This window comes from Cryptomeria japonica, unplaced genomic scaffold (genome assembly GCF_030272615.1).
Source record: "Cryptomeria japonica unplaced genomic scaffold, Sugi_1.0 HiC_scaffold_427, whole genome shotgun sequence".
NCBI lineage: Eukaryota > Viridiplantae > Streptophyta > Pinopsida > Cupressales > Cupressaceae > Cryptomeria > Cryptomeria japonica.
In genome coordinates this window covers 62,582-128,995 of record NW_026729247.1, presented here as the reverse complement: position 1 = coordinate 128,995, position 66,414 = coordinate 62,582, and the positions used below count along the sequence as shown (strand labels likewise).

The following is a 66,414-nucleotide window of genomic DNA, read 5'->3' as shown; positions in this document are numbered from 1 at the left end:
CGGTCTCAAAGCCGAACCTACTCGCGAATGTCGAATCTGTGCAAAATGCGTCGTGCGCGCGACCACCTCAATTGTAAGGCCACTCAGAGACATCCATTTCCCAGGCATATGCCCCCTACACACTTGGAGTGGCGCACCCCGCACAGAAAAGCCATCCTCGACCGCACAGAACAATTTTCCGTCGCCCGGCTCTCTCGCCAAGCGCCGACGAAGAACATCGCGCTGGAAGGAAAAGACGTGTGAAAGTCGGAACGTGGCATCAAGGAGCTCCGGTTCACAAGCACCTGGGAAGAACATCCCGTACGGAACCCTTTACCCGAAAACTCCCAAACGCCCCCGCTCACGACGCGTCTATCTGAACAGGCGACACCGTGCACGCAGCCACCTCAATTGTAAGGCCACTCAGAGACATCCATTTCCCAGGTATATGCCCCCTACACACATGTTGTGGTGCAACCCGCACAGACGAGCACATCTCGACCGATGCACAAATCATTCCCTTCCGAGCGCGACTTGGGTAACCATTCTCCGTGACCACTGCGACCCTCCCGATGGGGGAACGGGACCCTCTGCGGGCCGGAGCACGACGACAAGGGGCCTCGGTTCACAGGAGCCTGGGAAGAACATCCCGTACGGAACCCGGTTACCCGAAAACCACCGCACCGTCGATGCTCGCGACAGTCATGCCGTGAGACTGTGCACCGTGCACGCGACCGAGTAAGGCCACTCAGAGACATCCATTTCCCAGGCATATGCCCCCTACGCACTTTTGGTGGTGCACCCCGCACGAACAATCCCGCCTCGACCAGCCTGAACAATTCCCCTCTCGAAGGAAGGCCTCGGCCTTAATCGTCCACGACAAACAGCTCGACGAGGCATGAAGCACCCACGGGAGCCGGAGCATGACGATGCAGAGTCTCGGTTCACAGGAGCCTGGGAAGAACATCCCGTACGGAACCCTTTACCCGAAAACATCCGAACCGCACATGCTCGCGACAGTCCTGCCGTTAGAGAATGCACCGTGCACGCGACCGAGTAAGGCCACTCAGAGACATCCATTTCCCAGGTATATGCCCCCTACGCACTTTTGGTGGCGCAACTCGCACGAACAGTCCCACCTCGACCCCGTAAACAAGCTTTTTTGCCTCGAAGAGTTCGTCGGAGACGAAGAAGCAACCTTCAGTGCAAACGTAGCACTCTTTTGTGCAACCGCCCAAACAACGCCCCCTCTACCCTCTGTCGAAACACTCGGCATTGCTGCTCCCTAAGGTGAGCTTCTCCTCATAGGCAATTCCGCTCTTATCCGGTCACGTTTGTGTGCCCGAATTTCGCAAGGCAACCTCCATGGGACATGGAAAAGACTCGAGAAGAGAGCTCGCTCACGGGAGAGAGAAGCCAAGGAGACCACGAGAGTGCTGAGAGTGGGACAGCGCTGAATAGGCGGGAGAAGCCTGCGCGTATAAACGGAGATATATATCCAATTGCAACGAAGGAACGTGCCAAAGATCGAGAACAATGGCAGAAATGCTAGTAACGTGCACTTCGGGACCAACGCATCACCGGAAGACAACCGCCAAACATCGAAAGAGTCGCGATGCTCCGCAACCTACGTGCAAAGCGGTCGCACACCGGGTAAGGGAGTGAGAGCCCCAAACATAGCTGGGCGAGGCGCTCACTCCGCTCTTTAATATCTCGTTAATACCGCCAAGGAAATGGCACAAGCACACACACACAAGCATCCTCGGAAGAGGACAGTTCGAGTGACAGGTCAAATCCAAGAGTTCCGAAGACTACCTCCAGGAACAATCGGGAACAAGACCGATTACAAGTCGTCGAGTCTGTTACTGGGCGAACACGAGATGCGCACAGGAAATCGATCAGCCCTCACAATGGCCCAAGGCCAGAGATCGGACTGCTACGATTTACCCCAACAATCATCGTGCCACTCTTCGCAGAGAGGTGATAGACGCCAACGAGCCCGCGCATAGCAATCGAGGTGTAAAAAGGGCGTTGAAGGCAGGAAGCCTGGACGAAAGAGGCTACGAGGTCACCTCGAAGCGGTCTAAGAATCGGGCGCACTTGGGGCGACTACCAGTGCCAACCCCTTATCCCGCGGTGCGTCCGACACACAGAAATTTCCAAGGCGGCCAAGGAGCCTCCCCGCATAGCAATCGGGGTGTGAGGTTACGGATGCAGCATTGATAGCAATCGAGGTGTGAGGCGAAGGATGCAGAAGTGAGAGCCGAGGGATGTAGCAGAGATAGCAATCGGGGTGTGTGATGCAGAAGAGATAGCAATCGAGGTGTGCGGTGGGAAGGGCCCAGCAGCCAGAATGCATGAAGCGACGGATGAAGCAGTGATGACAACCGGGCTGTGAGGAGAGGAGGGATGCAGCCAAGAAAGCAATCAGGGCTCGAGGCAAGGGATGCATCAAGGATAGCAATCATGTTGTGAGGCGAGATTCCAAAGGCTAAACGTGAGAGGCTGCAGGGTCGACTCAGAGAGGTCTATGCATGTGAGAGGCTGAAAGCAAGGTCGACTCGGAGCGGTCTATGCATCGGGCGCGCTTGGGGCGACTACCAGTGCCAACCCCTTATCCCGCGACGCGTCCGACAAAGAGAACGTTCCAAGGCGGCAGAGGAGGTTACCAGCCGAAGGATGCAGTAGCAATAACAGGTATAGTTCCGCGGCGGCCGAGAAGACTCACCGCATAGGAATCGGGATGCGAGGCGAGGGATGCGGCGGGAAGGCCCCGACGGCTAAACGGAAGAGGCTGCAGGGCCGCCTCGGAATGGTCCAAGCATCGGATGCGATTGGGACGACTACCAGTGCCAACCCCTTATCCCGCGATGCGTCCGATACACAGATAGTTCCAAGGCGGCCGAGGAGCCTCACCGCATATCAATCGGGGTGCGAGGCGAGGGATGGGGCGGGAAGGCCCCAACGGCTAGACGGAAGAGGCTTCAGGGCCACCTCGGAATGGTCCAAGCATCGGACGCGCTTGGGGCGACTGCCAGTGCCAACCCCTTATCCCGCGATGCGTCCGATACACAGATGGTTCCAAGGCGGCCGAGGAGCCTCACCGCATAGCAATCGGGGGTGCGAGGCGAGGGATGGGGCGGGAAGGCCCCAACGGCTAGACGGAAGAGGCTTCAGGGCCGCCTAGGAATGGTCCAAGCATCGGACACGCTTGGGGCGACTACCAGTGACAGCCCCCTATCCCGCGATGCGTCCGATACGAAGATGGTTCCAAGGCGGCCGAGGAGCCTCACCGCATAGCAATCGGGGTGCGAGGTGGGGGATGCGGCGAGATGGCCCCAACGGCTAGACGGAAGAGGCCACAGGGCCGCGTCGGAATAGTCCAAGCATCGGACGCGCTTGGGGCGACTACCAGTGACAACCCCTTATCCCGCGATGCGTCCGATACGAAGATAGTTCCAAGGCGGCCGAGGAGCCTCACCGCATAGCAATCGGGGTGCGAGGTGGGGGATGCGGCGAGATGGCCCCAACGGCTAGACGGAAGAGGCTGCAGGGCCGCCTCGGAATAGTCCAAGCATCGGACGCGCTTGGGGCCACTACCAGTGACAACCCCTTATCCCGCAATGCGTCCGATACGAAGATAGTTCCAAGGCGGCCGAAGAGCCTCACCGCATAGCAATCGGGGTGCGAGGTGGGGGATGCGGCGAGATGGCCCCAACGGCTAGACGGAAGAGGCCACAGGGCCGCCTCGGAATAGTCCAAGCATCGGACGCGCTTGGGGCGACTACCAGTGACAACCCCTTATCCCGCGATGCGTCCGATACGAAGATAGTTCCCAGGCGGCCGAGGAGCCTCACCGCATAGCAATCGGGGTGCGAGGCGAGGGATGCGGCGAGATGGCCCCAAAGGCTAGACGGAAGAGGCTGCAGGGCTGCCTCGGAATAGTCCAAGCATCGGACGCGCTTGGGGCGACTACCACTGCCAACCCCTTATCCCGCGATGCGTTCGATACACAGATAGTTCCGAGGCGGCCGAGGAGGTGGGGGATGCAGCGAGATGGCCCCAACGGCTAGACGGAAGAGGCTGCAGGGCCGCCTCGGAATAGTCCAAGCATCGGACGCGCTTGGGGCGACTACCAGTGACAACCCCTTATCCCGCGATGCGTCCGATACACAGATAGTTCCGAGGCGGCCAAGGAGCCTCACCGCATAGCAATCGTGGTGCGAGGTGGGGGATGCGGCGAGATGGCCCCAACGGCTAGACGGAAGAGGCTGCAGGGCCGCCTCGGAATGGTCCAAGCATCGGATGCGCTTGGGGCGACTACCACTGCCAACCCCTTATCCCGCGATGCGTCCGATACACAGATAGTTCCAAGGCGGCCGAGGAGCCTCACAGCATAGCAATCAGGGTGCGAGGCGAGGGATGCGGCGAGAAAGCCCCAACGGCTAGAGGGAAGAGGCTTCAGGTCCGCCTCGGAATGGTCCAAGCATCGGACGCGCTTGGGGCGACTACCAGTGACAACCCCTTATCCCGCGACGCGTCCGATACACAGATAGTTCCAAGGCGGCCGAGGAGCCTCACCGCATAGCAATCGGGGTGCGAGGCGAGGGATGCGGCGAGAAGGACCCAACGGCTACACGGAAGAGGCTTCGGGGCCGCCTCGGAATGGTCCAAGCATCGGACGCGCTTGGGGCGACTACCAGTGACAACCCCTTATCCCGCGACGCGTCCGATACACAGATAGTTCCAAGGCGGCCGAGGAGCCTCACCGCATAGCAATCGGGGTGCGAGGCGAGGGATGCGGCGAGAAGGACCCAACGGCTACACGGAAGAGGCTTCGGGGCCGCCTCGGAATGGTCCAAGCATCGGACGCGCTTGGGGCGACTACCAGTGACAACCCCTTATCCCGCGACGCGTCCGATACACAGATAGTTCCAAGGCGGCCGAGGAGCCTCACCGCATAGCAATCGGGGTGCGAGGCGAGGGATGCGGCGAGAAGGACCCAACGGCTAGACGGAAGAGGCTTCGGGTCCGCCTCGGAATGGTCCAAGCATCGGACGCGCTTGGGGCGACTACCAGTGACAACCCCTTATCCCGCGACGCGTCCGATACACAGATAGTTCCAAGGCGGCCGAGGAGCCTCACCGCATAGCAATCGGGGTGCGAGGCGAGGGATGCGGCGAGAAGGACCCAACGGCTAGACGGAAGAGGCTTCGGGTCCGCCTCGGAATGGTCCAAGCATCGGACGCGCTTGGGGCGACTACCAGTGACAACCCCTTATCCCGCGACGCGTCCGATACACAGATAGTTCCAAGGTGGCCGAGGAGCCTCACCGCATAGCAATCGGGGTGCGAGGCGAGGGATGCGGCGAGAAGGACCCAACGGCTAGACGGAAGAGGCTTCGGGTCCGCCTCGGAATGGTCCAAGCATCGGACGCGCTTGGGGCGACTACCAGTGACAACCCCTTATCCCGCGACGCGTCCGATACACAGATAGTTCCGAGGCGGCCGAGGAGCCTCACCGCATAGCAATCGGGGTGCGAGGCGAAGGATGCGGCGAGAAGGACCCAACGGCTAGACGGAAGAGGCTTCGGGTCCGCCTCGGAATGGTCTAAGCATCGGACGCGCTTGGGGCGACTACCAGTGACAACCCCTTATCCCGCGACGCGTCCGATACACAGATAGTTCCAAGGCGGCCGAGGAGCCTCACCGCATAGCAATCGGGGTGCGAGGCGAGGGATGCGGCGAGAAGGACCCAACGGCTAGACGGAAGAGGCTTCAGGGCCGCCTCGGAATGGTCCAAGCATCGAACGCGCTTGGGGCGACTACCAGTGACAACCCCTTATCCCGCGACGCGTCCGATACACAGATAGTTCCGAGGCGGCCGAGGAGCCTCACCGCATAGCAATCGGGGTGCGAGGCGAGGGATGCGGCGAGAAGGACCCAACGGCTAGACGGAAGAGGCTTCAGGGCCGCCTCGGAATGGTCCAAGCATCGGACGCGCTTGGGGCGACTACCAGTGACAACCCCTTATCCCGCGACGCGTCCGATACACAGATAGTTCCGAGGCGGCCGAGGAGCCTCACCGCATAGCAATCGGGGTGCGAGGCGAGGGATGCGGCGAGAAGGACCCAACGGCTAGACGGAAGAGGCTTCAGGGCCGCCTCGGAATGGTCCAAGCATCGGACGCGCTTGGGGCGACTACCAATGACAACCCCTTATCCCGCGACGCGTCCGATACACAGATAGTTCCGAGGCGGCCGAGGAGCCTCACCGCATAGCAATCGGGGTGCGAGGCGAGGGATGCGGCGAGAAGGACCCAACGGCTAGACGGAAGAGGCTTCAGGGCCGCCTCGGAATGGTCCAAGCATCGGACGCGCTTGGGGCGACTACCAGTGACAACCCCTTATCCCGCGACGCGTCCGATACACAGATAGTTCCGAGGCGGCCGAGGAGCCTCACCGCATAGCAATCGGGGTGCGAGGCGAGGGATGCGGCGAGAAGGACCCAACGGCTAGACGGAAGAGGCTTCAGGGCCGCCTCGGAATGGTCCAAGCATCGGACGCGCTTGGGGCGACTACCGTTGCCAACCCCTTATCCCGCGATGCGTCTGATACACAGATAGTTCCGAGGCGGCCGAGGAGCCTCACCGCATAGCAATCGGGTTGCGAGGCAGATTATTGGGAAGGGAACCCCCTGGGATGCGGCTCAAGCAGTGCCCAAAGGGACTGGAATGCGGAATCACATCGAGAGACCCAAATGCTATACGAGGGCTCAAATCGAATTATCGATTTGGCCACGACATGGACGCATCGGAACGACTACCTTTGCCGAACCACTCGCAATTGCATCCATACCGAAACCAATAGACATTTCCGTTAGAGCCCTCGCATAGCATTCGGGAATCTCGCATGCCCCTCTAAATCGACCAATGCTGGCGCTCAATGAAAATCCGAGCGCTACCACCGTTCGAGCGCCAGCATTGGTCGAGTTAGAGGGGCACGGGGGAGAATGCTCCAGTCAACACCTCCCCTATATAAGTTATTTGTCCGATTCTCGCACAACCGTAGTCTGCCTCGTCGAATCAAACAACGGTCCCAGATTCCGACTTCCGTTCCGTAGAGACCCAAAAGCTAGATGGAGGCTCGCAAGAAAGAGAGTCGGCGCATAGCAATCGGGTTTCTCGAACGTTTAGGGACCGAGCTCACTTGCGGATAGGGCAAAATCCGCCAAGCAACCCAAAAGCTAGACGGGGGCTCGAATCGAATCGCCTAGGCGGCCACAACAACGACGTGTTGGATCGACTACCAGTGCCAAACCATTCAGCAAGACTAGTCTGTGTCGAGGCCGGATAGAGATTCTCAGAGAGCGCCCGCATAGCATTTAGGAGACCTGCCGCGTCCCTCACACTCGACAAATGGTGGTGCACGTTTATAAATCCGAGCGATCCCAACCCTTTCAAGCACCAACATCGGTCGAGATAGAGGGGCACGGAGGGGGCTGCGTGAGACAACACAGTCCCCTATATAAGTTATTTGTCCGATTCTCACACATCCGAAGAATGGTCATCAAATCGGACAACAGCCCAAACTTCCGACTTCCGTCCCAGAAAGCCCAAGAGCTATCTAAAACGTTCATGGCCGGAACTCGATCGCGGCTATACCAGTCCGCCAAGCAACCCAAAAGCTAGACTGGAGCTCTAGTCGAATCACCTCTGTGGCCATTGCAAGGACGTGTTGGAGCGACTACCATTGCCGAACCATTCCGCAGGTCGAGTCCATACCAAGGCCGCATAGAGATTCACGATGAGCTCCTGCATAGCAATCAGGAGACTTGCCGTGTCCATCACAATCGATAAATCCTGGTGCAAGATTTTTGCATCCGAGCGCTCCAACCAGTCGAGCACCAGCATCAATCGACATAAACGGGCACGGGGGGAGGATGCTCGAGAACACTACCTCCCCTATATAAGTTATTTGTCCGATTCTCAAGCAGCCGAAGTCTGGTCATCGAATCGGGTCAAAGACCACAACTTCCGACTTTACCCACAATGCAAGTCATCGAATCGAACATCGGCCCCCGAGTCGGACTCCATGCGTATGTCAGGTCATCGGACCCAAATTCCGCCTTCCTGCGCATGGCGGGCCATCAATATCAACTCGGTCATCGGACCCAAACTCCGCCTTTTTGCGTATGGCACGCCTTCAAATCGGTCATCGGACCCAAATTCCGCCTTCCTGTGCATGGCGGGCCATCAACATCAACTCGGTCATCGGACCCAAATTCCGCCTTTCTGCGCATGGCACGCCATCAACTCGGTCATCGGACCCAAATTCCGCCTTCCTGCGCATGGCAGGTCATCGGACACAAATTCAGACCTCGCCAATATGCCTACGTATCGAATCGGTCATCGGACCCAACTTCCGACTTCATCCATACTGTAGGGTCTTTGAGGTTGGCGCGGTGCGCTCAACCCAGGGAGTCGACCCATCGAAGCATACACCTCCCCTATATAAGCTATTTGTCCGATTCCCACACCTGTGTAGTTTGCACCTCTGACCAGGACATCGACCCCAACTTCCGAACTCGACTGCAACGACGGCACCAGCGCCTTGGTGCGCACCTTGCGACGCACAGTCCCAACATTCGCCTTCCTGCACATGGCAGGTCATCGGACCCAAATTCCGACCTCGCGAGTATGCCTACATATCGAATCGGTCATCGGACCCAACTTCCGACTTCATCCATACCGTAGGGTCTTTGAGGTTGGCGCGGTGCGCTCAACCCGGGGAGTCGACCCAACGAAGCATACACCTCCCCTATATAAGCTATTTGTCCGATTCCCACACCTGTGTAGTTTGCACCTCCGATCAAGACATCGACCCCAACTTCCGAACTCGCCTCCAACGACCGAACCAGCGCCTTGGTGCGCACCTTGCAACGCACAGTGCCAACATTCGCCTTCCTGCACGTGGCAGGTCATCGGACCCAAATTCCGACCTCGCGAGTATGCCTACATATCGAATCGGTCATCGGACCCAACTTCCGACTTCATCCATACCGTAGGGTCTTTGAGGTTGGCGCGGTGCGCTCAACCCGGGGAGTCGACCCAACGAAGCATACACCTCCCCTATATAAGCTATTTGTCCGATTCCCACACCTGTGTAGCTTGCACCTCCGATCAGGACATCGACCCCAACTTCCGAACTCGACTAAAAAGACCGCACCAGCGCCTTGGTGTGCACCTTGCAACGCACAGTGTCAACATTCGCCTTCCTGCACATGGCAGGTCATCGGACCCAAATTCCGACCTCATGAGCATACCTACTAATCGAATTGGTCATCGGACCCAACTTCCGACTTCATCCATACCGTAGGGTCTTTGAGGTTGGCGCGGTGCGCTCAACCTGGGGAGTCGACCCATCGAAGCATACACCTCCCCTATATAAGCTATTTGTCCGATTCCGACACCTGTGTAGTTTGCACCTCCGCTCAGGACATCGACCCCAACTTCCGAACTCGCCTGCAACGACCGAACCAGCGCCTTGGTGCGCACCAAAAGTGCGCACTTTTGGAGGGCACTTTTGTGCGCTCCAAAGGTGCGCACTTTTGGAGGGCACTTTTCTGCGCTCCAAAGGTGCGCACTTTTGGAGGGCACTTTTTGGAGGGCACTTTTCTGCGCTCCAAAGGTGCGCACTTTTGGAGGGCACTTTTTGGAGGGCACTTTTCTGCGCTCCAAAGGTGCGCACTTTTGGAGGGCACTTTTTGGAGGGCACTTTTCTGCGCTCCAAAGGTGCGCACTTTTGGAGGGCACTTTTTGGAGGGCACTTTTCTGCGCTCCAAAGGTGCGCACTTTTGGAGGGCACTTTTTGGAGGGCACTTTTCTGCGCTCCAAAGGTGCGCACTTTTGGAGGGCACTTTTCTGCGCTCCAAAGGTGCGCACTTTTGGAGGGCACTTTTTGGAGGGCACTTTTCTGCGCTCCAAAGGTGCGCACTTTTGGAGGGCACTTTTTGGAGGGCACTTTTCTGCGCTCCAAAGGTGCGCACTTTTGGAGGGCACTTTTTGGAGGGCACTTTTCTGCGCTCCAAAGGTGCGCACTTTTGGAGGGCACTTTTGTGCACTCCAAAGGTGCGCACTTTTGGAGGGCACTTTTCCTGTGCTCCAAAGGTGCACACCTAGGTGAGCACCTTCGACCACACCTTGTAGCACACCAAACTCTGACTTTCGACTTCATCCGCAATGCAGGGTCTTTGAGGTTGGCGCAATGCGCACAACCAGGGGAGTCGACCCATCAAACCCAACACCTCCCCTATATAAGCTATTTGTCTGATTCTCATACATGCGTAGCCTGCAGGAGCAATTAGGACATCGACCCCAACTTTCGGCTTCTAAACGAAAACAAGGTCTTTGAGGTTGGTGTAATGCGAACAACTAGGGGAGTCAACCCATCAAACCCAACACCTCCCCTATATAAGCTATTTGTCTGATTCTCATACATGTGTAGTCTACAGGAGCAATTAGGACATCGACCCCAACTTTTGACTTCTTAACGAAAACAAGGTCTTTGAGGTTGACGTAATGCGCACAACCAGGGGAGTCGACCCATCAAACCCAACACCTCCCCTATATAAGCTATTTGTCCGATTCTCATACATGTGTAGCCTGCAGGAGCCATTAGGACATTGACCCCAACTTTTGACTTCTTAACGAAAACAAGGTCTTTGAGGTTGGCGTAATGCGCACAACCAAGGGAGTTGACCCATCAAACCCAACACCTCCCCTATATAAGCTATTTGTCTGATTCTCATACATGTGTAGCCTGCAACAACGATTAGGACATCCACCCCAACTTCTGAATTCGTCTGCGTTGACCGCACCAAAGGTGCACGCCTTGGTGCTCACCAAAATCCGACTTCCGACTTCTTCTGCTATGCGGGGTCTTTGAGGTTGGCGCAGTGCGCACAACCAGGGGAGTCAACCCACCGAATGCAACACCTCCCCTATATAAGCTATTTGTCTGATTCTCATACATGCGTAGACTGCAGCAATGATTAGGACATCCACCCCAACTTTTGACTTCTTAAACAAGACAGGGTCTTTGAAGTTGGTGCAGTGCACACAACCAGGGGAGTCGACCCATCAAACGCAACACCTCCCCTATATAAAGCTATTTGTCCGATTCTCATACGTGTAGTCTGCAGCAGCGATTAGGACATCGACCCCAACTTCCGAATTCGTTTGCATTGACCGCACCAAAGGTGCACGCCTTGGTGTGCACCCTGGAGTGCACTTTGGTGCTCACCTCGGTGCACACTTTGGTGTGCACCTCGGTGTGCACCAAAGGTGCGCACCTTGGAGCGCACCAAAGGTGTACACTTTGGAGCGCACCACATAGGGTCTTTGAGAGGTTGGCGCAGTGCGCACACCAAGGTGGGTGTTGAGGTGCGTGCCGAGGTGGGTGGGTGCTAGGGTGCGCTCCATGGTGGGTGCCAGGGTGGGTGCGTGCTAGGGTGGATTCCAAAGAGGGTCATAGGGTGGGTGCCAAGGTGGGTTGGTGATATAGTGGGTTCAAAGGTGGGTACTAGGGTGGGTTCCAAGGTGGGTCACAAGTTGGGTGCCAGGATGCGTGGGTGTTAGGTTGGGTGCCAAGGTGGGCTCCTGCGTGGGTGGGTGCTAGGGTGGGTTTCAAGGTGGACGCGAGGGCGGGTGCCAAGGTGGGTAACAAGTTGGGTGTTAGGATGGGTGAGTGCTAGAGTGGGTGCCAAGGTGGGTGGGTGCTAAGGTGGATGCCAAGGTGGTTCACAGGGTGGGTGGGTTCTAGGGTGAGTTCCAAGGTGGGTCACAGGTTCAGTGCTAGGGTGGGTGTCAAGGCGGGTGTCGAGGTGCCTGGGTGCTAGGGTGTGGATGCCAATGTGGGTCATAGGGTGGGTACTAGGGTGGGCTGCAATGTGGGTGCCAAGGTGGGTAACATGCTCGGTGGGTTCTAAATTGGGTGCCAGGGTGGGTGTGCACCCACCTTGCCCGAGGTGGGTGCCAAGGTGCCAGTGTGGGTGGGTGCTAAGGTGGATGCCAAGGTGGGTGAGAAGGTGGGTGATAGGTTGAGTGGTAGGATGGGTGGGTGCCAAGATGGGTCACAGGGTGGGTGCAAGGGTGGGTAGGTGCTAGGGTTGGTGTCAGGGTGGGTGGGTGCTAGGTTGGGTTCCAAGGTGGGTGCGAGGGTGAGTGTCAAGGTGGGTCACAGGTTAGGTGCTAGGATGGGTGAGTGCTAGGGTGCAAAGGTGCCAGGGTGGGTGCTAGGATGGGTCGATGCTAGGGTGAGTGGCAAGGTGGGTCCACAAGTGTCAAGGTGGGTGCCGAGGTGGGTGCCAAGTCGGCGACTGCTATGGTGGATGCCAAGGTGGGTCACGGGGTGGGTGCCAAGTTGCTAGGTTGGGTTCCAAGGTGGGTGCCAACGTGGGTGCTAGGGTGCGTGGGTTAAAGGGTGTGTCACAACGTGGGTGCCAGGATGGGTGCGCACCCACACTGGCCAAGACGGGTGCGGGTGCAAGGTTGGGTTCCAAGCCCGGTCACAGGCTGGGTGCTAGGATGGGTGGGTGCCAAGGTGGGCACCAGGGTGGGTGCACCCACCCTGGCCAAGGTGGGTCACGGGGTGGGTCCTAGGGTGGGTAACGGGGTGGGTACTAAGGTGCGTGCCAAGGTGGGTCATAGGGTGGGTGCCAAGGTGGGCACCAGGGTGGGTGTGCACCAACCCTAGCCAGGGTAGGTCACGGGGTGGTTGTCGGGGTGGGCGTCAAGGAGCCAAGGTGGGTGGCAAGTAGCCAAGTTGCGTGCCAAGGTGGGTGTCGGGGTGGGTGCCAAGGATCCAAGGTGGGTGCCAAGGAACCAAGGTGGGTGTCTGGGTGGGTGCCGAGGTGGGAGCCAGGGTGGGTCCCAAGGTGAGTGCAAAGGTGGGTGCCAGGGTCAAGGTGAGTGCCAATGTGGGTTCCAAGGTGCCAGGGTCAGGGTGAGTGCCAATGTGGGTTCAAAGGTGCTAAGTTGGGTGCGAGGTTGGGTGCGAGGGTGGGTGGGTGCCAAGGTGTGCTAGGTGGAAGCCCGGGTGGGTCGGCATCCCATGGGTGTCGAGTTGGGTGCCTGATGGGTGCTTCTTGTCAAGTTTTAGTCGTCGGGACTCATTTCGAGCCTTAGAGGTCGTTTCTTGTCCGGTTGCCCTGTCTTCGACCTGGGAACCCAATTTTGGTCCTCGGGTCCCATTTTTTTTTGTCTCGCATCCCACTTTTGGCCTGTGGCCTTTTCGGGGTCGATTCTCGTTTTGGGCATCAGAGCATGTTTCTTCTCCTAAAACCCAATATTTGTTTATTAAGTCTCGGAACACATTTTTGTTCTCGTGGACCCATCATGGGTCTTGGAACGCATTTGTGGTCCTTGGGTCCCATTTTGCATCCCGAAACTTGTGTTTTGGTGCTTGATCCCTATTTTGGGTGCCCACCTTGCACCAAGTGCGCACCCGGGGCAAACCGAGCGCCTTGGTGCACCGGGGCAAGATCGAGCGTGCACCCGAGGCGCCCCGAACATGCACCAAGGTGCACTCGGCCCACATGTGAGCGCAGGTCGTTGCGCCCGAGGTGGTGTGTGGGCACCGCGTTGCAGACGGGACACTGCACGCACACGACGCCCCCTCCAGGTGCACGCACGTAGGCCGGGCCGGGTGCACACCCGACGCCCTAGCAAGGTGCGCGCACCCGGGCAGGGCTCACACTTGGCGAACGGGGCGCACTTCGCGAGGGAGGGTGTGCACCTCGACGGGGGTGGGTGGCCGGGGTGGATTCGCACGTGGGTCGCGGTTTGCTAAGTACACACTGCGACAAGCTCATAACGGGTGCGATCATACCAGCGTTAGTGCACCGGATCCCATCAGAACTCCGCAGTTAAGCGCGCTTGGGCCGGAGTAGTACTGGGATGGGTGACCTCCCGGGAAGTCCCGGTGTTGCACCCTTTTTTAGTTTTTCGCCGGGCGTCGCAATGCTATTTGAATAAACCTTTTGCCCGTTTGCGTTCTCGTCGGGGCCGGGCCGGGCCGGGGTGCGCTGCCCGCACTACCGCGCGCGCGGGGGCGACACCGAGCGCGCACCCGAGGCGCCCCGAGCACACAGGCCACGGTGCAACCCGGGCGTTGTGCGCGCACCCCGGTGCGCCCGAGGTGCTGCGCGCGCACCCAGGTGAAATCGGTGTGCACCTCGGCCAGTGCGCGCTCGGTCGAGTCGCGCACGTTGGCCAAGGTGCACGGTGATGTTTCTTACTCTAAGGTTCCGCACCAGACGCCCGGGACAGGTGAGCGAAGCTGGGCGGGGCCGGGTGCGCGGCCGGGGCAGGTGCACGCAGCTGGAGAGAGCTTTGGAGCACACTTCGGAGCGCACCAATGATGCGCTCCATTCAAAAGTTTCCTGAAAAGGCAAAAAAAGTTGAGATTATAGAATTTCCCACTTGAGAGATTGTAAAAAAAAAAAATTTAAAATGAAGGAAACGCGGGTGCCAAGGTGTGCGCAGCCCAGCCAAGGTGTGCGCACCAAGGCGCCCACCCTGGCGAAGGTGCACGCAAGGTGCGCACCCGAGGCAAACCGGACAATTAACCCAACTTTCGACTTCGCGCGCACCTTGGAGCGCACTTCGGAGCGCTCCTTGGTGCGCACCAATCTTGGGCACCTCGGAGTGCACCATGGCGCCCACCAAGGTGCGCACCCGGGGCAAACCGAGCTCCGACTTCGTGCGCACCTTGGAGCGCACGAAAGGTGCGCACCATGGCGCCCACCAAGGTGCGCAGCCCAGCCAAGGCGTGCGCATCAAGGTGCGCACCCTGGCGAAGGTGCGCACCCGGGGCAAACCGAGCTCCGACTTCGTGCGCACCTTGGAGCGCACAAAAGGTGCGCAACCCAGCCAAGGTGTGCGCACCCCGGTCAAACCGAGCTCCGAATCGTGCGCACCAGAGGTGCACGCCATCGTGCGCACCTTGGAGCACACTTCGGAGCCCTCCTTGGTGCGCGCCGATGTTGCGCACCTCGGAGCGCACCCGGGGAAAACAATGCAATTAACCCGACTTTCGACTTCGTGGGCACCTCGGAGCGCTCTCGGGTTCGCACCTCGGAGCACACCGAGGTGCGCACCTTTGATGCGCTGCCTTCACCAATTTCCAGAAAAGGCAAGAAAACATTGAGAAGGTGTGCGCACCGAGGTGCCCACCCTGGCGAAGGTGCACGCGAGGTGCGCACCCGGGGCAAACCGGGCTCCGACTTCGTGCACGCCGCACCTTGGAGCACACTTCGGAGCGCTCCTTGGTGCGCACCAGGGCGCGCAACCCAGCCGAGGTGCCCACCCCGGCGAAGGTGCACGCGAGGTGCGCACCCGGGGCAAACCGGGCTCCGACTTCGTGCACGCCATGGTGCCCACCGCGGCGAAGGTGCACGCGAGGTGCGCACCCGGGGCAAACCGGGCTCCGACTTCGTGCACGCCGCACCTTGGAGCACACTTCGGAGCGCTCCTTGGTGCGCACCATGGTGCCCACCAGGGCGCGCAACCCCGCCGAAGGTGCACGCGAGGTGCGCACCCGGGGCAAACCGGGCTCCGACTTCGTGCACGCCGCACCTTGGAGCACACTTCGGAGCGCTCCTTGGTGCGCACCATGGTGCCCACCAGGGCGCGCAACCCCGCCGAAGGTGCACGCGAGGTGCGCACCCGGGGCAAACCGGGCTCCGACTTCGTGCACGCCATGGTGCGCACCGCGGCGAAGGTGCGCACCCGGGGCAAACCGGGCTCCGACTTCGTGCACGCCGCACCTTGGAGCACACTTCGGAGCGCTCCTTGGTGCGCACCAGGGCGCGCAACCCAGCCGAGGTGCCCACCCCGGCGAAGGTGCACGCGAGGTGCGTACCCGGGGCAAACCGGGCTCCGACTTCGTGCACGCCGCACCTTGGAGCACACTTCGGAGCGCTCCTTGGTGCGCACCATGGTGCCCACCAGGCCGCGCAACCCAGCCAAGGTGTGCGCACCAAGGTGCACGCGAGGTGCGCACCCGGGGCAAACCGGGGTCCGACTTCGTGCACGCCGCACCTTGGAGCACACATCGGGGCGCTCCCGGGTTCGCACCGGCGTTGCGCACCGTGGTGGGCACCTCGGAGCACACCAAGGTGGGCAGCGAGGTGCGCACCTTTGATGCGATGCCTTCACTAATTTCCATAAAAGGCAAAAAAAAAACGAGATTTTAAAATTTCCGTTTTGAAAGATAGTGAGAAAAAGGGAATGCTGGTGCCATCTTGAGCCCGCCCTGGTGCGCAGCCCAGCCAAGGTGTGCGCACCAAGGTGCCCACCCTGGCGAAGGTGCGCGCCCGGGCAATTAACCCAACTTCCAACTTCGCGCGCGCCAGGGTGGGAGCGCACCCAACAACCGGGCCTGGGAAGAGCCAATGCGAGAAACCCCACCAAACGCTCTGACAAAAAAAGAGGGGGCGCTCCAGTAACCCCGCTTCGGAGCGCACCCTGGGCAAACCCAGCCAAGGTGCCCACCCCGGCCAAGGTGCAGGCGAGGTGCGCACCCGGGGCAAACCGGGCTCCGACAACGTGCACGCCGCACCTTGGAGCACACTTCGTAGCGCTCCCGGGTGCGCACCTCAGAGCACACCAAGGTGGGCAGCGAGGTGCGCACCTTTGATGCGCTGCCTTCACTAATTTCCAGAAAAGGCAAAAAAAAAAGGAGATTTTAAAATTTCCGTTTTGAAAGATAGTGAAAAAAACGGAACGCGCGTGCCATCTTGAGCCCGCCCTGGTGCACAGCCCAGGTAAGGTGCCCACCCTGGCAAAGGTGCGCACCCGGGCAATTAACCCTACTTCCGACTTCGTGCGCGCCAGGGTGGCAACCGGGCCTCGGAAGAGCCAATGCGAGAAACCCCACCAAACGCTCCGACAAAAAAAGAGGCGGCGCTCCAATAACCCCGCTTCGGAGCGCAGCCGGGGCAAACCCAGCCAAGGTGCCCACCCCGACGAAGGTGCACGCGAGGTGCGCACCCGGGGCAAACCGGGCTCCGACAACGTGCACGCAGCACCTTGGAGCACACTTCGAAGCACTCCCGGGTGCCCACCGGCGTTGCGCACCGTGGTGGGCAGCGAGGTGCGCACCTTTGATGCGCTGCCTTCACTAATTTCCAGAAAAAGGCAAAAAAAAATGAGATTTTAAAATTTCCGTTTTGAAAGATAGTGAAAAAAAAGGAACGCGGGTGCCATCTTGAGCCCGCCCTGGTGCGCAGCCCAGGCAAGGCATGCGCACCAAGGTGCCCACCCGAGGTGCACACCCGGGGCAAACCGGGCTCCGACTTCGTGCAGGCCGCACCTTGGAGCACACTTCGGAGCGCTCCTTGGTGCGCACCATGGTGCCCACCAGGGCGCGCAACCCAGCCAAGGTCTGCACACTAAGGTGCCCACCCCGGCGAAGGTGCACGCGAGGTGCGCACCCGGGGCAAACCGGGCTCCGACTTCGTGCACGCCATGGTGCCCACCGCGGCGAAGGTGCACGCGAGGTGCGCACCCGGGGCAAACCGGGCTCCGACTTCGTGCACGCCGCACCTTGGAGCACACTTCGGAGCGCTCCTTGGTGCGCACCATGGTGCCCACCAGGGCGCGCAACCCAGCCAAGGTGTGCGCACCAAGGTGCACGCGAGGTGCGCACCCGGGGCAAACCGGGGTCCGACTTCGTGCACGCCGCACCTTGGAGCACACATCGGAGCGCTCCCAGGTTCGCACCAGCGTTGCGCACCTTTGATGCGCTGCCTTCACTAATTTCCAGAAAAGGCAAAAAAAAACGATATTTTAAAATTTCCGTTCTGAAAGATAGTGAAAAAAACGGAACGCGGGTGCCATCTTGAGCCCTTCCTGGTGCGCAGCCCAGGCAAGTTGTGCGCACCAAGGTGCCCACCCTGGCGGAGGTGCGCGCCCGGGGCAAACCGGGCTCCGACTTCGTGCACTGCATGGTGCCCACCAAGGCGCGCAACCCAGCCAAGGTGCCCACCGCAGCGAAGGTGCACGCGAGGTGCACACCCGGGGCAAACCGGGCTCCGACTTCGTGCACGCCGCACCTTGGAGCACACTTCAGAGCGCTCCTTGGTGCGCACCAGGGCGCGCAACCCAGCCGAGGTGCCCACCCCGGCGAAGGTGCACGCGAGGTGCGCACCCGGGGCAAACCGGGCTCCGACTTCGTGCACGCCATGGTGCCCACCGCGGCGAAGGTGCGCACCTGGGGCAAACCGGGCTCCGACTTCGTGCACGCCGCACCTTGGAGCACACTTCGGAGCGCTCCTTGGTGCGCACCATGGTGCCCACCAGGCCGCGCAACCCAGCCAAGGTGTGCGCACCAAGGTGCACGCGAGGTGCGCACCCGGGGCAAACCGGGGTCCGACTTCGTGCACGCCGCACCTTGGAGCACACATCGGGGCGCTCCCGGGTTCGCACCGGCGTTGCGCACCGTGGTGGGCACCTCGGAGCACACCAAGGTGGGCAGCGAGGTGCGCACCTTTGATGCGATGCCTTCACTAATTTCCATAAAAGGCAAAAAAAAAACGAGATTTTAAAATTTCCGTTTTGAAAGATAGTGAGAAAAAGGGAATGCTGGTGCCATCTTGAGCCCGCCCTGGTGCGCAGCCCAGCCAAGGTTTGCGCACCAAGGTGCCCACCCTGGCGAAGGTGCGCGCCCGGGCAATTAACCCAACTTCCAACTTCGCGCGCGCCAGGGTGGGAGCGCACCCAACAACCGGGCCTGGGAAGAGCCAATGCGAGAAACCCCACCAAACTCTCTGACAAAAAAAGAGGGGGCGCTCCAGTAACCCCGCTTCGGAGCGCACCCTGGGCAAACCCAGCCAAGGTGCCCACCCCGGCCAAGGTGCAGGCGAGGTGCGCACCCGGGGCAAACCGGGCTCCGACAACGTGCACGCCGCACCTTGGAGCACACTTCGTAGCGCTCCCGGGTGCGCACCTCAGAGCACACCAAGGTGGGCAGCGAGGTGCGCACCTTTGATGCGCTGCCTTCACTAATTTCCAGAAAAGGCAAAAAAAAAAGGAGATTTTAAAATTTCCGTTTTGAAAGATAGTGAAAAAAACGGAACGCGCGTGCCATCTTGAGCCCGCCCTGGTGCGCAGCCCAGGTAAGGTGCCACCCTGGCAAAGGTGCGCACCCGGGCAATTAACCCTACTTCCGACTTCGTGCGCGCCAGGGTGGCAACCGGGCCTCGGAAGAGCCAATGCGAGAAACCCCACCAAACGCTCCGACAAAAAAAGAGGCGGCGCTCCAATAACCCCGCTTCGGAGCGCAGCCGGGGCAAACCAAGCCAAGGTGCCCACCCCGACGAAGGTGCACGCGAGGTGCGCACCCGGGGCAAACCGGGCTCCGACAACGTGCACGCAGCACCTTGGAGCACACTTCGAAGCACTCCCGGGTGCCCACCGGCGTTGCGCACCGTGGTGGGCAGCGAGGTGCGCACCTTTGATGCGCTGCCTTCACTAATTTCCAGAAAAAGGCAAAAAAAAATGAGATTTTAAAATTTCCGTTTTGAAAGATAGTGAAAAAAAAGGAACGCGGGTGCCATCTTGAGCCCGCCCTGGTGCGCAGCCCAGGCAAGGCATGCGCACCAAGGTGCCCACCCGAGGTGCACACCCGGGGCAAACCGGGCTCCGACTTCGTGCAGGCCGCACCTTGGAGCACACTTCGGAGCGCTCCTTGGTGCGCACCATGGTGCCCACCAGGGCGCACCCGAGGCAAACCGGGCTCCGACTTCGTGCACGCCGCACCTTGGAGCACACATCGGAGCGCTCCCAGGTTCGCACCAGCGTTGCGCACCTTTGATGCGCTGCCTTCACTAATTTCCAGAAAAGGCAAAAAAAAACGATATTTTAAAATTTCCGTTCTGAAAGATAGTGAAAAAAACGGAACGCGGGTGCCATCTTGAGCCCTTCCTGATGCGCAGCCCAGGCAAGTTGTGCGCACCAAGGTGCCCACCCTGGCGGAGGTGCGCGCCCGGGGCAAACCGGGCTCCGACTTCGTGCACTGCATGGTGCCCACCAAGGCGCGCAACCCAGCCAAGGTGCCCACCGCAGCGAAGGTGCACGCGAGGTGCGCACCCGAGGTGCACACCCGGGGCAAACCGGGCTCCGACTTCGTGCACGCCGCACCTTGGAGCACACTTCAGAGCGCTCCTTGGTACGCACCAGGGCGCGCAACCCAGCCAAGGTGCTCACCCCGGCGAAGGTGCACGCGAGGTGCGCACCCGGGGCAAACCGGGCTCGGACTTCGTGCACGCCGCACCTTGGACCACACATCGGAGCGCTCCCGGGTTCGCACCAGCATTGCGCACCTTTGATGCGCTGCCTTCACTAATTTCCAGAAAAGGCAAAAAAAAGAAAAAAATGAGATTTTAAAATTTCCGTTTTGAAAGATAGTGAAAAAAACGGAACGCGGGTGCCATCTTGAGCCCGCCCTGGTGTGCAGCCCAGGCAAGTTGTGCGCACCAAGGCACCCACCCTGGCCAAGGTGGGTCACGGGGTGGGTCCTAGGGTGGGTAACGGGGTGGGTACTAAGGTGCGTGCCAAGGTGGGTCATAGGGTGGGTGCCAAGGTGGGCACCAGGGTGGGTGTGCACCAACCCTAGCCAGGGTAGGTCACGGGGTGGTTGTCGGGGTGGGCGTCAAGGAGCCAAGGTGGGTGGCAAGTAGCCAAGTTGCGTGCCAAGGTGGGTGTCGGGGTGGGTGCCAAGGATCCAAGGTGGGTGCCAAGGAACCAAGGTGGGTGTCTGGGTGGGTGCCGAGGTGGGAGCCAGGGTGGGTCCCAAGGTGAGTGCAAAGGTGGGTGCCAGGGTCAAGGTGAGTGCCAATGTGGGTTCCAAGGTGCCAGGGTCAGGGTGAGTGCCAATGTGGGTTCAAAGGTGCTAAGTTGGGTGCGAGGTTGGGTGCGAGGGTGGGTGGGTGCCAAGGTGTGCTAGGTGGAAGCCCGGGTGGGTCGGCATCCCATGGGTGTCGAGTTGGGTGCCTGATGGGTGCTTCTTGTCAAGTTTTAGTCGTCGGGACTCATTTCGAGCCTTAGAGGTCGTTTCTTGTCCGGTTGCCCTGTCTTCGACCTGGGAACCCAATTTTGGTCCTCGGGTCCCATTTTTTTTTGTCTCGCATCCCACTTTTGGCCTGTGGCCTTTTCGGGGTCGATTCTCGTTTTGGGCATCAGAGCATGTTTCTTCTCCTAAAACCCAATATTTGTTTATTAAGTCTCGGAACACATTTTTGTTCTCGTGGACCCATCATGGGTCTTGGAACGCATTTGTGGTCCTTGGGTCCCATTTTGCATCCCGAAACTTGTGTTTTGGTGCTTGATCCCTATTTTGGGTGCCCACCTTGCACCAAGTGCGCACCCGGGGCAAACCGAGCGCCTTGGTGCACCGGGGCAAGATCGAGCGTGCACCCGAGGCGCCCCGAACATGCACCAAGGTGCACTCGGCCCACATGTGAGCGCAGGTCGTTGCGCCCGAGGTGGTGTGTGGGCACCGCGTTGCAGACGGGACACTGCACGCACACGACGCCCCCTCCAGGTGCACGCACGTAGGCCGGGCCGGGTGCACACCCGACGCCCTAGCAAGGTGCGCGCACCCGGGCAGGGCTCACACTTGGCGAACGGGGCGCACTTCGCGAGGGAGGGTGTGCACCTCGACGGGGGTGGGTGGCCGGGGTGGATTCGCACGTGGGTCGCGGTTTGCTAAGTACACACTGCGACAAGCTCATAACGGGTGCGATCATACCAGCGTTAGTGCACCGGATCCCATCAGAACTCCGCAGTTAAGCGCGCTTGGGCCGGAGTAGTACTGGGATGGGTGACCTCCCGGGAAGTCCCGGTGTTGCACCCTTTTTTAGTTTTTCGCCGGGCGTCGCAATGCTATTTGAATAAACCTTTTGCCCGTTTGCGTTCTCGTCGGGGCCGGGCCGGGCCGGGGTGCGCTGCCCGCACTACCGCGCGCGCGGGGGCGACACCGAGCGCGCACCCGAGGCGCCCCGAGCACACAGGCCACGGTGCAACCCGGGCGTTGTGCGCGCACCCCGGTGCGCCCGAGGTGCTGCGCGCGCACCCAGGTGAAATCGGTGTGCACCTCGGCCAGTGCGCGCTCGGTCGAGTCGCGCACGTTGGCCAAGGTGCACGGTGATGTTTCTTACTCTAAGGTTCCGCACCAGACGCCCGGGACAGGTGAGCGAAGCTGGGCGGGGCCGGGTGCGCGGCCGGGGCAGGTGCACGCAGCTGGAGAGAGCTTTGGAGCACACTTCGGAGCGCACCAATGATGCGCTCCATTCAAAAGTTTCCTGAAAAGGCAAAAAAAGTTGAGATTATAGAATTTCCCACTTGAGAGATTGTAAAAAAAAAAAATTTAAAATGAAGGAAACGCGGGTGCCAAGGTGTGCGCAGCCCAGCCAAGGTGTGCGCACCAAGGCGCCCACCCTGGCGAAGGTGCACGCAAGGTGCGCACCCGAGGCAAACCGGACAATTAACCCAACTTTCGACTTCGCGCGCACCTTGGAGCGCACTTCGGAGCGCTCCTTGGTGCGCACCAATCTTGGGCACCTCGGAGTGCACCATGGCGCCCACCAAGGTGCGCACCCGGGGCAAACCGAGCTCCGACTTCGTGCGCACCTTGGAGCGCACGAAAGGTGCGCACCATGGCGCCCACCAAGGTGCGCAGCCCAGCCAAGGCGTGCGCATCAAGGTGCGCACCCTGGCGAAGGTGCGCACCCGGGGCAAACCGAGCTCCGACTTCGTGCGCACCTTGGAGCGCACAAAAGGTGCGCAACCCAGCCAAGGTGTGCGCACCCCGGTCAAACCGAGCTCCGAATCGTGCGCACCAGAGGTGCACGCCATCGTGCGCACCTTGGAGCACACTTCGGAGCCCTCCTTGGTGCGCGCCGATGTTGCGCACCTCGGAGCGCACCCGGGGAAAACAATGCAATTAACCCGACTTTCGACTTCGTGGGCACCTCGGAGCGCTCTCGGGTTCGCACCTCGGAGCACACCGAGGTGCGCACCTTTGATGCGCTGCCTTCACCAATTTCCAGAAAAGGCAAGAAAACATTGAGAAGGTGTGCGCACCGAGGTGCCCACCCTGGCGAAGGTGCACGCGAGGTGCGCACCCGGGGCAAACCGGGCTCCGACTTCGTGCACGCCGCACCTTGGAGCACACTTCGGAGCGCTCCTTGGTGCGCACCAGGGCGCGCAACCCAGCCGAGGTGCCCACCCCGGCGAAGGTGCACGCGAGGTGCGCACCCGGGGCAAACCGGGCTCCGACTTCGTGCACGCCATGGTGCCCACCGCGGCGAAGGTGCACGCGAGGTGCGCACCCGGGGCAAACCGGGCTCCGACTTCGTGCACGCCGCACCTTGGAGCACACTTCGGAGCGCTCCTTGGTGCGCACCATGGTGCCCACCAGGGCGCGCAACCCCGCCGAAGGTGCACGCGAGGTGCGCACCCGGGGCAAACCGGGCTCCGACTTCGTGCACGCCGCACCTTGGAGCACACTTCGGAGCGCTCCTTGGTGCGCACCATGGTGCCCACCAGGGCGCGCAACCCCGCCGAAGGTGCACGCGAGGTGCGCACCCGGGGCAAACCGGGCTCCGACTTCGTGCACGCCATGGTGCGCACCGCGGCGAAGGTGCGCACCCGGGGCAAACCGGGCTCCGACTTCGTGCACGCCGCACCTTGGAGCACACTTCGGAGCGCTCCTTGGTGCGCACCAGGGCGCGCAACCCAGCCGAGGTGCCCACCCCGGCGAAGGTGCACGCGAGGTGCGTACCCGGGGCAAACCGGGCTCCGACTTCGTGCACGCCGCACCTTGGAGCACACTTCGGAGCGCTCCTTGGTGCGCACCATGGTGCCCACCAGGCCGCGCAACCCAGCCAAGGTGTGCGCACCAAGGTGCACGCGAGGTGCGCACCCGGGGCAAACCGGGGTCCGACTTCGTGCACGCCGCACCTTGGAGCACACATCGGGGCGCTCCCGGGTTCGCACCGGCGTTGCGCACCGTGGTGGGCACCTCGGAGCACACCAAGGTGGGCAGCGAGGTGCGCACCTTTGATGCGATGCCTTCACTAATTTCCATAAAAGGCAAAAAAAAAACGAGATTTTAAAATTTCCGTTTTGAAAGATAGTGAGAAAAAGGGAATGCTGGTGCCATCTTGAGCCCGCCCTGGTGCGCAGCCCAGCCAAGGTGTGCGCACCAAGGTGCCCACCCTGGCGAAGGTGCGCGCCCGGGCAATTAACCCAACTTCCAACTTCGCGCGCGCCAGGGTGGGAGCGCACCCAACAACCGGGCCTGGGAAGAGCCAATGCGAGAAACCCCACCAAACGCTCTGACAAAAAAAGAGGGGGCGCTCCAGTAACCCCGCTTCGGAGCGCACCCTGGGCAAACCCAGCCAAGGTGCCCACCCCGGCCAAGGTGCAGGCGAGGTGCGCACCCGGGGCAAACCGGGCTCCGACAACGTGCACGCCGCACCTTGGAGCACACTTCGTAGCGCTCCCGGGTGCGCACCTCAGAGCACACCAAGGTGGGCAGCGAGGTGCGCACCTTTGATGCGCTGCCTTCACTAATTTCCAGAAAAGGCAAAAAAAAAAGGAGATTTTAAAATTTCCGTTTTGAAAGATAGTGAAAAAAACGGAACGCGCGTGCCATCTTGAGCCCGCCCTGGTGCGCAGCCCAGGTAAGGTGCCCACCCTGGCAAAGGTGCGCACCCGGGCAATTAACCCTACTTCCGACTTCGTGCGCGCCAGGGTGGCAACCGGGCCTCGGAAGAGCCAATGCGAGAAACCCCACCAAACGCTCCGACAAAAAAAGAGGCGGCGCTCCAATAACCCCGCTTCGGAGCGCAGCCGGGGCAAACCCAGCCAAGGTGCCCACCCCGACGAAGGTGCACGCGAGGTGCGCACCCGGGGCAAACCGGGCTCCGACAACGTGCACGCAGCACCTTGGAGCACACTTCGAAGCACTCCCGGGTGCCCACCGGCGTTGCGCACCGTGGTGGGCAGCGAGGTGCGCACCTTTGATGCGCTGCCTTCACTAATTTCCAGAAAAAGGCAAAAAAAAATGAGATTTTAAAATTTCCGTTTTGAAAGATAGTGAAAAAAAAGGAACGCGGGTGCCATCTTGAGCCCGCCCTGGTGCGCAGCCCAGGCAAGGCATGCGCACCAAGGTGCCCACCCGAGGTGCACACCCGGGGCAAACCGGGCTCCGACTTCGTGCAGGCCGCACCTTGGAGCACACTTCGGAGCGCTCCTTGGTGCGCACCATGGTGCCCACCAGGGCGCGCAACCCAGCCAAGGTCTGCACACTAAGGTGCCCACCCCGGCGAAGGTGCACGCGAGGTGCGCACCCGGGGCAAACCGGGCTCCGACTTCGTGCACGCCATGGTGCCCACCGCGGCGAAGGTGCACGCGAGGTGCGCACCCGGGGCAAACCGGGCTCCGACTTCGTGCACGCCGCACCTTGGAGCACACTTCGGAGCGCTCCTTGGTGCGCACCATGGTGCCCACCAGGGCGCGCAACCCAGCCAAGGTGTGCGCACCAAGGTGCACGCGAGGTGCGCACCCGGGGCAAACCGGGGTCCGACTTCGTGCACGCCGCACCTTGGAGCACACATCGGAGCGCTCCCAGGTTCGCACCAGCGTTGCGCACCTTTGATGCGCTGCCTTCACTAATTTCCAGAAAAGGCAAAAAAAAACGATATTTTAAAATTTCCGTTCTGAAAGATAGTGAAAAAAACGGAACGCGGGTGCCATCTTGAGCCCTTCCTGGTGCGCAGCCCAGGCAAGTTGTGCGCACCAAGGTGCCCACCCTGGCGGAGGTGCGCGCTCGGGGCAAACCGGGCTCCGACTTCGTGCACTGCATGGTGCCCACCAAGGCGCGCAACCCAGCCAAGGTGCCCACCGCAGCGAAGGTGCACGCGAGGTGCACACCCGGGGCAAACCGGGCTCCGACTTCGTGCACGCCGCACCTTGGAGCACACTTCAGAGCGCTCCTTGGTGCGCACCAGGGCGCGCAACCCAGCCGAGGTGCCCACCCCGGCGAAGGTGCACGCGAGGTGCGCACCCGGGGCAAACCGGGCTCCGACTTCGTGCACGCCATGGTGCCCACCGCGGCGAAGGTGCGCACCCGGGGCAAACCGGGCTCCGACTTCGTGCACGCCGCACCTTGGAGCACACTTCGGAGCGCTCCTTGGTGCGCACCATGGTGCCCACCAGGCCGCGCAACCCAGCCAAGGTGTGCGCACCAAGGTGCACGCGAGGTGCGCACCCGGGGCAAACCGGGGTCCGACTTCGTGCACGCCGCACCTTGGAGCACACATCGGGGCGCTCCCGGGTTCGCACCGGCGTTGCGCACCGTGGTGGGCACCTCGGAGCACACCAAGGTGGGCAGCGAGGTGCGCACCTTTGATGCGATGCCTTCACTAATTTCCATAAAAGGCAAAAAAAAAACGAGATTTTAAAATTTCCGTTTTGAAAGATAGTGAGAAAAAGGGAATGCTGGTGCCATCTTGAGCCCGCCCTGGTGCGCAGCCCAGCCAAGGTTTGCGCACCAAGGTGCCCACCCTGGCGAAGGTGCGCGCCCGGGCAATTAACCCAACTTCCAACTTCGCGCGCGCCAGGGTGGGAGCGCACCCAACAACCGGGCCTGGGAAGAGCCAATGCGAGAAACCCCACCAAACTCTCTGACAAAAAAAGAGGGGGCGCTCCAGTAACCCCGCTTCGGAGCGCACCCTGGGCAAACCCAGCCAAGGTGCCCACCCCGGCCAAGGTGCAGGCGAGGTGCGCACCCGGGGCAAACCGGGCTCCGACAACGTGCACGCCGCACCTTGGAGCACACTTCGTAGCGCTCCCGGGTGCGCACCTCAGAGCACACCAAGGTGGGCAGCGAGGTGCGCACCTTTGATGCGCTGCCTTCACTAATTTCCAGAAAAGGCAAAAAAAAAAGGAGATTTTAAAATTTCCGTTTTGAAAGATAGTGAAAAAAACGGAACGCGCGTGCCATCTTGAGCCCGCCCTGGTGCGCAGCCCAGGTAAGGTGCCACCCTGGCAAAGGTGCGCACCCGGGCAATTAACCCTACTTCCGACTTCGTGCGCGCCAGGGTGGCAACCGGGCCTCGGAAGAGCCAATGCGAGAAACCCCACCAAACGCTCCGACAAAAAAAGAGGCGGCGCTCCAATAACCCCGCTTCGGAGCGCAGCCGGGGCAAACCAAGCCAAGGTGCCCACCCCGACGAAGGTGCACGCGAGGTGCGCACCCGGGGCAAACCGGGCTCCGACAACGTGCACGCAGCACCTTGGAGCACACTTCGAAGCACTCCCGGGTGCCCACCGGCGTTGCGCACCGTGGTGGGCAGCGAGGTGCGCACCTTTGATGCGCTGCCTTCACTAATTTCCAGAAAAAGGCAAAAAAAAATGAGATTTTAAAATTTCCGTTTTGAAAGATAGTGAAAAAAAAGGAACGCGGGTGCCATCTTGAGCCCGCCCTGGTGCGCAGCCCAGGCAAGGCATGCGCACCAAGGTGCCCACCCGAGGTGCACACCCGGGGCAAACCGGGCTCCGACTTCGTGCAGGCCGCACCTTGGAGCACACTTCGGAGCGCTCCTTGGTGCGCACCATGGTGCCCACCAGGGCGCACCCGAGGCAAACCGGGCTCCGACTTCGTGCACGCCGCACCTTGGAGCACACATCGGAGCGCTCCCAGGTTCGCACCAGCGTTGCGCACCTTTGATGCGCTGCCTTCACTAATTTCCAGAAAAGGCAAAAAAAAACGATATTTTAAAATTTCCGTTCTGAAAGATAGTGAAAAAAACGGAACGCGGGTGCCATCTTGAGCCCTTCCTGATGCGCAGCCCAGGCAAGTTGTGCGCACCAAGGTGCCCACCCTGGCGGAGGTGCGCGCCCGGGGCAAACCGGGCTCCGACTTCGTGCACTGCATGGTGCCCACCAAGGCGCGCAACCCAGCCAAGGTGCCCACCGCAGCGAAGGTGCACGCGAGGTGCGCACCCGAGGTGCACACCCGGGGCAAACCGGGCTCCGACTTCGTGCACGCCGCACCTTGGAGCACACTTCAGAGCGCTCCTTGGTACGCACCAGGGCGCGCAACCCAGCCAAGGTGCTCACCCCGGCGAAGGTGCACGCGAGGTGCGCACCCGGGGCAAACCGGGCTCGGACTTCGTGCACGCCGCACCTTGGAGCACACATCGGAGCGCTCCCGGGTTCGCACCAGCATTGCGCACCTTTGATGCGCTGCCTTCACTAATTTCCAGAAAAGGCAAAAAAAAGAAAAAAATGAGATTTTAAAATTTCCGTTTTGAAAGATAGTGAAAAAAACGGAACGCGGGTGCCATCTTGAGCCCGCCCTGGTGTGCAGCCCAGGCAAGTTGTGCGCACCAAGGCACCCACCCTGGCCAAGGTGGGTCACGGGGTGGGTCCTAGGGTGGGTAACGGGGTGGGTACTAAGGTGCGTGCCAAGGTGGGTCATAGGGTGGGTGCCAAGGTGGGCACCAGGGTGGGTGTGCACCAACCCTAGCCAGGGTAGGTCACGGGGTGGTTGTCGGGGTGGGCGTCAAGGAGCCAAGGTGGGTGGCAAGTAGCCAAGTTGCGTGCCAAGGTGGGTGTCGGGGTGGGTGCCAAGGATCCAAGGTGGGTGCCAAGGAACCAAGGTGGGTGTCTGGGTGGGTGCCGAGGTGGGAGCCAGGGTGGGTCCCAAGGTGAGTGCAAAGGTGGGTGCCAGGGTCAAGGTGAGTGCCAATGTGGGTTCCAAGGTGCCAGGGTCAGGGTGAGTGCCAATGTGGGTTCAAAGGTGCTAAGTTGGGTGCGAGGTTGGGTGCGAGGGTGGGTGGGTGCCAAGGTGTGCTAGGTGGAAGCCCGGGTGGGTCGGCATCCCATGGGTGTCGAGTTGGGTGCCTGATGGGTGCTTCTTGTCAAGTTTTAGTCGTCGGGACTCATTTCGAGCCTTAGAGGTCGTTTCTTGTCCGGTTGCCCTGTCTTCGACCTGGGAACCCAATTTTGGTCCTCGGGTCCCATTTTTTTTTGTCTCGCATCCCACTTTTGGCCTGTGGCCTTTTCGGGGTCGATTCTCGTTTTGGGCATCAGAGCATGTTTCTTCTCCTAAAACCCAATATTTGTTTATTAAGTCTCGGAACACATTTTTGTTCTCGTGGACCCATCATGGGTCTTGGAACGCATTTGTGGTCCTTGGGTCCCATTTTGCATCCCGAAACTTGTGTTTTGGTGCTTGATCCCTATTTTGGGTGCCCACCTTGCACCAAGTGCGCACCCGGGGCAAACCGAGCGCCTTGGTGCACCGGGGCAAGATCGAGCGTGCACCCGAGGCGCCCCGAACATGCACCAAGGTGCACTCGGCCCACATGTGAGCGCAGGTCGTTGCGCCCGAGGTGGTGTGTGGGCACCGCGTTGCAGACGGGACACTGCACGCACACGACGCCCCCTCCAGGTGCACGCACGTAGGCCGGGCCGGGTGCACACCCGACGCCCTAGCAAGGTGCGCGCACCCGGGCAGGGCTCACACTTGGCGAACGGGGCGCACTTCGCGAGGGAGGGTGTGCACCTCGACGGGGGTGGGTGGCCGGGGTGGATTCGCACGTGGGTCGCGGTTTGCTAAGTACACACTGCGACAAGCTCATAACGGGTGCGATCATACCAGCGTTAGTGCACCGGATCCCATCAGAACTCCGCAGTTAAGCGCGCTTGGGCCGGAGTAGTACTGGGATGGGTGACCTCCCGGGAAGTCCCGGTGTTGCACCCTTTTTTAGTTTTTCGCCGGGCGTCGCAATGCTATTTGAATAAACCTTTTGCCCGTTTGCGTTCTCGTCGGGGCCGGGCCGGGCCGGGGTGCGCTGCCCGCACTACCGCGCGCGCGGGGGCGACACCGAGCGCGCACCCGAGGCGCCCCGAGCACACAGGCCACGGTGCAACCCGGGCGTTGTGCGCGCACCCCGGTGCGCCCGAGGTGCTGCGCGCGCACCCAGGTGAAATCGGTGTGCACCTCGGCCAGTGCGCGCTCGGTCGAGTCGCGCACGTTGGCCAAGGTGCACGGTGATGTTTCTTACTCTAAGGTTCCGCACCAGACGCCCGGGACAGGTGAGCGAAGCTGGGCGGGGCCGGGTGCGCGGCCGGGGCAGGTGCACGCAGCTGGAGAGAGCTTTGGAGCACACTTCGGAGCGCACCAATGATGCGCTCCATTCAAAAGTTTCCTGAAAAGGCAAAAAAAGTTGAGATTATAGAATTTCCCACTTGAGAGATTGTAAAAAAAAAAAATTTAAAATGAAGGAAACGCGGGTGCCAAGGTGTGCGCAGCCCAGCCAAGGTGTGCGCACCAAGGCGCCCACCCTGGCGAAGGTGCACGCAAGGTGCGCACCCGAGGCAAACCGGACAATTAACCCAACTTTCGACTTCGCGCGCACCTTGGAGCGCACTTCGGAGCGCTCCTTGGTGCGCACCAATCTTGGGCACCTCGGAGTGCACCATGGCGCCCACCAAGGTGCGCACCCGGGGCAAACCGAGCTCCGACTTCGTGCGCACCTTGGAGCGCACGAAAGGTGCGCACCATGGCGCCCACCAAGGTGCGCAGCCCAGCCAAGGCGTGCGCATCAAGGTGCGCACCCTGGCGAAGGTGCGCACCCGGGGCAAACCGAGCTCCGACTTCGTGCGCACCTTGGAGCGCACAAAAGGTGCGCAACCCAGCCAAGGTGTGCGCACCCCGGTCAAACCGAGCTCCGAATCGTGCGCACCAGAGGTGCACGCCATCGTGCGCACCTTGGAGCACACTTCGGAGCCCTCCTTGGTGCGCGCCGATGTTGCGCACCTCGGAGCGCACCCGGGGAAAACAATGCAATTAACCCGACTTTCGACTTCGTGGGCACCTCGGAGCGCTCTCGGGTTCGCACCTCGGAGCACACCGAGGTGCGCACCTTTGATGCGCTGCCTTCACCAATTTCCAGAAAAGGCAAGAAAACATTGAGAAGGTGTGCGCACCGAGGTGCCCACCCTGGCGAAGGTGCACGCGAGGTGCGCACCCGGGGCAAACCGGGCTCCGACTTCGTGCACGCCGCACCTTGGAGCACACTTCGGAGCGCTCCTTGGTGCGCACCAGGGCGCGCAACCCAGCCGAGGTGCCCACCCCGGCGAAGGTGCACGCGAGGTGCGCACCCGGGGCAAACCGGGCTCCGACTTCGTGCACGCCATGGTGCCCACCGCGGCGAAGGTGCACGCGAGGTGCGCACCCGGGGCAAACCGGGCTCCGACTTCGTGCACGCCGCACCTTGGAGCACACTTCGGAGCGCTCCTTGGTGCGCACCATGGTGCCCACCAGGGCGCGCAACCCCGCCGAAGGTGCACGCGAGGTGCGCACCCGGGGCAAACCGGGCTCCGACTTCGTGCACGCCGCACCTTGGAGCACACTTCGGAGCGCTCCTTGGTGCGCACCATGGTGCCCACCAGGGCGCGCAACCCCGCCGAAGGTGCACGCGAGGTGCGCACCCGGGGCAAACCGGGCTCCGACTTCGTGCACGCCATGGTGCGCACCGCGGCGAAGGTGCGCACCCGGGGCAAACCGGGCTCCGACTTCGTGCACGCCGCACCTTGGAGCACACTTCGGAGCGCTCCTTGGTGCGCACCAGGGCGCGCAACCCAGCCGAGGTGCCCACCCCGGCGAAGGTGCACGCGAGGTGCGTACCCGGGGCAAACCGGGCTCCGACTTCGTGCACGCCGCACCTTGGAGCACACTTCGGAGCGCTCCTTGGTGCGCACCATGGTGCCCACCAGGCCGCGCAACCCAGCCAAGGTGTGCGCACCAAGGTGCACGCGAGGTGCGCACCCGGGGCAAACCGGGGTCCGACTTCGTGCACGCCGCACCTTGGAGCACACATCGGGGCGCTCCCGGGTTCGCACCGGCGTTGCGCACCGTGGTGGGCACCTCGGAGCACACCAAGGTGGGCAGCGAGGTGCGCACCTTTGATGCGATGCCTTCACTAATTTCCATAAAAGGCAAAAAAAAAACGAGATTTTAAAATTTCCGTTTTGAAAGATAGTGAGAAAAAGGGAATGCTGGTGCCATCTTGAGCCCGCCCTGGTGCGCAGCCCAGCCAAGGTGTGCGCACCAAGGTGCCCACCCTGGCGAAGGTGCGCGCCCGGGCAATTAACCCAACTTCCAACTTCGCGCGCGCCAGGGTGGGAGCGCACCCAACAACCGGGCCTGGGAAGAGCCAATGCGAGAAACCCCACCAAACGCTCTGACAAAAAAAGAGGGGGCGCTCCAGTAACCCCGCTTCGGAGCGCACCCTGGGCAAACCCAGCCAAGGTGCCCACCCCGGCCAAGGTGCAGGCGAGGTGCGCACCCGGGGCAAACCGGGCTCCGACAACGTGCACGCCGCACCTTGGAGCACACTTCGTAGCGCTCCCGGGTGCGCACCTCAGAGCACACCAAGGTGGGCAGCGAGGTGCGCACCTTTGATGCGCTGCCTTCACTAATTTCCAGAAAAGGCAAAAAAAAAAGGAGATTTTAAAATTTCCGTTTTGAAAGATAGTGAAAAAAACGGAACGCGCGTGCCATCTTGAGCCCGCCCTGGTGCGCAGCCCAGGTAAGGTGCCCACCCTGGCAAAGGTGCGCACCCGGGCAATTAACCCTACTTCCGACTTCGTGCGCGCCAGGGTGGCAACCGGGCCTCGGAAGAGCCAATGCGAGAAACCCCACCAAACGCTCCGACAAAAAAAGAGGCGGCGCTCCAATAACCCCGCTTCGGAGCGCAGCCGGGGCAAACCCAGCCAAGGTGCCCACCCCGACGAAGGTGCACGCGAGGTGCGCACCCGGGGCAAACCGGGCTCCGACAACGTGCACGCAGCACCTTGGAGCACACTTCGAAGCACTCCCGGGTGCCCACCGGCGTTGCGCACCGTGGTGGGCAGCGAGGTGCGCACCTTTGATGCGCTGCCTTCACTAATTTCCAGAAAAAGGCAAAAAAAAATGAGATTTTAAAATTTCCGTTTTGAAAGATAGTGAAAAAAAAGGAACGCGGGTGCCATCTTGAGCCCGCCCTGGTGCGCAGCCCAGGCAAGGCATGCGCACCAAGGTGCCCACCCGAGGTGCACACCCGGGGCAAACCGGGCTCCGACTTCGTGCAGGCCGCACCTTGGAGCACACTTCGGAGCGCTCCTTGGTGCGCACCATGGTGCCCACCAGGGCGCGCAACCCAGCCAAGGTCTGCACACTAAGGTGCCCACCCCGGCGAAGGTGCACGCGAGGTGCGCACCCGGGGCAAACCGGGCTCCGACTTCGTGCACGCCATGGTGCCCACCGCGGCGAAGGTGCACGCGAGGTGCGCACCCGGGGCAAACCGGGCTCCGACTTCGTGCACGCCGCACCTTGGAGCACACTTCGGAGCGCTCCTTGGTGCGCACCATGGTGCCCACCAGGGCGCGCAACCCAGCCAAGGTGTGCGCACCAAGGTGCACGCGAGGTGCGCACCCGGGGCAAACCGGGGTCCGACTTCGTGCACGCCGCACCTTGGAGCACACATCGGAGCGCTCCCAGGTTCGCACCAGCGTTGCGCACCTTTGATGCGCTGCCTTCACTAATTTCCAGAAAAGGCAAAAAAAAACGATATTTTAAAATTTCCGTTCTGAAAGATAGTGAAAAAAACGGAACGCGGGTGCCATCTTGAGCCCTTCCTGGTGCGCAGCCCAGGCAAGTTGTGCGCACCAAGGTGCCCACCCTGGCGGAGGTGCGCGCCCGGGGCAAACCGGGCTCCGACTTCGTGCACTGCATGGTGCCCACCAAGGCGCGCAACCCAGCCAAGGTGCCCACCGCAGCGAAGGTGCACGCGAGGTGCACACCCGGGGCAAACCGGGCTCCGACTTCGTGCACGCCGCACCTTGGAGCACACTTCAGAGCGCTCCTTGGTGCGCACCAGGGCGCGCAACCCAGCCGAGGTGCCCACCCCGGCGAAGGTGCACGCGAGGTGCGCACCCGGGGCAAACCGGGCTCCGACTTCGTGCACGCCGCACCTTGGAGCACACTTCGGAGCGCTCCTTGGTGCGCACCATGGTGCCCACCAGGCCGCGCAACCCAGCCAAGGTGTGCGCACCAAGGTGCACGCGAGGTGCGCACCCGGGGCAAACCGGGGTCCGACTTCGTGCACGCCGCACCTTGGAGCACACATCGGGGCGCTCCCGGGTTCGCACCGGCGTTGCGCACCGTGGTGGGCACCTCGGAGCACACCAAGGTGGGCAGCGAGGTGCGCACCTTTGATGCGATGCCTTCACTAATTTCCATAAAAGGCAAAAAAAAAACGAGATTTTAAAATTTCCGTTTTGAAAGATAGTGAGAAAAAGGGAATGCTGGTGCCATCTTGAGCCCGCCCTGGTGCGCAGCCCAGCCAAGGTTTGCGCACCAAGGTGCCCACCCTGGCGAAGGTGCGCGCCCGGGCAATTAACCCAACTTCCAACTTCGCGCGCGCCAGGGTGGGAGCGCACCCAACAACCGGGCCTGGGAAGAGCCAATGCGAGAAACCCCACCAAACTCTCTGACAAAAAAAGAGGGGGCGCTCCAGTAACCCCGCTTCGGAGCGCACCCTGGGCAAACCCAGCCAAGGTGCCCACCCCGGCCAAGGTGCAGGCGAGGTGCGCACCCGGGGCAAACCGGGCTCCGACAACGTGCACGCCGCACCTTGGAGCACACTTCGTAGCGCTCCCGGGTGCGCACCTCAGAGCACACCAAGGTGGGCAGCGAGGTGCGCACCTTTGATGCGCTGCCTTCACTAATTTCCAGAAAAGGCAAAAAAAAAAGGAGATTTTAAAATTTCCGTTTTGAAAGATAGTGAAAAAAACGGAACGCGCGTGCCATCTTGAGCCCGCCCTGGTGCGCAGCCCAGGTAAGGTGCCACCCTGGCAAAGGTGCGCACCCGGGCAATTAACCCTACTTCCGACTTCGTGCGCGCCAGGGTGGCAACCGGGCCTCGGAAGAGCCAATGCGAGAAACCCCACCAAACGCTCCGACAAAAAAAGAGGCGGCGCTCCAATAACCCCGCTTCGGAGCGCAGCCGGGGCAAACCAAGCCAAGGTGCCCACCCCGACGAAGGTGCACGCGAGGTGCGCACCCGGGGCAAACCGGGCTCCGACAACGTGCACGCAGCACCTTGGAGCACACTTCGAAGCACTCCCGGGTGCCCACCGGCGTTGCGCACCGTGGTGGGCAGCGAGGTGCGCACCTTTGATGCGCTGCCTTCACTAATTTCCAGAAAAAGGCAAAAAAAAATGAGATTTTAAAATTTCCGTTTTGAAAGATAGTGAAAAAAAAGGAACGCGGGTGCCATCTTGAGCCCGCCCTGGTGCGCAGCCCAGGCAAGGCATGCGCACCAAGGTGCCCACCCGAGGTGCACACCCGGGGCAAACCGGGCTCCGACTTCGTGCAGGCCGCACCTTGGAGCACACTTCGGAGCGCTCCTTGGTGCGCACCATGGTGCCCACCAGGGCGCACCCGAGGCAAACCGGGCTCCGACTTCGTGCACGCCGCACCTTGGAGCACACATCGGAGCGCTCCCAGGTTCGCACCAGCGTTGCGCACCTTTGATGCGCTGCCTTCACTAATTTCCAGAAAAGGCAAAAAAAAACGATATTTTAAAATTTCCGTTCTGAAAGATAGTGAAAAAAACGGAACGCGGGTGCCATCTTGAGCCCTTCCTGATGCGCAGCCCAGGCAAGTTGTGCGCACCAAGGTGCCCACCCTGGCGGAGGTGCGCGCCCGGGGCAAACCGGGCTCCGACTTCGTGCACTGCATGGTGCCCACCAAGGCGCGCAACCCAGCCAAGGTGCCCACCGCAGCGAAGGTGCACGCGAGGTGCGCACCCGAGGTGCACACCCGGGGCAAACCGGGCTCCGACTTCGTGCACGCCGCACCTTGGAGCACACTTCAGAGCGCTCCTTGGTACGCACCAGGGCGCGCAACCCAGCCAAGGTGCTCACCCCGGCGAAGGTGCACGCGAGGTGCGCACCCGGGGCAAACCGGGCTCGGACTTCGTGCACGCCGCACCTTGGAGCACACATCGGAGCGCTCCCGGGTTCGCACCAGCATTGCGCACCTTTGATGCGCTGCCTTCACTAATTTCCAGAAAAGGCAAAAAAAAGAAAAAAATGAGATTTTAAAATTTCCGTTTTGAAAGATAGTGAAAAAAACGGAACGCGGGTGCCATCTTGAGCCCGCCCTGGTGTGCAGCCCAGGCAAGTTGTGCGCACCAAGGCACCCACCCTGGCCAAGGTGGGTCACGGGGTGGGTCCTAGGGTGGGTAACGGGGTGGGTACTAAGGTGCGTGCCAAGGTGGGTCATAGGGTGGGTGCCAAGGTGGGCACCAGGGTGGGTGTGCACCAACCCTAGCCAGGGTAGGTCACGGGGTGGTTGTCGGGGTGGGCGTCAAGGAGCCAAGGTGGGTGGCAAGTAGCCAAGTTGCGTGCCAAGGTGGGTGTCGGGGTGGGTGCCAAGGATCCAAGGTGGGTGCCAAGGAACCAAGGTGGGTGTCTGGGTGGGTGCCGAGGTGGGAGCCAGGGTGGGTCCCAAGGTGAGTGCAAAGGTGGGTGCCAGGGTCAAGGTGAGTGCCAATGTGGGTTCCAAGGTGCCAGGGTCAGGGTGAGTGCCAATGTGGGTTCAAAGGTGCTAAGTTGGGTGCGAGGTTGGGTGCGAGGGTGGGTGGGTGCCAAGGTGTGCTAGGTGGAAGCCCGGGTGGGTCGGCATCCCATGGGTGTCGAGTTGGGTGCCTGATGGGTGCTTCTTGTCAAGTTTTAGTCGTCGGGACTCATTTCGAGCCTTAGAGGTCGTTTCTTGTCCGGTTGCCCTGTCTTCGACCTGGGAACCCAATTTTGGTCCTCGGGTCCCATTTTTTTTTGTCTCGCATCCCACTTTTGGCCTGTGGCCTTTTCGGGGTCGATTCTCGTTTTGGGCATCAGAGCATGTTTCTTCTCCTAAAACCCAATATTTGTTTATTAAGTCTCGGAACACATTTTTGTTCTCGTGGACCCATCATGGGTCTTGGAACGCATTTGTGGTCCTTGGGTCCCATTTTGCATCCCGAAACTTGTGTTTTGGTGCTTGATCCCTATTTTGGGTGCCCACCTTGCACCAAGTGCGCACCCGGGGCAAACCGAGCGCCTTGGTGCACCGGGGCAAGATCGAGCGTGCACCCGAGGCGCCCCGAACATGCACCAAGGTGCACTCGGCCCACATGTGAGCGCAGGTCGTTGCGCCCGAGGTGGTGTGTGGGCACCGCGTTGCAGACGGGACACTGCACGCACACGACGCCCCCTCCAGGTGCACGCACGTAGGCCGGGCCGGGTGCACACCCGACGCCCTAGCAAGGTGCGCGCACCCGGGCAGGGCTCACACTTGGCGAACGGGGCGCACTTCGCGAGGGAGGGTGTGCACCTCGACGGGGGTGGGTGGCCGGGGTGGATTCGCACGTGGGTCGCGGTTTGCTAAGTACACACTGCGACAAGCTCATAACGGGTGCGATCATACCAGCGTTAGTGCACCGGATCCCATCAGAACTCCGCAGTTAAGCGCGCTTGGGCCGGAGTAGTACTGGGATGGGTGACCTCCCGGGAAGTCCCGGTGTTGCACCCTTTTTTAGTTTTTCGCCGGGCGTCGCAATGCTATTTGAATAAACCTTTTGCCCGTTTGCGTTCTCGTCGGGGCCGGGCCGGGCCGGGGTGCGCTGCCCGCACTACCGCGCGCGCGGGGGCGACACCGAGCGCGCACCCGAGGCGCCCCGAGCACACAGGCCACGGTGCAACCCGGGCGTTGTGCGCGCACCCCGGTGCGCCCGAGGTGCTGCGCGCGCACCCAGGTGAAATCGGTGTGCACCTCGGCCAGTGCGCGCTCGGTCGAGTCGCGCACGTTGGCCAAGGTGCACGGTGATGTTTCTTACTCTAAGGTTCCGCACCAGACGCCCGGGACAGGTGAGCGAAGCTGGGCGGGGCCGGGTGCGCGGCCGGGGCAGGTGCACGCAGCTGGAGAGAGCTTTGGAGCACACTTCGGAGCGCACCAATGATGCGCTCCATTCAAAAGTTTCCTGAAAAGGCAAAAAAAGTTGAGATTATAGAATTTCCCACTTGAGAGATTGTAAAAAAAAAAAATTTAAAATGAAGGAAACGCGGGTGCCAAGGTGTGCGCAGCCCAGCCAAGGTGTGCGCACCAAGGCGCCCACCCTGGCGAAGGTGCACGCAAGGTGCGCACCCGAGGCAAACCGGACAATTAACCCAACTTTCGACTTCGCGCGCACCTTGGAGCGCACTTCGGAGCGCTCCTTGGTGCGCACCAATCTTGGGCACCTCGGAGTGCACCATGGCGCCCACCAAGGTGCGCACCCGGGGCAAACCGAGCTCCGACTTCGTGCGCACCTTGGAGCGCACGAAAGGTGCGCACCATGGCGCCCACCAAGGTGCGCAGCCCAGCCAAGGCGTGCGCATCAAGGTGCGCACCCTGGCGAAGGTGCGCACCCGGGGCAAACCGAGCTCCGACTTCGTGCGCACCTTGGAGCGCACAAAAGGTGCGCAACCCAGCCAAGGTGTGCGCACCCCGGTCAAACCGAGCTCCGAATCGTGCGCACCAGAGGTGCACGCCATCGTGCGCACCTTGGAGCACACTTCGGAGCCCTCCTTGGTGCGCGCCGATGTTGCGCACCTCGGAGCGCACCCGGGGAAAACAATGCAATTAACCCGACTTTCGACTTCGTGGGCACCTCGGAGCGCTCTCGGGTTCGCACCTCGGAGCACACCGAGGTGCGCACCTTTGATGCGCTGCCTTCACCAATTTCCAGAAAAGGCAAGAAAACATTGAGAAGGTGTGCGCACCGAGGTGCCCACCCTGGCGAAGGTGCACGCGAGGTGCGCACCCGGGGCAAACCGGGCTCCGACTTCGTGCACGCCGCACCTTGGAGCACACTTCGGAGCGCTCCTTGGTGCGCACCAGGGCGCGCAACCCAGCCGAGGTGCCCACCCCGGCAAAGGTGCACGCGAGGTGCGCACCCGGGGCAAACCGGGCTCCGACTTCGTGCACGCCATGGTGCCCACCGCGGCGAAGGTGCACGCGAGGTGCGCACCCGGGGCAAACCGGGCTCCGACTTCGTGCACGCCGCACCTTGGAGCACACTTCGGAGCGCTCCTTGGTGCGCACCATGGTGCCCACCAGGGCGCGCAACCCCGCCGAAGGTGCACGCGAGGTGCGCACCCGGGGCAAACCGGGCTCCGACTTCGTGCACGCCGCACCTTGGAGCACACTTCGGAGTGCTCCTTGGTGCGCACCATGGTGCCCACCAGGGCGCGCAACCCCGCCGAAGGTGCACGCGAGGTGCGCACCCGGGGCAAACCGGGCTCCGACTTCGTGCACGCCATGGTGCGCACCGCGGCGAAGGTGCGCACCCGGGGCAAACCGGGCTCCGACTTCGTGCACGCCGCACCTTGGAGCACACTTCGGAGCGCTCCTTGGTGCGCACCAGGGCGCGCAACCCAGCCGAGGTGCCCACCCCGGCGAAGGTGCACGCGAGGTGCGTACCCGGGGCAAACCGGGCTCCGACTTCGTGCACGCCGCACCTTGGAGCACACTTCGGAGCGCTCCTTGGTGCGCACCATGGTGCCCACCAGGCCGCGCAACCCAGCCAAGGTGTGCGCACCAAGGTGCACGCGAGGTGCGCACCCGGGGCAAACCGGGGTCCGACTTCGTGCACGCCGCACCTTGGAGCACACATCGGGGCGCTCCCGGGTTCGCACCGGCGTTGCGCACCGTGGTGGGCACCTCGGAGCACACCAAGGTGGGCAGCGAGGTGCGCACCTTTGATGCGATGCCTTCACTAATTTCCATAAAAGGCAAAAAAAAAACGAGATTTTAAAATTTCCGTTTTGAAAGATAGTGAGAAAAAGGGAATGCTGGTGCCATCTTGAGCCCGCCCTGGTGCGCAGCCCAGCCAAGGTGTGCGCACCAAGGTGCCCACCCTGGCGAAGGTGCGCGCCCGGGCAATTAACCCAACTTCCAACTTCGCGCGCGCCAGGGTGGGAGCGCACCCAACAACCGGGCCTGGGAAGAGCCAATGCGAGAAACCCCACCAAACGCTCTGACAAAAAAAGAGGGGGCGCTCCAGTAACCCCGCTTCGGAGCGCACCCTGGGCAAACCCAGCCAAGGTGCCCACCCCGGCCAAGGTGCAGGCGAGGTGCGCACCCGGGGCAAACCGGGCTCCGACAACGTGCACGCCGCACCTTGGAGCACACTTCGTAGCGCTCCCGGGTGCGCACCTCAGAGCACACCAAGGTGGGCAGCGAGGTGCGCACCTTTGATGCGCTGCCTTCACTAATTTCCAGAAAAGGCAAAAAAAAAAGGAGATTTTAAAATTTCCGTTTTGAAAGATAGTGAAAAAAACGGAACGCGCGTGCCATCTTGAGCCCGCCCTGGTGCGCAGCCCAGGTAAGGTGCCCACCCTGGCAAAGGTGCGCACCCGGGCAATTAACCCTACTTCCGACTTCGTGCGCGCCAGGGTGGCAACCGGGCCTCGGAAGAGCCAATGCGAGAAACCCCACCAAACGCTCCGACAAAAAAAGAGGCGGCGCTCCAATAACCCCGCTTCGGAGCGCAGCCGGGGCAAACCCAGCCAAGGTGCCCACCCCGACGAAGGTGCACGCGAGGTGCGCACCCGGGGCAAACCGGGCTCCGACAACGTGCACGCAGCACCTTGGAGCACACTTCGAAGCACTCCCGGGTGCCCACCGGCGTTGCGCACCGTGGTGGGCAGCGAGGTGCGCACCTTTGATGCGCTGCCTTCACTAATTTCCAGAAAAAGGCAAAAAAAAATGAGATTTTAAAATTTCCGTTTTGAAAGATAGTGAAAAAAAAGGAACGCGGGTGCCATCTTGAGCCCGCCCTGGTGCGCAGCCCAGGCAAGGCATGCGCACCAAGGTGCCCACCCGAGGTGCACACCCGGGGCAAACCGGGCTCCGACTTCGTGCAGGCCGCACCTTGGAGCACACTTCGGAGCGCTCCTTGGTGCGCACCATGGTGCCCACCAGGGCGCGCAACCCAGCCAAGGTCTGCACACTAAGGTGCCCACCCCGGCGAAGGTGCACGCGAGGTGCGCACCCGGGGCAAACCGGGCTCCGACTTCGTGCACGCCATGGTGCCCACCGCGGCGAAGGTGCACGCGAGGTGCGCACCCGGGGCAAACCGGGCTCCGACTTCGTGCACGCCGCACCTTGGAGCACACTTCGGAGCGCTCCTTGGTGCGCACCATGGTGCCCACCAGGGCGCGCAACCCAGCCAAGGTGTGCGCACCAAGGTGCACGCGAGGTGCGCACCCGGGGCAAACCGGGGTCCGACTTCGTGCACGCCGCACCTTGGAGCACACATCGGAGCGCTCCCAGGTTCGCACCAGCGTTGCGCACCTTTGATGCGCTGCCTTCACTAATTTCCAGAAAAGGCAAAAAAAAACGATATTTTAAAATTTCCGTTCTGAAAGATAGTGAAAAAAACGGAACGCGGGTGCCATCTTGAGCCCTTCCTGGTGCGCAGCCCAGGCAAGTTGTGCGCACCAAGGTGCCCACCCTGGCGGAGGTGCGCGCCCGGGGCAAACCGGGCTCCGACTTCGTGCACTGCATGGTGCCCACCAAGGCGCGCAACCCAGCCAAGGTGCCCACCGCAGCGAAGGTGCACGCGAGGTGCACACCCGGGGCAAACCGGGCTCCGACTTCGTGCACGCCGCACCTTGGAGCACACTTCAGAGCGCTCCTTGGTGCGCACCAGGGCGCGCAACCCAGCCGAGGTGCCCACCCCGGCGAAGGTGCACGCGAGGTGCGCACCCGGGGCAAACCGGGCTCCGACTTCGTGCACGCCATGGTGCCCACCGCGGCGAAGGTGCGCACCCGGGGCAAACCGGGCTCCGACTTCGTGCACGCCGCACCTTGGAGCACACTTCGGAGCGCTCCTTGGTGCGCACCATGGTGCCCACCAGGCCGCGCAACCCAGCCAAGGTGTGCGCACCAAGGTGCACGCGAGGTGCGCACCCGGGGCAAACCGGGGTCCGACTTCGTGCACGCCGCACCTTGGAGCACACATCGGGGCGCTCCCGGGTTCGCACCGGCGTTGCGCACCGTGGTGGGCACCTCGGAGCACACCAAGGTGGGCAGCGAGGTGCGCACCTTTGATGCGATGCCTTCACTAATTTCCATAAAAGGCAAAAAAAAAACGAGATTTTAAAATTTCCGTTTTGAAAGATAGTGAGAAAAAGGGAATGCTGGTGCCATCTTGAGCCCGCCCTGGTGCGCAGCCCAGCCAAGGTTTGCGCACCAAGGTGCCCACCCTGGCGAAGGTGCGCGCCCGGGCAATTAACCCAACTTCCAACTTCGCGCGCGCCAGGGTGGGAGCGCACCCAACAACCGGGCCTGGGAAGAGCCAATGCGAGAAACCCCACCAAACTCTCTGACAAAAAAAGAGGGGGCGCTCCAGTAACCCCGCTTCGGAGCGCACCCTGGGCAAACCCAGCCAAGGTGCCCACCCCGGCCAAGGTGCAGGCGAGGTGCGCACCCGGGGCAAACCGGGCTCCGACAACGTGCACGCCGCACCTTGGAGCACACTTCGTAGCGCTCCCGGGTGCGCACCTCAGAGCACACCAAGGTGGGCAGCGAGGTGCGCACCTTTGATGCGCTGCCTTCACTAATTTCCAGAAAAGGCAAAAAAAAAAGGAGATTTTAAAATTTCCGTTTTGAAAGATAGTGAAAAAAACGGAACGCGCGTGCCATCTTGAGCCCGCCCTGGTGCGCAGCCCAGGTAAGGTGCCACCCTGGCAAAGGTGCGCACCCGGGCAATTAACCCTACTTCCGACTTCGTGCGCGCCAGGGTGGCAACCGGGCCTCGGAAGAGCCAATGCGAGAAACCCCACCAAACGCTCCGACAAAAAAAGAGGCGGCGCTCCAATAACCCCGCTTCGGAGCGCAGCCGGGGCAAACCAAGCCAAGGTGCCCACCCCGACGAAGGTGCACGCGAGGTGCGCACCCGGGGCAAACCGGGCTCCGACAACGTGCACGCAGCACCTTGGAGCACACTTCGAAGCACTCCCGGGTGCCCACCGGCGTTGCGCACCGTGGTGGGCAGCGAGGTGCGCACCTTTGATGCGCTGCCTTCACTAATTTCCAGAAAAAGGCAAAAAAAAATGAGATTTTAAAATTTCCGTTTTGAAAGATAGTGAAAAAAAAGGAACGCGGGTGCCATCTTGAGCCCGCCCTGGTGCGCAGCCCAGGCAAGGCATGCGCACCAAGGTGCCCACCCGAGGTGCACACCCGGGGCAAACCGGGCTCCGACTTCGTGCAGGCCGCACCTTGGAGCACACTTCGGAGCGCTCCTTGGTGCGCACCATGGTGCCCACCAGGGCGCACCCGAGGCAAACCGGGCTCCGACTTCGTGCACGCCGCACCTTGGAGCACACATCGGAGCGCTCCCAGGTTCGCACCAGCGTTGCGCACCTTTGATGCGCTGCCTTCACTAATTTCCAGAAAAGGCAAAAAAAAACGATATTTTAAAATTTCCGTTCTGAAAGATAGTGAAAAAAACGGAACGCGGGTGCCATCTTGAGCCCTTCCTGATGCGCAGCCCAGGCAAGTTGTGCGCACCAAGGTGCCCACCCTGGCGGAGGTGCGCGCCCGGGGCAAACCGGGCTCCGACTTCGTGCACTGCATGGTGCCCACCAAGGCGCGCAACCCAGCCAAGGTGCCCACCGCAGCGAAGGTGCACGCGAGGTGCGCACCCGAGGTGCACACCCGGGGCAAACCGGGCTCCGACTTCGTGCACGCCGCACCTTGGAGCACACTTCAGAGCGCTCCTTGGTACGCACCAGGGCGCGCAACCCAGCCAAGGTGCTCACCCCGGCGAAGGTGCACGCGAGGTGCGCACCCGGGGCAAACCGGGCTCGGACTTCGTGCACGCCGCACCTTGGAGCACACATCGGAGCGCTCCCGGGTTCGCACCAGCATTGCGCACCTTTGATGCGCTGCCTTCACTAATTTCCAGAAAAGGCAAAAAAAAGAAAAAAATGAGATTTTAAAATTTCCGTTTTGAAAGATAGTGAAAAAAACGGAACGCGGGTGCCATCTTGAGCCCGCCCTGGTGTGCAGCCCAGGCAAGTTGTGCGCACCAAGGCACCCACCCTGGCCAAGGTGGGTCACGGGGTGGGTCCTAGGGTGGGTAACGGGGTGGGTACTAAGGTGCGTGCCAAGGTGGGTCATAGGGTGGGTGCCAAGGTGGGCACCAGGGTGGGTGTGCACCAACCCTAGCCAGGGTAGGTCACGGGGTGGTTGTCGGGGTGGGCGTCAAGGAGCCAAGGTGGGTGGCAAGTAGCCAAGTTGCGTGCCAAGGTGGGTGTCGGGGTGGGTGCCAAGGATCCAAGGTGGGTGCCAAGGAACCAAGGTGGGTGTCTGGGTGGGTGCCGAGGTGGGAGCCAGGGTGGGTCCCAAGGTGAGTGCAAAGGTGGGTGCCAGGGTCAAGGTGAGTGCCAATGTGGGTTCCAAGGTGCCAGGGTCAGGGTGAGTGCCAATGTGGGTTCAAAGGTGCTAAGTTGGGTGCGAGGTTGGGTGCGAGGGTGGGTGGGTGCCAAGGTGTGCTAGGTGGAAGCCCGGGTGGGTCGGCATCCCATGGGTGTCGAGTTGGGTGCCTGATGGGTGCTTCTTGTCAAGTTTTAGTCGTCGGGACTCATTTCGAGCCTTAGAGGTCGTTTCTTGTCCGGTTGCCCTGTCTTCGACCTGGGAACCCAATTTTGGTCCTCGGGTCCCATTTTTTTTTGTCTCGCATCCCACTTTTGGCCTGTGGCCTTTTCGGGGTCGATTCTCGTTTTGGGCATCAGAGCATGTTTCTTCTCCTAAAACCCAATATTTGTTTATTAAGTCTCGGAACACATTTTTGTTCTCGTGGACCCATCATGGGTCTTGGAACGCATTTGTGGTCCTTGGGTCCCATTTTGCATCCCGAAACTTGTGTTTTGGTGCTTGATCCCTATTTTGGGTGCCCACCTTGCACCAAGTGCGCACCCGGGGCAAACCGAGCGCCTTGGTGCACCGGGGCAAGATCGAGCGTGCACCCGAGGCGCCCCGAACATGCACCAAGGTGCACTCGGCCCACATGTGAGCGCAGGTCGTTGCGCCCGAGGTGGTGTGTGGGCACCGCGTTGCAGACGGGACACTGCACGCACACGACGCCCCCTCCAGGTGCACGCACGTAGGCCGGGCCGGGTGCACACCCGACGCCCTAGCAAGGTGCGCGCACCCGGGCAGGGCTCACACTTGGCGAACGGGGCGCACTTCGCGAGGGAGGGTGTGCACCTCGACGGGGGTGGGTGGCCGGGGTGGATTCGCACGTGGGTCGCGGTTTGCTAAGTACACACTGCGACAAGCTCATAACGGGTGCGATCATACCAGCGTTAGTGCACCGGATCCCATCAGAACTCCGCAGTTAAGCGCGCTTGGGCCGGAGTAGTACTGGGATGGGTGACCTCCCGGGAAGTCCCGGTGTTGCACCCTTTTTTAGTTTTTCGCCGGGCGTCGCAATGCTATTTGAATAAACCTTTTGCCCGTTTGCGTTCTCGTCGGGGCCGGGCCGGGCCGGGGTGCGCTGCCCGCACTACCGCGCGCGCGGGGGCGACACCGAGCGCGCACCCGAGGCGCCCCGAGCACACAGGCCACGGTGCAACCCGGGCGTTGTGCGCGCACCCCGGTGCGCCCGAGGTGCTGCGCGCGCACCCAGGTGAAATCGGTGTGCACCTCGGCCAGTGCGCGCTCGGTCGAGTCGCGCACGTTGGCCAAGGTGCACGGTGATGTTTCTTACTCTAAGGTTCCGCACCAGACGCCCGGGACAGGTGAGCGAAGCTGGGCGGGGCCGGGTGCGCGGCCGGGGCAGGTGCACGCAGCTGGAGAGAGCTTTGGAGCACACTTCGGAGCGCACCAATGATGCGCTCCATTCAAAAGTTTCCTGAAAAGGCAAAAAAAGTTGAGATTATAGAATTTCCCACTTGAGAGATTGTAAAAAAAAAAAATTTAAAATGAAGGAAACGCGGGTGCCAAGGTGTGCGCAGCCCAGCCAAGGTGTGCGCACCAAGGCGCCCACCCTGGCGAAGGTGCACGCAAGGTGCGCACCCGAGGCAAACCGGACAATTAACCCAACTTTCGACTTCGCGCGCACCTTGGAGCGCACTTCGGAGCGCTCCTTGGTGCGCACCAATCTTGGGCACCTCGGAGTGCACCATGGCGCCCACCAAGGTGCGCACCCGGGGCAAACCGAGCTCCGACTTCGTGCGCACCTTGGAGCGCACGAAAGGTGCGCACCATGGCGCCCACCAAGGTGCGCAGCCCAGCCAAGGCGTGCGCATCAAGGTGCGCACCCTGGCGAAGGTGCGCACCCGGGGCAAACCGAGCTCCGACTTCGTGCGCACCTTGGAGCGCACAAAAGGTGCGCAACCCAGCCAAGGTGTGCGCACCCCGGTCAAACCGAGCTCCGAATCGTGCGCACCAGAGGTGCACGCCATCGTGCGCACCTTGGAGCACACTTCGGAGCCCTCCTTGGTGCGCGCCGATGTTGCGCACCTCGGAGCGCACCCGGGGAAAACAATGCAATTAACCCGACTTTCGACTTCGTGGGCACCTCGGAGCGCTCTCGGGTTCGCACCTCGGAGCACACCGAGGTGCGCACCTTTGATGCGCTGCCTTCACCAATTTCCAGAAAAGGCAAGAAAACATTGAGAAGGTGTGCGCACCGAGGTGCCCACCCTGGCGAAGGTGCACGCGAGGTGCGCACCCGGGGCAAACCGGGCTCCGACTTCGTGCACGCCGCACCTTGGAGCACACTTCGGAGCGCTCCTTGGTGCGCACCAGGGCGCGCAACCCAGCCGAGGTGCCCACCCCGGCGAAGGTGCACGCGAGGTGCGCACCCGGGGCAAACCGGGCTCCGACTTCGTGCACGCCATGGTGCCCACCGCGGCGAAGGTGCACGCGAGGTGCGCACCCGGGGCAAACCGGGCTCCGACTTCGTGCACGCCGCACCTTGGAGCACACTTCGGAGCGCTCCTTGGTGCGCACCATGGTGCCCACCAGGGCGCGCAACCCCGCCGAAGGTGCACGCGAGGTGCGCACCCGGGGCAAACCGGGCTCCGACTTCGTGCACGCCGCACCTTGGAGCACACTTCGGAGCGCTCCTTGGTGCGCACCATGGTGCCCACCAGGGCGCGCAACCCCGCCGAAGGTGCACGCGAGGTGCGCACCCGGGGCAAACCGGGCTCCGACTTCGTGCACGCCATGGTGCGCACCGCGGCGAAGGTGCGCACCCGGGGCAAACCGGGCTCCGACTTCGTGCACGCCGCACCTTGGAGCACACTTCGGAGCGCTCCTTGGTGCGCACCAGGGCGCGCAACCCAGCCGAGGTGCCCACCCCGGCGAAGGTGCACGCGAGGTGCGTACCCGGGGCAAACCGGGCTCCGACTTCGTGCACGCCGCACCTTGGAGCACACTTCGGAGCGCTCCTTGGTGCGCACCATGGTGCCCACCAGGCCGCGCAACCCAGCCAAGGTGTGCGCACCAAGGTGCACGCGAGGTGCGCACCCGGGGCAAACCGGGGTCCGACTTCGTGCACGCCGCACCTTGGAGCACACATCGGGGCGCTCCCGGGTTCGCACCGGCGTTGCGCACCGTGGTGGGCACCTCGGAGCACACCAAGGTGGGCAGCGAGGTGCGCACCTTTGATGCGATGCCTTCACTAATTTCCATAAAAGGCAAAAAAAAAACGAGATTTTAAAATTTCCGTTTTGAAAGATAGTGAGAAAAAGGGAATGCTGGTGCCATCTTGAGCCCGCCCTGGTGCGCAGCCCAGCCAAGGTGTGCGCACCAAGGTGCCCACCCTGGCGAAGGTGCGCGCCCGGGCAATTAACCCAACTTCCAACTTCGCGCGCGCCAGGGTGGGAGCGCACCCAACAACCGGGCCTGGGAAGAGCCAATGCGAGAAACCCCACCAAACGCTCTGACAAAAAAAGAGGGGGCGCTCCAGTAACCCCGCTTCGGAGCGCACCCTGGGCAAACCCAGCCAAGGTGCCCACCCCGGCCAAGGTGCAGGCGAGGTGCGCACCCGGGGCAAACCGGGCTCCGACAACGTGCACGCCGCACCTTGGAGCACACTTCGTAGCGCTCCCGGGTGCGCACCTCAGAGCACACCAAGGTGGGCAGCGAGGTGCGCACCTTTGATGCGCTGCCTTCACTAATTTCCAGAAAAGGCAAAAAAAAAAGGAGATTTTAAAATTTCCGTTTTGAAAGATAGTGAAAAAAACGGAACGCGCGTGCCATCTTGAGCCCGCCCTGGTGCGCAGCCCAGGTAAGGTGCCCACCCTGGCAAAGGTGCGCACCCGGGCAATTAACCCTACTTCCGACTTCGTGCGCGCCAGGGTGGCAACCGGGCCTCGGAAGAGCCAATGCGAGAAACCCCACCAAACGCTCCGACAAAAAAAGAGGCGGCGCTCCAATAACCCCGCTTCGGAGCGCAGCCGGGGCAAACCCAGCCAAGGTGCCCACCCCGACGAAGGTGCACGCGAGGTGCGCACCCGGGGCAAACCGGGCTCCGACAACGTGCACGCAGCACCTTGGAGCACACTTCGAAGCACTCCCGGGTGCCCACCGGCGTTGCGCACCGTGGTGGGCAGCGAGGTGCGCACCTTTGATGCGCTGCCTTCACTAATTTCCAGAAAAAGGCAAAAAAAAATGAGATTTTAAAATTTCCGTTTTGAAAGATAGTGAAAAAAAAGGAACGCGGGTGCCATCTTGAGCCCGCCCTGGTGCGCAGCCCAGGCAAGGCATGCGCACCAAGGTGCCCACCCGAGGTGCACACCCGGGGCAAACCGGGCTCCGACTTCGTGCAGGCCGCACCTTGGAGCACACTTCGGAGCGCTCCTTGGTGCGCACCATGGTGCCCACCAGGGCGCGCAACCCAGCCAAGGTCTGCACACTAAGGTGCCCACCCCGGCGAAGGTGCACGCGAGGTGCGCACCCGGGGCAAACCGGGCTCCGACTTCGTGCACGCCATGGTGCCCACCGCGGCGAAGGTGCACGCGAGGTGCGCACCCGGGGCAAACCGGGCTCCGACTTCGTGCACGCCGCACCTTGGAGCACACTTCGGAGCGCTCCTTGGTGCGCACCATGGTGCCCACCAGGGCGCGCAACCCAGCCAAGGTGTGCGCACCAAGGTGCACGCGAGGTGCGCACCCGGGGCAAACCGGGGTCCGACTTCGTGCACGCCGCACCTTGGAGCACACATCGGAGCGCTCCCAGGTTCGCACCAGCGTTGCGCACCTTTGATGCGCTGCCTTCACTAATTTCCAGAAAAGGCAAAAAAAAACGATATTTTAAAATTTCCGTTCTGAAAGATAGTGAAAAAAACGGAACGCGGGTGCCATCTTGAGCCCTTCCTGGTGCGCAGCCCAGGCAAGTTGTGCGCACCAAGGTGCCCACCCTGGCGGAGGTGCGCGCCCGGGGCAAACCGGGCTCCGACTTCGTGCACTGCATGGTGCCCACCAAGGCGCGCAACCCAGCCAAGGTGCCCACCGCAGCGAAGGTGCACGCGAGGTGCACACCCGGGGCAAACCGGGCTCCGACTTCGTGCACGCCGCACCTTGGAGCACACTTCAGAGCGCTCCTTGGTGCGCACCAGGGCGCGCAACCCAGCCGAGGTGCCCACCCCGGCGAAGGTGCACGCGAGGTGCGCACCCGGGGCAAACCGGGCTCCGACTTCGTGCACGCCATGGTGCCCACCGCGGCGAAGGTGCGCACCCGGGGCAAACCGGGCTCCGACTTCGTGCACGCCGCACCTTGGAGCACACTTCGGAGCGCTCCTTGGTGCGCACCATGGTGCCCACCAGGCCGCGCAACCCAGCCAAGGTGTGCGCACCAAGGTGCACGCGAGGTGCGCACCCGGGGCAAACCGGGGTCCGACTTCGTGCACGCCGCACCTTGGAGCACACATCGGGGCGCTCCCGGGTTCGCACCGGCGTTGCGCACCGTGGTGGGCACCTCGGAGCACACCAAGGTGGGCAGCGAGGTGCGCACCTTTGATGCGATGCCTTCACTAATTTCCATAAAAGGCAAAAAAAAAACGAGATTTTAAAATTTCCGTTTTGAAAGATAGTGAGAAAAAGGGAATGCTGGTGCCATCTTGAGCCCGCCCTGGTGCGCAGCCCAGCCAAGGTTTGCGCACCAAGGTGCCCACCCTGGCGAAGGTGCGCGCCCGGGCAATTAACCCAACTTCCAACTTCGCGCGCGCCAGGGTGGGAGCGCACCCAACAACCGGGCCTGGGAAGAGCCAATGCGAGAAACCCCACCAAACTCTCTGACAAAAAAAGAGGGGGCGCTCCAGTAACCCCGCTTCGGAGCGCACCCTGGGCAAACCCAGCCAAGGTGCCCACCCCGGCCAAGGTGCAGGCGAGGTGCGCACCCGGGGCAAACCGGGCTCCGACAACGTGCACGCCGCACCTTGGAGCACACTTCGTAGCGCTCCCGGGTGCGCACCTCAGAGCACACCAAGGTGGGCAGCGAGGTGCGCACCTTTGATGCGCTGCCTTCACTAATTTCCAGAAAAGGCAAAAAAAAAAGGAGATTTTAAAATTTCCGTTTTGAAAGATAGTGAAAAAAACGGAACGCGCGTGCCATCTTGAGCCCGCCCTGGTGCGCAGCCCAGGTAAGGTGCCACCCTGGCAAAGGTGCGCACCCGGGCAATTAACCCTACTTCCGACTTCGTGCGCGCCAGGGTGGCAACCGGGCCTCGGAAGAGCCAATGCGAGAAACCCCACCAAACGCTCCGACAAAAAAAGAGGCGGCGCTCCAATAACCCCGCTTCGGAGCGCAGCCGGGGCAAACCAAGCCAAGGTGCCCACCCCGACGAAGGTGCACGCGAGGTGCGCACCCGGGGCAAACCGGGCTCCGACAACGTGCACGCAGCACCTTGGAGCACACTTCGAAGCACTCCCGGGTGCCCACCGGCGTTGCGCACCGTGGTGGGCAGCGAGGTGCGCACCTTTGATGCGCTGCCTTCACTAATTTCCAGAAAAAGGCAAAAAAAAATGAGATTTTAAAATTTCCGTTTTGAAAGATAGTGAAAAAAAAGGAACGCGGGTGCCATCTTGAGCCCGCCCTGGTGCGCAGCCCAGGCAAGGCATGCGCACCAAGGTGCCCACCCGAGGTGCACACCCGGGGCAAACCGGGCTCCGACTTCGTGCAGGCCGCACCTTGGAGCACACTTCGGAGCGCTCCTTGTGTGCGCACCATGGTGCCCACCAGGGCGCACCCGAGGCAAACCGGGCTCCGACTTCGTGCACGCCGCACCTTGGAGCACACATCGGAGCGCTCCCAGGTTCGCACCAGCGTTGCGCACCTTTGATGCGCTGCCTTCACTAATTTCCAGAAAAGGCAAAAAAAAACGATATTTTAAAATTTCCGTTCTGAAAGATAGTGAAAAAAACGGAACGCGGGTGCCATCTTGAGCCCTTCCTGATGCGCAGCCCAGGCAAGTTGTGCGCACCAAGGTGCCCACCCTGGCGGAGGTGCGCGCCCGGGGCAAACCGGGCTCCGACTTCGTGCACTGCATGGTGCCCACCAAGGCGCGCAACCCAGCCAAGGTGCCCACCGCAGCGAAGGTGCACGCGAGGTGCGCACCCGAGGTGCACACCCGGGGCAAACCGGGCTCCGACTTCGTGCACGCCGCACCTTGGAGCACACTTCAGAGCGCTCCTTGGTACGCACCAGGGCGCGCAACCCAGCCAAGGTGCTCACCCCGGCGAAGGTGCACGCGAGGTGCGCACCCGGGGCAAACCGGGCTCGGACTTCGTGCACGCCGCACCTTGGAGCACACATCGGAGCGCTCCCGGGTTCGCACCAGCATTGCGCACCTTTGATGCGCTGCCTTCACTAATTTCCAGAAAAGGCAAAAAAAAGAAAAAAATGAGATTTTAAAATTTCCGTTTTGAAAGATAGTGAAAAAAACGGAACGCGGGTGCCATCTTGAGCCCGCCCTGGTGTGCAGCCCAGGCAAGTTGTGCGCACCAAGGCACCCACCCTGGCCAAGGTGGGTCACGGGGTGGGTCCTAGGGTGGGTAACGGGGTGGGTACTAAGGTGCGTGCCAAGGTGGGTCATAGGGTGGGTGCCAAGGTGGGCACCAGGGTGGGTGTGCACCAACCCTAGCCAGGGTAGGTCACGGGGTGGTTGTCGGGGTGGGCGTCAAGGAGCCAAGGTGGGTGGCAAGTAGCCAAGTTGCGTGCCAAGGTGGGTGTCGGGGTGGGTGCCAAGGATCCAAGGTGGGTGCCAAGGAACCAAGGTGGGTGTCTGGGTGGGTGCCGAGGTGGGAGCCAGGGTGGGTCCCAAGGTGAGTGCAAAGGTGGGTGCCAGGGTCAAGGTGAGTGCCAATGTGGGTTCCAAGGTGCCAGGGTCAGGGTGAGTGCCAATGTGGGTTCAAAGGTGCTAAGTTGGGTGCGAGGTTGGGTGCGAGGGTGGGTGGGTGCCAAGGTGTGCTAGGTGGAAGCCCGGGTGGGTCGGCATCCCATGGGTGTCGAGTTGGGTGCCTGATGGGTGCTTCTTGTCAAGTTTTAGTCGTCGGGACTCATTTCGAGCCTTAGAGGTCGTTTCTTGTCCGGTTGCCCTGTCTTCGACCTGGGAACCCAATTTTGGTCCTCGGGTCCCATTTTTTTTTGTCTCGCATCCCACTTTTGGCCTGTGGCCTTTTCGGGGTCGATTCTCGTTTTGGGCATCAGAGCATGTTTCTTCTCCTAAAACCCAATATTTGTTTATTAAGTCTCGGAACACATTTTTGTTCTCGTGGACCCATCATGGGTCTTGGAACGCATTTGTGGTCCTTGGGTCCCATTTTGCATCCCGAAACTTGTGTTTTGGTGCTTGATCCCTATTTTGGGTGCCCACCTTGCACCAAGTGCGCACCCGGGGCAAACCGAGCGCCTTGGTGCACCGGGGCAAGATCGAGCGTGCACCCGAGGCGCCCCGAACATGCACCAAGGTGCACTCGGCCCACATGTGAGCGCAGGTCGTTGCGCCCGAGGTGGTGTGTGGGCACCGCGTTGCAGACGGGACACTGCACGCACACGACGCCCCCTCCAGGTGCACGCACGTAGGCCGGGCCGGGTGCACACCCGACGCCCTAGCAAGGTGCGCGCACCCGGGCAGGGCTCACACTTGGCGAACGGGGCGCACTTCGCGAGGGAGGGTGTGCACCTCGACGGGGGTGGGTGGCCGGGGTGGATTCGCACGTGGGTCGCGGTTTGCTAAGTACACACTGCGACAAGCTCATAACGGGTGCGATCATACCAGCGTTAGTGCACCGGATCCCATCAGAACTCCGCAGTTAAGCGCGCTTGGGCCGGAGTAGTACTGGGATGGGTGACCTCCCGGGAAGTCCCGGTGTTGCACCCTTTTTTAGTTTTTCGCCGGGCGTCGCAATGCTATTTGAATAAACCTTTTGCCCGTTTGCGTTCTCGTCGGGGCCGGGCCGGGCCGGGGTGCGCTGCCCGCACTACCGCGCGCGCGGGGGCGACACCGAGCGCGCACCCGAGGCGCCCCGAGCACACAGGCCACGGTGCAACCCGGGCGTTGTGCGCGCACCCCGGTGCGCCCGAGGTGCTGCGCGCGCACCCAGGTGAAATCGGTGTGCACCTCGGCCAGTGCGCGCTCGGTCGAGTCGCGCACGTTGGCCAAGGTGCACGGTGATGTTTCTTACTCTAAGGTTCCGCACCAGACGCCCGGGACAGGTGAGCGAAGCTGGGCGGGGCCGGGTGCGCGGCCGGGGCAGGTGCACGCAGCTGGAGAGAGCTTTGGAGCACACTTCGGAGCGCACCAATGATGCGCTCCATTCAAAAGTTTCCTGAAAAGGCAAAAAAAGTTGAGATTATAGAATTTCCCACTTGAGAGATTGTAAAAAAAAAAAATTTAAAATGAAGGAAACGCGGGTGCCAAGGTGTGCGCAGCCCAGCCAAGGTGTGCGCACCAAGGCGCCCACCCTGGCGAAGGTGCACGCAAGGTGCGCACCCGAGGCAAACCGGACAATTAACCCAACTTTCGACTTCGCGCGCACCTTGGAGCGCACTTCGGAGCGCTCCTTGGTGCGCACCAATCTTGGGCACCTCGGAGTGCACCATGGCGCCCACCAAGGTGCGCACCCGGGGCAAACCGAGCTCCGACTTCGTGCGCACCTTGGAGCGCACGAAAGGTGCGCACCATGGCGCCCACCAAGGTGCGCAGCCCAGCCAAGGCGTGCGCATCAAGGTGCGCACCCTGGCGAAGGTGCGCACCCGGGGCAAACCGAGCTCCGACTTCGTGCGCACCTTGGAGCGCACAAAAGGTGCGCAACCCAGCCAAGGTGTGCGCACCCCGGTCAAACCGAGCTCCGAATCGTGCGCACCAGAGGTGCACGCCATCGTGCGCACCTTGGAGCACACTTCGGAGCCCTCCTTGGTGCGCGCCGATGTTGCGCACCTCGGAGCGCACCCGGGGAAAACAATGCAATTAACCCGACTTTCGACTTCGTGGGCACCTCGGAGCGCTCTCGGGTTCGCACCTCGGAGCACACCGAGGTGCGCACCTTTGATGCGCTGCCTTCACCAATTTCCAGAAAAGGCAAGAAAACATTGAGAAGGTGTGCGCACCGAGGTGCCCACCCTGGCGAAGGTGCACGCGAGGTGCGCACCCGGGGCAAACCGGGCTCCGACTTCGTGCACGCCGCACCTTGGAGCACACTTCGGAGCGCTCCTTGGTGCGCACCAGGGCGCGCAACCCAGCCGAGGTGCCCACCCCGGCGAAGGTGCACGCGAGGTGCGCACCCGGGGCAAACCGGGCTCCGACTTCGTGCACGCCATGGTGCCCACCGCGGCGAAGGTGCACGCGAGGTGCGCACCCGGGGCAAACCGGGCTCCGACTTCGTGCACGCCGCACCTTGGAGCACACTTCGGAGCGCTCCTTGGTGCGCACCATGGTGCCCACCAGGGCGCGCAACCCCGCCGAAGGTGCACGCGAGGTGCGCACCCGGGGCAAACCGGGCTCCGACTTCGTGCACGCCGCACCTTGGAGCACACTTCGGAGCGCTCCTTGGTGCGCACCATGGTGCCCACCAGGGCGCGCAACCCCGCCGAAGGTGCACGCGAGGTGCGCACCCGGGGCAAACCGGGCTCCGACTTCGTGCACGCCATGGTGCGCACCGCGGCGAAGGTGCGCACCCGGGGCAAACCGGGCTCCGACTTCGTGCACGCCGCACCTTGGAGCACACTTCGGAGCGCTCCTTGGTGCGCACCAGGGCGCGCAACCCAGCCGAGGTGCCCACCCCGGCGAAGGTGCACGCGAGGTGCGTACCCGGGGCAAACCGGGCTCCGACTTCGTGCACGCCGCACCTTGGAGCACACTTCGGAGCGCTCCTTGGTGCGCACCATGGTGCCCACCAGGCCGCGCAACCCAGCCAAGGTGTGCGCACCAAGGTGCACGCGAGGTGCGCACCCGGGGCAAACCGGGGTCCGACTTCGTGCACGCCGCACCTTGGAGCACACATCGGGGCGCTCCCGGGTTCGCACCGGCGTTGCGCACCGTGGTGGGCACCTCGGAGCACACCAAGGTGGGCAGCGAGGTGCGCACCTTTGATGCGATGCCTTCACTAATTTCCATAAAAGGCAAAAAAAAAACGAGATTTTAAAATTTCCGTTTTGAAAGATAGTGAGAAAAAGGGAATGCTGGTGCCATCTTGAGCCCGCCCTGGTGCGCAGCCCAGCCAAGGTGTGCGCACCAAGGTGCCCACCCTGGCGAAGGTGCGCGCCCGGGCAATTAACCCAACTTCCAACTTCGCGCGCGCCAGGGTGGGAGCGCACCCAACAACCGGGCCTGGGAAGAGCCAATGCGAGAAACCCCACCAAACGCTCTGACAAAAAAAGAGGGGGCGCTCCAGTAACCCCGCTTCGGAGCGCACCCTGGGCAAACCCAGCCAAGGTGCCCACCCCGGCCAAGGTGCAGGCGAGGTGCGCACCCGGGGCAAACCGGGCTCCGACAACGTGCACGCCGCACCTTGGAGCACACTTCGTAGCGCTCCCGGGTGCGCACCTCAGAGCACACCAAGGTGGGCAGCGAGGTGCGCACCTTTGATGCGCTGCCTTCACTAATTTCCAGAAAAGGCAAAAAAAAAAGGAGATTTTAAAATTTCCGTTTTGAAAGATAGTGAAAAAAACGGAACGCGCGTGCCATCTTGAGCCCGCCCTGGTGCGCAGCCCAGGTAAGGTGCCCACCCTGGCAAAGGTGCGCACCCGGGCAATTAACCCTACTTCCGACTTCGTGCGCGCCAGGGTGGCAACCGGGCCTCGGAAGAGCCAATGCGAGAAACCCCACCAAACGCTCCGACAAAAAAAGAGGCGGCGCTCCAATAACCCCGCTTCGGAGCGCAGCCGGGGCAAACCCAGCCAAGGTGCCCACCCCGACGAAGGTGCACGCGAGGTGCGCACCCGGGGCAAACCGGGCTCCGACAACGTGCACGCAGCACCTTGGAGCACACTTCGAAGCACTCCCGGGTGCCCACCGGCGTTGCGCACCGTGGTGGGCAGCGAGGTGCGCACCTTTGATGCGCTGCCTTCACTAATTTCCAGAAAAAGGCAAAAAAAAATGAGATTTTAAAATTTCCGTTTTGAAAGATAGTGAAAAAAAAGGAACGCGGGTGCCATCTTGAGCCCGCCCTGGTGCGCAGCCCAGGCAAGGCATGCGCACCAAGGTGCCCACCCGAGGTGCACACCCGGGGCAAACCGGGCTCCGACTTCGTGCAGGCCGCACCTTGGAGCACACTTCGGAGCGCTCCTTGGTGCGCACCATGGTGCCCACCAGGGCGCGCAACCCAGCCAAGGTCTGCACACCAAGGTGCCCACCCCGGCGAAGGTGCACGCGAGGTGCGCACCCGGGGCAAACCGGGCTCCGACTTCGTGCACGCCATGGTGCCCACCGCGGCGAAGGTGCACGCGAGGTGCGCACCCGGGGCAAACCGGGCTCCGACTTCGTGCACGCCGCACCTTGGAGCACACTTCGGAGCGCTCCTTGGTGCGCACCATGGTGCCCACCAGGGCGCGCAACCCAGCCAAGGTGTGCGCACCAAGGTGCACGCGAGGTGCGCACCCGGGGCAAACCGGGGTCCGACTTCGTGCACGCCGCACCTTGGAGCACACATCGGAGCGCTCCCAGGTTCGCACCAGCGTTGCGCACCTTTGATGCGCTGCCTTCACTAATTTCCAGAAAAGGCAAAAAAAAACGATATTTTAAAATTTCCGTTCTGAAAGATAGTGAAAAAAACGGAACGCGGGTGCCATCTTGAGCCCTTCCTGGTGCGCAGCCCAGGCAAGTTGTGCGCACCAAGGTGCCCACCCTGGCGGAGGTGCGCGCCCGGGGCAAACCGGGCTCCGACTTCGTGCACTGCATGGTGCCCACCAAGGCGCGCAACCCAGCCAAGGTGCCCACCGCAGCGAAGGTGCACGCGAGGTGCACACCCGGGGCAAACCGGGCTCCGACTTCGTGCACGCCGCACCTTGGAGCACACTTCAGAGCGCTCCTTGGTGCGCACCAGGGCGCGCAACCCAGCCGAGGTGCCCACCCCGGCGAAGGTGCACGCGAGGTGCGCACCCGGGGCAAACCGGGCTCCGACTTCGTGCACGCCATGGTGCCCACCGCGGCGAAGGTGCGCACCCGGGGCAAACCGGGCTCCGACTTCGTGCACGCCGCACCTTGGAGCACACTTCGGAGCGCTCCTTGGTGCGCACCATGGTGCCCACCAGGCCGCGCAACCCAGCCAAGGTGTGCGCACCAAGGTGCACGCGAGGTGCGCACCCGGGGCAAACCGGGGTCCGACTTCGTGCACGCCGCACCTTGGAGCACACATCGGGGCGCTCCCGGGTTCGCACCGGCGTTGCGCACCGTGGTGGGCACCTCGGAGCACACCAAGGTGGGCAGCGAGGTGCGCACCTTTGATGCGATGCCTTCACTAATTTCCATAAAAGGCAAAAAAAAAACGAGATTTTAAAATTTCCGTTTTGAAAGATAGTGAGAAAAAGGGAATGCTGGTGCCATCTTGAGCCCGCCCTGGTGCGCAGCCCAGCCAAGGTTTGCGCACCAAGGTGCCCACCCTGGCGAAGGTGCGCGCCCGGGCAATTAACCCAACTTCCAACTTCGCGCGCGCCAGGGTGGGAGCGCACCCAACAACCGGGCCTGGGAAGAGCCAATGCGAGAAACCCCACCAAACTCTCTGACAAAAAAAGAGGGGGCGCTCCAGTAACCCCGCTTCGGAGCGCACCCTGGGCAAACCCAGCCAAGGTGCCCACCCCGGCCAAGGTGCAGGCGAGGTGCGCACCCGGGGCAAACCGGGCTCCGACAACGTGCACGCCGCACCTTGGAGCACACTTCGTAGCGCTCCCGGGTGCGCACCTCAGAGCACACCAAGGTGGGCAGCGAGGTGCGCACCTTTGATGCGCTGCCTTCACTAATTTCCAGAAAAGGCAAAAAAAAAAGGAGATTTTAAAATTTCCGTTTTGAAAGATAGTGAAAAAAACGGAACGCGCGTGCCATCTTGAGCCCGCCCTGGTGCGCAGCCCAGGTAAGGTGCCACCCTGGCAAAGGTGCGCACCCGGGCAATTAACCCTACTTCCGACTTCGTGCGCGCCAGGGTGGCAACCGGGCCTCGGAAGAGCCAATGCGAGAAACCCCACCAAACGCTCCGACAAAAAAAGAGGCGGCGCTCCAATAACCCCGCTTCGGAGCGCAGCCGGGGCAAACCAAGCCAAGGTGCCCACCCCGACGAAGGTGCACGCGAGGTGCGCACCCGGGGCAAACCGGGCTCCGACAACGTGCACGCAGCACCTTGGAGCACACTTCGAAGCACTCCCGGGTGCCCACCGGCGTTGCGCACCGTGGTGGGCAGCGAGGTGCGCACCTTTGATGCGCTGCCTTCACTAATTTCCAGAAAAAGGCAAAAAAAAATGAGATTTTAAAATTTCCGTTTTGAAAGATAGTGAAAAAAAAGGAACGCGGGTGCCATCTTGAGCCCGCCCTGGTGCGCAGCCCAGGCAAGGCATGCGCACCAAGGTGCCCACCCGAGGTGCACACCCGGGGCAAACCGGGCTCCGACTTCGTGCAGGCCGCACCTTGGAGCACACTTCGGAGCGCTCCTTGGTGCGCACCATGGTGCCCACCAGGGCGCACCCGAGGCAAACCGGGCTCCGACTTCGTGCACGCCGCACCTTGGAGCACACATCGGAGCGCTCCCAGGTTCGCACCAGCGTTGCGCACCTTTGATGCGCTGCCTTCACTAATTTCCAGAAAAGGCAAAAAAAAACGATATTTTAAAATTTCCGTTCTGAAAGATAGTGAAAAAAACGGAACGCGGGTGCCATCTTGAGCCCTTCCTGATGCGCAGCCCAGGCAAGTTGTGCGCACCAAGGTGCCCACCCTGGCGGAGGTGCGCGCCCGGGGCAAACCGGGCTCCGACTTCGTGCACTGCATGGTGCCCACCAAGGCGCGCAACCCAGCCAAGGTGCCCACCGCAGCGAAGGTGCACGCGAGGTGCGCACCCGAGGTGCACACCCGGGGCAAACCGGGCTCCGACTTCGTGCACGCCGCACCTTGGAGCACACTTCAGAGCGCTCCTTGGTACGCACCAGGGCGCGCAACCCAGCCAAGGTGCTCACCCCGGCGAAGGTGCACGCGAGGTGCGCACCCGGGGCAAACCGGGCTCGGACTTCGTGCACGCCGCACCTTGGAGCACACATCGGAGCGCTCCCGGGTTCGCACCAGCATTGCGCACCTTTGATGCGCTGCCTTCACTAATTTCCAGAAAAGGCAAAAAAAAGAAAAAAATGAGATTTTAAAATTTCCGTTTTGAAAGATAGTGAAAAAAACGGAACGCGGGTGCCATCTTGAGCCCGCCCTGGTGTGCAGCCCAGGCAAGTTGTGCGCACCAAGGCACCCACCCTGGCCAAGGTGGGTCACGGGGTGGGTCCTAGGGTGGGTAACGGGGTGGGTACTAAGGTGCGTGCCAAGGTGGGTCATAGGGTGGGTGCCAAGGTGGGCACCAGGGTGGGTGTGCACCAACCCTAGCCAGGGTAGGTCACGGGGTGGTTGTCGGGGTGGGCGTCAAGGAGCCAAGGTGGGTGGCAAGTAGCCAAGTTGCGTGCCAAGGTGGGTGTCGGGGTGGGTGCCAAGGATCCAAGGTGGGTGCCAAGGAACCAAGGTGGGTGTCTGGGTGGGTGCCGAGGTGGGAGCCAGGGTGGGTCCCAAGGTGAGTGCAAAGGTGGGTGCCAGGGTCAAGGTGAGTGCCAATGTGGGTTCCAAGGTGCCAGGGTCAGGGTGAGTGCCAATGTGGGTTCAAAGGTGCTAAGTTGGGTGCGAGGTTGGGTGCGAGGGTGGGTGGGTGCCAAGGTGTGCTAGGTGGAAGCCCGGGTGGGTCGGCATCCCATGGGTGTCGAGTTGGGTGCCTGATGGGTGCTTCTTGTCAAGTTTTAGTCGTCGGGACTCATTTCGAGCCTTAGAGGTCGTTTCTTGTCCGGTTGCCCTGTCTTCGACCTGGGAACCCAATTTTGGTCCTCGGGTCCCATTTTTTTTTGTCTCGCATCCCACTTTTGGCCTGTGGCCTTTTCGGGGTCGATTCTCGTTTTGGGCATCAGAGCATGTTTCTTCTCCTAAAACCCAATATTTGTTTATTAAGTCTCGGAACACATTTTTGTTCTCGTGGACCCATCATGGGTCTTGGAACGCATTTGTGGTCCTTGGGTCCCATTTTGCATCCCGAAACTTGTGTTTTGGTGCTTGATCCCTATTTTGGGTGCCCACCTTGCACCAAGTGCGCACCCGGGGCAAACCGAGCGCCTTGGTGCACCGGGGCAAGATCGAGCGTGCACCCGAGGCGCCCCGAACATGCACCAAGGTGCACTCGGCCCACATGTGAGCGCAGGTCGTTGCGCCCGAGGTGGTGTGTGGGCACCGCGTTGCAGACGGGACACTGCACGCACACGACGCCCCCTCCAGGTGCACGCACGTAGGCCGGGCCGGGTGCACACCCGACGCCCTAGCAAGGTGCGCGCACCCGGGCAGGGCTCACACTTGGCGAACGGGGCGCACTTCGCGAGGGAGGGTGTGCACCTCGACGGGGGTGGGTGGCCGGGGTGGATTCGCACGTGGGTCGCGGTTTGCTAAGTACACACTGCGACAAGCTCATAACGGGTGCGATCATACCAGCGTTAGTGCACCGGATCCCATCAGAACTCCGCAGTTAAGCGCGCTTGGGCCGGAGTAGTACTGGGATGGGTGACCTCCCGGGAAGTCCCGGTGTTGCACCCTTTTTTAGTTTTTCGCCGGGCGTCGCAATGCTATTTGAATAAACCTTTTGCCCGTTTGCGTTCTCGTCGGGGCCGGGCCGGGCCGGGGTGCGCTGCCCGCACTACCGCGCGCGCGGGGGCGACACCGAGCGCGCACCCGAGGCGCCCCGAGCACACAGGCCACGGTGCAACCCGGGCGTTGTGCGCGCACCCCGGTGCGCCCGAGGTGCTGCGCGCGCACCCAGGTGAAATCGGTGTGCACCTCGGCCAGTGCGCGCTCGGTCGAGTCGCGCACGTTGGCCAAGGTGCACGGTGATGTTTCTTACTCTAAGGTTCCGCACCAGACGCCCGGGACAGGTGAGCGAAGCTGGGCGGGGCCGGGTGCGCGGCCGGGGCAGGTGCACGCAGCTGGAGAGAGCTTTGGAGCACACTTCGGAGCGCACCAATGATGCGCTCCATTCAAAAGTTTCCTGAAAAGGCAAAAAAAGTTGAGATTATAGAATTTCCCACTTGAGAGATTGTAAAAAAAAAAAATTTAAAATGAAGGAAACGCGGGTGCCAAGGTGTGCGCAGCCCAGCCAAGGTGTGCGCACCAAGGCGCCCACCCTGGCGAAGGTGCACGCAAGGTGCGCACCCGAGGCAAACCGGACAATTAACCCAACTTTCGACTTCGCGCGCACCTTGGAGCGCACTTCGGAGCGCTCCTTGGTGCGCACCAATCTTGGGCACCTCGGAGTGCACCATGGCGCCCACCAAGGTGCGCACCCGGGGCAAACCGAGCTCCGACTTCGTGCGCACCTTGGAGCGCACGAAAGGTGCGCACCATGGCGCCCACCAAGGTGCGCAGCCCAGCCAAGGCGTGCGCATCAAGGTGCGCACCCTGGCGAAGGTGCGCACCCGGGGCAAACCGAGCTCCGACTTCGTGCGCACCTTGGAGCGCACAAAAGGTGCGCAACCCAGCCAAGGTGTGCGCACCCCGGTCAAACCGAGCTCCGAATCGTGCGCACCAGAGGTGCACGCCATCGTGCGCACCTTGGAGCACACTTCGGAGCCCTCCTTGGTGCGCGCCGATGTTGCGCACCTCGGAGCGCACCCGGGGAAAACAATGCAATTAACCCGACTTTCGACTTCGTGGGCACCTCGGAGCGCTCTCGGGTTCGCACCTCGGAGCACACCGAGGTGCGCACCTTTGATGCGCTGCCTTCACCAATTTCCAGAAAAGGCAAGAAAACATTGAGAAGGTGTGCGCACCGAGGTGCCCACCCTGGCGAAGGTGCACGCGAGGTGCGCACCCGGGGCAAACCGGGCTCCGACTTCGTGCACGCCGCACCTTGGAGCACACTTCGGAGCGCTCCTTGGTGCGCACCAGGGCGCGCAACCCAGCCGAGGTGCCCACCCCGGCGAAGGTGCACGCGAGGTGCGCACCCGGGGCAAACCGGGCTCCGACTTCGTGCACGCCATGGTGCCCACCGCGGCGAAGGTGCACGCGAGGTGCGCACCCGGGGCAAACCGGGCTCCGACTTCGTGCACGCCGCACCTTGGAGCACACTTCGGAGCGCTCCTTGGTGCGCACCATGGTGCCCACCAGGGCGCGCAACCCCGCCGAAGGTGCACGCGAGGTGCGCACCCGGGGCAAACCGGGCTCCGACTTCGTGCACGCCGCACCTTGGAGCACACTTCGGAGCGCTCCTTGGTGCGCACCATGGTGCCCACCAGGGCGCGCAACCCCGCCGAAGGTGCACGCGAGGTGCGCACCCGGGGCAAACCGGGCTCCGACTTCGTGCACGCCATGGTGCGCACCCGGGGCAAACCGGGCTCCGACTTCGTGCACGCCGCACCTTGGAGCACACTTCGGAGCGCTCCTTGGTGCGCACCAGGGCGCGCAACCCAGCCGAGGTGCCCACCCCGGCGAAGGTGCACGCGAGGTGCGTACCCGGGGCAAACCGGGCTCCGACTTCGTGCACGCCGCACCTTGGAGCACACTTCGGAGCGCTCCTTGGTGCGCACCATGGTGCCCACCAGGCCGCGCAACCCAGCCAAGGTGTGCGCACCAAGGTGCACGCGAGGTGCGCACCCGGGGCAAACCGGGGTCCGACTTCGTGCACGCCGCACCTTGGAGCACACATCGGGGCGCTCCCGGGTTCGCACCGGCGTTGCGCACCGTGGTGGGCACCTCGGAGCACACCAAGGTGGGCAGCGAGGTGCGCACCTTTGATGCGATGCCTTCACTAATTTCCATAAAAGGCAAAAAAAAAACGAGATTTTAAAATTTCCGTTTTGAAAGATAGTGAGAAAAAGGGAATGCTGGTGCCATCTTGAGCCCGCCCTGGTGCGCAGCCCAGCCAAGGTGTGCGCACCAAGGTGCCCACCCTGGCGAAGGTGCGCGCCCGGGCAATTAACCCAACTTCCAACTTCGCGCGCGCCAGGGTGGGAGCGCACCCAACAACCGGGCCTGGGAAGAGCCAATGCGAGAAACCCCACCAAACGCTCTGACAAAAAAAGAGGGGGCGCTCCAGTAACCCCGCTTCGGAGCGCACCCTGGGCAAACCCAGCCAAGGTGCCCACCCCGGCCAAGGTGCAGGCGAGGTGCGCACCCGGGGCAAACCGGGCTCCGACAACGTGCACGCCGCACCTTGGAGCACACTTCGTAGCGCTCCCGGGTGCGCACCTCAGAGCACACCAAGGTGGGCAGCGAGGTGCGCACCTTTGATGCGCTGCCTTCACTAATTTCCAGAAAAGGCAAAAAAAAAAGGAGATTTTAAAATTTCCGTTTTGAAAGATAGTGAAAAAAACGGAACGCGCGTGCCATCTTGAGCCCGCCCTGGTGCGCAGCCCAGGTAAGGTGCCCACCCTGGCAAAGGTGCGCACCCGGGCAATTAACCCTACTTCCGACTTCGTGCGCGCCAGGGTGGCAACCGGGCCTCGGAAGAGCCAATGCGAGAAACCCCACCAAACGCTCCGACAAAAAAAGAGGCGGCGCTCCAATAACCCCGCTTCGGAGCGCAGCCGGGGCAAACCCAGCCAAGGTGCCCACCCCGACGAAGGTGCACGCGAGGTGCGCACCCGGGGCAAACCGGGCTCCGACAACGTGCACGCAGCACCTTGGAGCACACTTCGAAGCACTCCCGGGTGCCCACCGGCGTTGCGCACCGTGGTGGGCAGCGAGGTGCGCACCTTTGATGCGCTGCCTTCACTAATTTCCAGAAAAAGGCAAAAAAAAATGAGATTTTAAAATTTCCGTTTTGAAAGATAGTGAAAAAAAAGGAACGCGGGTGCCATCTTGAGCCCGCCCTGGTGCGCAGCCCAGGCAAGGCATGCGCACCAAGGTGCCCACCCGAGGTGCACACCCGGGGCAAACCGGGCTCCGACTTCGTGCAGGCCGCACCTTGGAGCACACTTCGGAGCGCTCCTTGGTGCGCACCATGGTGCCCACCAGGGCGCGCAACCCAGCCAAGGTCTGCACACTAAGGTGCCCACCCCGGCGAAGGTGCACGCGAGGTGCGCACCCGGGGCAAACCGGGCTCCGACTTCGTGCACGCCATGGTGCCCACCGCGGCGAAGGTGCACGCGAGGTGCGCACCCGGGGCAAACCGGGCTCCGACTTCGTGCACGCCGCACCTTGGAGCACACTTCGGAGCGCTCCTTGGTGCGCACCATGGTGCCCACCAGGGCGCGCAACCCAGCCAAGGTGTGCGCACCAAGGTGCACGCGAGGTGCGCACCCGGGGCAAACCGGGGTCCGACTTCGTGCACGCCGCACCTTGGAGCACACATCGGAGCGCTCCCAGGTTCGCACCAGCGTTGCGCACCTTTGATGCGCTGCCTTCACTAATTTCCAGAAAAGGCAAAAAAAAACGATATTTTAAAATTTCCGTTCTGAAAGATAGTGAAAAAAACGGAACGCGGGTGCCATCTTGAGCCCTTCCTGGTGCGCAGCCCAGGCAAGTTGTGCGCACCAAGGTGCCCACCCTGGCGGAGGTGCGCGCCCGGGGCAAACCGGGCTCCGACTTCGTGCACTGCATGGTGCCCACCAAGGCGCGCAACCCAGCCAAGGTGCCCACCGCAGCGAAGGTGCACGCGAGGTGCACACCCGGGGCAAACCGGGCTCCGACTTCGTGCACGCCGCACCTTGGAGCACACTTCAGAGCGCTCCTTGGTGCGCACCAGGGCGCGCAACCCAGCCGAGGTGCCCACCCCGGCGAAGGTGCACGCGAGGTGCGCACCCGGGGCAAACCGGGCTCCGACTTCGTGCACGCCATGGTGCCCACCGCGGCGAAGGTGCGCACCCGGGGCAAACCGGGCTCCGACTTCGTGCACGCCGCACCTTGGAGCACACTTCGGAGCGCTCCTTGGTGCGCACCATGGTGCCCACCAGGCCGCGCAACCCAGCCAAGGTGTGCGCACCAAGGTGCACGCGAGGTGCGCACCCGGGGCAAACCGGGGTCCGACTTCGTGCACGCCGCACCTTGGAGCACACATCGGGGCGCTCCCGGGTTCGCACCGGCGTTGCGCACCGTGGTGGGCACCTCGGAGCACACCAAGGTGGGCAGCGAGGTGCGCACCTTTGATGCGATGCCTTCACTAATTTCCATAAAAGGCAAAAAAAAAACGAGATTTTAAAATTTCCGTTTTGAAAGATAGTGAGAAAAAGGGAATGCTGGTGCCATCTTGAGCCCGCCCTGGTGCGCAGCCCAGCCAAGGTTTGCGCACCAAGGTGCCCACCCTGGCGAAGGTGCGCGCCCGGGCAATTAACCCAACTTCCAACTTCGCGCGCGCCAGGGTGGGAGCGCACCCAACAACCGGGCCTGGGAAGAGCCAATGCGAGAAACCCCACCAAACTCTCTGACAAAAAAAGAGGGGGCGCTCCAGTAACCCCGCTTCGGAGCGCACCCTGGGCAAACCCAGCCAAGGTGCCCACCCCGGCCAAGGTGCAGGCGAGGTGCGCACCCGGGGCAAACCGGGCTCCGACAACGTGCACGCCGCACCTTG

The 66,414-nt window shown here is 62.0% G+C and overlaps 7 non-coding genes across 7 annotated transcripts; all 7 read left to right on the top strand.

Annotated features, from left to right (window-relative positions):
- Positions 1–13,853: 13,853 nt before the first annotated feature.
- LOC131871574 (5S ribosomal RNA) lies at positions 13,854–13,972 on the top strand. Its single transcript, XR_009369788.1, has one exon. It is a non-coding gene; the product is annotated as a 5S ribosomal RNA (ribosomal RNA).
- A 7,804-nt stretch (positions 13,973–21,776) lies between these two features.
- Positions 21,777–21,895, top strand: LOC131871573 (5S ribosomal RNA). The gene has a single exon (XR_009369787.1). It is a non-coding gene; the product is annotated as a 5S ribosomal RNA (ribosomal RNA).
- Positions 21,896–29,699: 7,804 nt separating this feature from the next.
- LOC131871572 (5S ribosomal RNA) lies at positions 29,700–29,818 on the top strand. Its single transcript, XR_009369786.1, has one exon. It is a non-coding gene; the product is annotated as a 5S ribosomal RNA (ribosomal RNA).
- A 7,741-nt stretch (positions 29,819–37,559) lies between these two features.
- On the top strand, positions 37,560–37,678 carry LOC131871571 (5S ribosomal RNA). Its single transcript, XR_009369785.1, has one exon. It is a non-coding gene; the product is annotated as a 5S ribosomal RNA (ribosomal RNA).
- A 7,804-nt stretch (positions 37,679–45,482) lies between these two features.
- On the top strand, positions 45,483–45,601 carry LOC131871570 (5S ribosomal RNA). Its single transcript, XR_009369784.1, has one exon. It is a non-coding gene; the product is annotated as a 5S ribosomal RNA (ribosomal RNA).
- Positions 45,602–53,406: 7,805 nt separating this feature from the next.
- On the top strand, positions 53,407–53,525 carry LOC131871569 (5S ribosomal RNA). Its single transcript, XR_009369783.1, has one exon. It is a non-coding gene; the product is annotated as a 5S ribosomal RNA (ribosomal RNA).
- Positions 53,526–61,329: 7,804 nt separating this feature from the next.
- On the top strand, positions 61,330–61,448 carry LOC131871568 (5S ribosomal RNA). Its single transcript, XR_009369782.1, has one exon. It is a non-coding gene; the product is annotated as a 5S ribosomal RNA (ribosomal RNA).
- Positions 61,449–66,414: the final 4,966 nt, after the last annotated feature.